The 72,089-nt window shown below is 34.1% G+C and overlaps 4 protein-coding genes and 1 pseudogene across 10 annotated transcripts; 3 read left to right on the top strand and 2 right to left on the bottom strand.

The window, feature by feature from the left end:
* Positions 1-926: 926 nt before the first annotated feature.
* On the top strand, positions 927-4,919 carry LOC129884837 (uncharacterized). Of its 2 annotated transcripts, none has more exons than XM_055959115.1 (12): positions 927-1,030; positions 2,253-2,322; positions 2,482-2,681; positions 2,832-2,907; positions 3,024-3,101; positions 3,183-3,262; positions 3,397-3,523; positions 3,623-3,682; positions 3,773-3,823; positions 3,920-4,078; positions 4,255-4,387; positions 4,476-4,919. In XM_055959115.1, the coding sequence occupies exons 1-12, from the start codon at positions 1,023-1,025 to the stop codon at positions 4,640-4,642; spliced, it is 1,209 nt and encodes a 402-aa protein (XP_055815090.1). In that variant the 5' UTR covers positions 927-1,022; the 3' UTR covers positions 4,643-4,919. The 2 variants fall into 2 exon arrangements, with proteins under 2 accessions (XP_055815090.1, XP_055815089.1); XM_055959114.1 differs by lacking the exon at positions 927-1,030 and adding an exon at positions 1,084-1,432 and having other exon boundaries at positions 4,476-4,918.
* Positions 4,920-27,560: 22,641 nt separating this feature from the next.
* LOC129886890 (uncharacterized) lies at positions 27,561-35,727 on the top strand. 6 transcript variants are annotated; one of them, XM_055961776.1, is made up of 14 exons: positions 27,852-28,001; positions 28,126-28,184; positions 28,998-29,197; positions 29,993-30,062; positions 30,634-30,830; positions 32,020-32,095; positions 32,199-32,282; positions 32,360-32,439; positions 33,230-33,356; positions 33,493-33,552; positions 33,666-33,716; positions 33,821-33,979; positions 34,703-34,835; positions 35,205-35,727. In XM_055961776.1, exons 2-14 carry the CDS (start codon positions 28,182-28,184, stop codon positions 35,375-35,377), a joined length of 1,413 nt encoding a protein of 470 aa, XP_055817751.1. In that variant the 5' UTR covers positions 27,852-28,001; positions 28,126-28,181; the 3' UTR covers positions 35,378-35,727. The 6 variants fall into 6 exon arrangements, with proteins under 6 accessions (XP_055817753.1, XP_055817752.1, XP_055817751.1 ...); XM_055961780.1 differs by having other exon boundaries at positions 27,853-28,001; positions 28,991-29,197; XM_055961778.1 differs by lacking the exons at positions 27,852-28,001; positions 28,126-28,184 and adding an exon at positions 27,561-27,842.
* Positions 35,728-40,548: 4,821 nt separating this feature from the next.
* Positions 40,549-50,093, top strand: LOC129886889 (serine/threonine-protein phosphatase PP2A-5 catalytic subunit). Its single transcript, XM_055961775.1, has 11 exons — positions 40,549-40,946; positions 41,684-41,740; positions 42,247-42,330; positions 44,881-44,952; positions 45,564-45,635; positions 46,481-46,521; positions 47,812-47,878; positions 48,835-49,026; positions 49,149-49,238; positions 49,323-49,430; positions 49,634-50,093. Exons 1-11 carry the CDS (start codon positions 40,857-40,859, stop codon positions 49,697-49,699), a joined length of 939 nt encoding a protein of 312 aa, XP_055817750.1. The 5' UTR covers positions 40,549-40,856; the 3' UTR covers positions 49,700-50,093.
* Positions 50,094-50,299: 206 nt separating this feature from the next.
* LOC129884088 (short-chain dehydrogenase reductase 3b-like) lies at positions 50,300-51,103 on the bottom strand (annotated as a pseudogene).
* A 7,516-nt stretch (positions 51,104-58,619) lies between these two features.
* Positions 58,620-60,168, bottom strand: LOC129884836 (short-chain dehydrogenase reductase 3b-like). The gene is made up of 2 exons (XM_055959113.1): positions 60,069-60,168; positions 58,620-59,796 (listed from the first exon to the last, which is right to left on the bottom strand). Exons 1-2 carry the CDS (start codon positions 60,083-60,085, stop codon positions 59,034-59,036), a joined length of 780 nt encoding a protein of 259 aa, XP_055815088.1. The 5' UTR covers positions 60,086-60,168; the 3' UTR covers positions 58,620-59,033.
* Positions 60,169-72,089: the final 11,921 nt, after the last annotated feature.

Raw genomic sequence — 72,089 nt, 5'->3', positions numbered from 1 at the left:
TGAAAATGGTATAAAAATGTCCTTCATCCATTTATTTGGCCTAAAATGCCTTTGACATCCACCTTTAGGTTCAAAAATGATCTTTCTTCGACGAAAAAGGGCATGATAGGCATTTTTGTACCATTTTCAATAATTTGAGAGCATTTTAGGCCCTTATCCGTAATTAAAATTCTGTTAAATAAATTTTGATGTATAATTAATTTTAAATAATTAAATTATAACCAATAGATGGCCGCCACGTGTTTAAAAAAATTATTCAAATTATTTAATTAAAATTTTGTTAAATAAATTTTGATTTATTAAGTGCTGATTTAGGTCATACTGATTTGGAGGGATTTTATGTTTTTTCTCTTTATAATATTATGTTTACCTTTTTTATTTTAATTTTCATTATAATAATTCTTTTAAGAACTATTATTAACACAAAAATTGTGTTTCAACTCATTTATCCTTTATAATATATTATTTAATTTTGTAAACACTCTTTCTTTTAAGAAAAAAAATACTTTTAATCATATCATATTATTTTGTCTAATTAATTTTATAAACAAATTATTGTGAAGACAACATCATATGAGACGACAATAATAAAAATAATAATATATTCAAATAATAGAGAACCTTTGGCCGAAGAGAGCAATATCATATGAGAGTTGAATTAATAATGAAGAGGTCACCATCTCGATTACCCACAAAGTGTGGTATTGAAATTTGAGACAGTCAGATATGGTTAATTAATCCCTTTTATTTATTTTCCAATGTCCCAATATCTTCTTGATTGCTCAAGTTTTAAGAAATATACATTTAAAAATGATTCTACTCTATAGAACACTAAAGGGACATATCTTTAGTTTATTAATATGCAGTATGGGACTTTAAAATCTTCACATTTAATTAAAGTTATAACATTCGCTTCTTGTTTGTAATGTTTCTTTGGCTGATGACTTATAGGAAAACTTGAATCAGCAAGAGCAATAATTGAGAAGCACACTGTTTCAATCCTCATAAAGGAGTAATATTTAATGGGAAGGTTGTCACCATACATTAATTTTTAATAATATCTTTGCTTCTGAATGGGGAATTTGTCCATGTCAAAAACATTGATACTCCTTTGTCTGTTTGTCAATAGAAAGAACTTATGCATTTCAAGGTTTGTTAAACCAATTTTAGTGTCCTTTAAGGCATAGACTATATGTTTTTGTGTTGTTATAAAAAAAGGTTGCAGATTTTTTGAGTGAATTTGAGAATCTGAATTCTTGGAGTTTAAATATTCCAACATGACTGGTAGCAATGTGGAAAATCAAGAAGCAAAGCCATTGGGAAGATGGTCTGTTTTAGCATATGGTGTAGGGCATGTGCTTAATGACATAACATCAACCTATTGGTACACTTATCTTTTGCTGTATTTGACCAGTATTGGAATGCCTCCAAAGTAAGCATTTACACACTCTGTTGCAAAACTTGATATGAACATCTTGTTTTAGTTAGTTTAGGCAATAATATAATTCTTTCTTTGTTTTGCTATTCCTTTTTTTTTTTTTGGTTTCCTACCGAGAGAATTTCATTCTGAAGAGTTGATGCTGAGACCTTGGTTAAAGATGGAGTAACTTTTTTACCATTCCATCACCCTGCTTGGTAGTCTTTGTTTTGTTATTCCAATATTTCATTGAAGAAGAAAAGTGAAAACTAAAAGGACTTAATGTCAGTATAAAATAGTTTTGCATAATTCTGCTAATACTTCTTGTGAGTTGCGAAAAAAGATTTCATGAATTTGATACTATTGTGGATTGTGATGTACACGAAAGATTTGTTTCCGAGATGTTTGGAAAGGGAAGTCTAGTGTTTAGAGTATTATTTCATCAGAAGCTGCATGATTTCAGGGCTTACAAAGTCTTGGATCAAGTTAAGAGGCCGTTTGGATTGACTTATAAGTTGTTTTCAGCTTTTTTTGAGTGTTTGTCTGGCCAACTTAAAGTCATTTTGTGCTTAAAATAAGCCTCAATAAATAGTTGGGTTTATTTGGATGAACTTATTTTAAACTGCTTATAAGTTGAAAACAGCTTATAAGTAAAAAAAAAAAGTTGTCTGCAACTACTTTTTTTTTTAAACTTATAAACAGTTTTCAACTTATAATCTGCTTGAAAATAAGTCAATCCAAATAGGCTACTAGACTATTAGTGGCTTTAGTGCACTGGTTTAAATCTCATTATGAGATTGGTTGATCTAACTCTATATTTGGTTCTGCTTCACAGACAAGTTGCTGCACTTGCAATTACAGGGCAGTTCACCGATGCAACGATGACCATAATTGCTGGAGAACTGGTATTTTTCATTATGATCCTTCTTTTTTTCTTTCATTAAAAAAGCATGTAATGTAATATCATGAGAAGTTGTTATATATGTTTCACTTCAAGATTTTGATATGCACGTGAAATTTGCCGATCATGAATTACTTTTGCTTTCTTTTCTTCCCCTCAACAGATAGACAGATTTGGACATTTCAAAATATGGCATGCTGTGGGGACTGTTCTTGTCTCTGCTGCATTTTCTTCGTTTTATTGGGGCGTTTGCATTCCTTGCAAAATTATTGGGATCAATACGCCTCTAATGCAAATGATTGGATATTATATGTTTGATATACTCTTCAGTGGTGGATGGTCTTGTACTCAAGTATCACATATGTAATCATCTGAACTCATCTATTCTCATGTGCAAGTGATTTCCATATCTTCATCAGAACTAGCAAAGTTGTGTTCGTATTTTCTTTACTACAAAATCATTCGATTATTTGGCTAAAATTATAAATGTGTTCTATATTTTCTTTGTTGAAGGGCAATGGTGAATGGCCTTACCCTGGATCAAACAAGCAGAGTGGCATGTGTCAGCTGCCGTAATGCTTTTACAATGGTTGGTACTCTATTGCACCATTCTATGCATAACTCTCTTACATGCATTTCATCTCTATATAGACAAACTAATCTTTTGCCTCTTGTCTTGTTACTGTGAACCAATAATTGGGGAAGGTTGCAAGCCTAATCGTGTATGGATTTGGCTTTTTCATCTTCAATTCATCCGTGAAACAAGTTGAAATCAAGGAGCAGGTACATGAATACCAGGAGTGATCTTCTATATTGCATGAGCACGTGTTTTGCGTTAATGTACTTTACCATTTACGTTTGCAGTACCACTTGTTGGCAACTATCACAGTTCTGATCGGATGCTTCTTTGTAATTATATTTTATCTTGGAACTAAAGAGCCTAGGTTTGTTATCTACTCAGTCCCCTTGTTGATTTGGAAGGGTCGAATTTACTTCATTAATGAGGGAAAAACTACAAGGTTAAATGTATATTTGGATCTGGTTTATGACCATTGGTGCATTAACATCTCTTGTGCAGGGTGAAACAAGTATCTCACAAGAAAATTCCCCGGGGTTCTTCTTGGAAGCGATGGTTGAAGAATGGCCTCTACTATAGAGTAGCTAGCATTTATGTGTTAACTAGAGTTGTAACGAATATATCACAGGTAACTATAATTTTCTGCCAGCTTAAGTTATATGTTATCATCATTCACATATGTAGTAGTTGTCTGTTCTAAGTTTCTGTTTTATCTTTGTTATCTCAGGCTTTTCTTGCTCTCTATGTAATTAGTGATCTACATATGAGCAAATCTTCCAAGGCTTTGGTATGATTTGCTATCGAGTTAAATAAAATTGACAACTCTTATATCTTCCAATTAAATAATGCTAATGGGGCTTAGTTATTATGTAAATAGGTTCCTGCCATCATCTATTTGTGCAGCTTCATTACATCTATCTTGCTCCAGGTTCTCTTTCTCTATGGGGTTGTTATAAAATTTTGTCTTCACTTTTGACCAGTTCTTTGTTTACATATCCTAAGCTATTATTCTGGTTGCATGTAGGAGCTCAAATGGAGCAGCCACAGGTTGAAAGCCATCTTTTCAGTAGGAGGCCTCCTGTGGCTATTTTGTGGTGCAGTAGTACTCTCCCTACCGATTAACATGAACGTTTTTATGTACATCTTGTCCATGGTTATTGGAATTGCCAATGCCTTCATGATGGTATGCTGCAGTTCAATTATTTTGTACCTCAATTTTAACATTGTTGTACTGGTAATCTTGAACATCAAGTTAAACTCATTAAAGAAAGTGTACTCAGGTTCCTAAATTTAGCAACTCAGAGCTGTTCCATTTTGACAATTAAATCGCGATGTTTCTATTTCCTTTGTGGTTAACAGGTGACTTCAGTAGGCATGGAAAGTGAGCTAGTAGATAAAGAAGTTGAGGGATCTGCTTTTGTTTATGGATCATTAGGCTTTGTGGAGAAAGTATTGTGTGGTGTAGTGCTGTACGTTCTAGAGTCTTACGAGAGTAAGCTATCTCTTTCATTCTCTTCAAACGCCTGCATATCGTGAATGAAATTTAAATCTTTGACATGAAAGTGTTAACTCTAATGCAGGTGTAACACCAGCATCGTGTGATCCAGCATATCCTTGTTTCACAGTTACGCGATTTTCATTGGGATTCATTCCGGGAGTTGCTGCATTAGCTGGAGTCATAGTTACATGTTTTACAAAGTTCAGAACTTCACATCCAGAGCCCTTGGCAGAACCTTTGTTGGCATAAGTGATAAGCCAGAAGCTCTATTTCTTTGTGCATCATTGTATACAAGTTTGAGCAATGTTGTAATTGTACACATGTGAAACTGTTATTAGATAAGCAGAATGAGCCATGTATATTTGTCTTTGGGGAATCATAATTTTCAAAATTAAATTTAGTTTTTGTCTTTCACATTTCCCTCTTTTTCATACATTAAGTTGAAGGAAGAGAAGTGAGTTCTCATGAGAAGAAAATGTGTAACCAAGAATCATAGAGAAGACAAACCATAAGGTTGAGATGTGTTAGGGGAGGAAGCACCATAACTAAAGTTTAATATGATAATAAATAATGAAAATAAATTAGACACGAGAATTTTACGTGGAAAACCCCTCAAACGGATAGAGGGAAAAAACCACGGGGTATTAAGATTTTACTATGATAATATGAGAGTAAATTGCTCTCAAATACAAGGAGAAAACAACAATAAACACTTCTCTCTTGTAAAAGGAATAACTCACTAAAGAGGACACTCAAGACTACAATATTTATCTTGGTGTATAACTCTATTTGTGTTCTTACTCTTTTGGATTGTATTTTTATGGGATGATCTAAATGAGGGCAAGAGGCCCTCTATTTATAGAAAACTGAAAACGCGTAAAATACACGTTTTCTTGTCAAAAGTTGCTAAAGGAGGCAACAACTTTTGAAACACGTAAAATACGCATTTTCTTCTTAGACGGTGCATGTGCACCTCCCTTTTTGACTTTCTTGCATTCTCCCACTAGAAGATTTAATTGAGAATCAATTAAGTCTTCACACCATCCTTTCTACCCAATTACTGCAATGTTACGTTTCTGCTAGGCCAATAGAAGATCGACACCATATAAACTTGTTATTGTTGATCGGCTTAGTAAACTTATCTACTAGGTTGTCATTAGTGTGAATTTTCTGAATATCCACGCTGCCTTCTTCCACCTTCTCACGAACAAAGTGATACTGAACGCATATGTGCTTTGTGCTTGAATGAAATGCCGGATTCTTTGCAAGATGCGCTCTGACTATCACAAAATAGAACAACCTTTTCATGTTTGTGCTTGAGCTCCTCCAGTAACATCTGCATCTATATTGCCTCTTTGCTCGCTTGTGTAGCTGCTACATATTCGGCTTCCGTAGTAGATGTAGCCACATTAGACTACAGTTTTGAAACCCAGCTTACAACTCCTCCAGCAAGAGCAAACACATAACTTGTGGTGGAATTGCTTTTATCAAGATTGCCTGCATAATCTGAATCAACATAACCTTTAATAGTAAAGTTTGATCCTCCATAACACATTGTAGCATCTGAGGTACCCTTGATATATCTCAAGATCCTCTTAATAGTATTCCAATGCTCTCTACCAGAATTAGCCATGTATCGACTAACCACTTCCGCTTCTTGTGCAATGTCAGGTCTTATACATACCATGACGAACATTAAACTTTCCACTGCTGATGCATATGGTATTCGATACATCTCCATCCTCTCTGCTTCATTGCTAGGAATCATACTTGACGATAACTTGAAATTAATAGGAAGTGGGGTAGAAATTGACTTACAGTCTTACATCTTGAAGCATCGCAAGATTTTCTTCAAATAGTTCTCTTGAGAAAGCCAAATCTTCCTATTATTTCTGTCTCGGTGAATTTGCATTCCTAGAATCTTGTTTGCTGGTCCCAAGTCCTTCATTTCAAACTCCTTAGCCAACTGTGCCTTTAAATTTGTGAGACAATCTTTTTTGGGGTCTGCTACCAACATTTCATCAACATACAACAGCAAAATAATAAAATCGTCATCACCAAATCTCTTGTAATAACACAAGGATCTGAACTATGTCTGTTTAATCCAAGGCTTATAATGAAGGAATCAAATCTCTTATACCAACACCTCGACACCTGTTTGAGACCGTATAGAGATTTGTTCAACTTGTAAATCAAGTTCTCGTTTCCCTATTCTTCAAAACCTTCTGGTTGGAGCATGTAAATTTCTTCTTCAAGCTCTCAATGAAGAAATGCAGTTTTGACATCTAATTGCTCCAAGTACAAGTCATATGTAGAACACATTGTCAGGACTACTCGAATTATTGTAAGTCGAACCACCGGAGAAAATATCTCATTGAAGTCTATACTTTCTTTCTCAACGAATTCTTTTACCACCAATCTTGCACATACTTCTCCATTTGATCATTATCATTGCGTTTGATCTTGTAGACCCATTTGTTTCCAATGGCCTTTCTTCCTTGTGGTAATTGAACAAGATCCCATGTTTTATGTTTATGAAGAGCTTCAATTTCTTCTCGCATTACTGCCATCCACAGAGATGATTCTTGGCCTTTTATAGCCTCGTGAAAAGTTGAAGGCTCTCCATCCTCTGTTAATAGACAGTATGCAATATTGCTCTTCATAAAATAATCTGAGTGCCAAGCTGGTTCTCTTCTCTCCTTAGTTGACCATCGAACTTGTGGAGTTTCAGTCTCAGCTTGCTTTTGTTCTTCATGCTCTGGTGGTGCTTCAGAAGAAACTGGAACTTCTTCTATTTCTTCAATTTCAATTGTAGTAGTCTGTGATTTTTCTTTCGAAGTGCTACCTTCTTTTGTTTGTATCTTATTTTCAACAAATACAACATCCCTGTTGATTACCACCTTGCGGGCAGTGGGATCCCACAAGCAATACCCCTTAACTCCATCAGTATACCTTAAAGAAAATACATTCCCTGGATTTCGGATCCAACTTCGATTTTTCTTCGATGTTGTACATAACATACGTAGGACTTCCGAATATTTATAAGCAAGAATAATCAGCTGGTTTTTCTGTCCATATCTCCATTGACGTTTTCAGATCAATTGCGGTTGATGGTGACCGATTGATCACATAACAGGCGGTTTTGACTGCTTCTGTCCAGAATGGTTTTTCCAATTCTGTAGTTGCCAACATAGCTTTTGTCCGTTCCAACAAGGTTCTATCCATCCGCTCTGCTGCTCCATTTTGTTGTGGAGTATATGCCACTATGAACTGCCTTTTAATACCTTCTTGTTTACAAAAGTTGTCAAATTCATCACCAGTGTATTCTCTTCCATTATCTATCCTCAAACATTTGATCTTTTTCTCAGATTCAAGTTCCACCCGTGCTTTGAACTCTTTGAAAATTGGAAAAACATCTACCTTTCTCTTGATTGGATACACCCAACTTCTCTTGGAGTAATTGTCGATAAATGACACGAAATATTTCTCTCTCCTAGAGACTTCACCGGTGCTTGTCAGACATCAAAGTGGACCAGATCTACTATTTCCTTGCTTTTAGCAGATGAACCGCTAAACTTCAGTTTATGTTGCTTACTGGTTACACAATGCTCACAAAAGGGCAGTGAAACCTTTTTGAGCCCTGAAAGAAGTTTTTGCTCAGCAAAAATCTTCAAACCTCATTTCAACATATGACCAAGTTTACGATGCCATATCATCGTTAATTTTTCAAATGAACTTGCTGACACGGTTGATGCTTCTCCTTCTTGGTGTGTTTCACCTGTAAGCACATATAGATTTTAACAAGTTTTTTCGATTTCATCACTACAAACGCTCCTTTTGATATTTTCATAATTCCACCATAAGTCTTATATGAACATCTATTATTATCTAATTGTCCCAAAGACAATAGATTCTTCCTCAAGTCTTTTACATGTCGTACCTCCTGGATGGTGTGTATCGTGCCATCATAAATATTTATTTTGATGTACCCAATATCAATAACATCCAAAACATGATCGTCTCCCATGAACATAGATCCTCCTGAGATAAGCTTATATTGATGGAACCATTCTCTTCGGAAAGTCACGTGCCATGTTGCTCCTGTATCCAAAATCCAGACATCAGTGAAACATTTTTATGCCTTCATTATTTGATATTGCTTCACTATATAAAATATCACCTTTATCCGAGGTACTTGCAACATTCTCTTGAGCATTTGATGACTTAGGGTGTTCACTATTTTTTTTGAACCAACAATCTTTCTTGATGTGCCCTTTCTTGCCACAGTTATGACACTTGATATTCTTCTTACTTCTTGATTTAGATCTGTAACCCCACTGGGGCCACGTTCCGTTGGTCTTCCTCTCACCATCGTCAAAGCTTTAGCTTGTTGCCAACTTGTTTGTATGTCTTCCTTATTTTTGCGTCGATTTTCTTCTTCTAAAACAGCGGCTGCAACTTCATCAAAAACTAGACTGTCTGTATTGTTCGTCAGGTTGATGATGAGTTGATCATATGAGTCAGACATACTTTGAAGTAGAAGCTCCACACGTTCAGTCCTCTTTATTTTGAAACTCATTGTTGTAAGTTGCGAAAATAGAGTATTCAAAGTATTGATGTATTCAGTAACCGATATGGACTTTGCCATTTGAAGAGTATACAATCTTCTTTTTAAGAATATTTTATTATGCAAAGACTTGACCTCGTACAATCCGGTAAGAGTATCACATATTTCCTTCGCCGTTCGTTTTTTAGCCATACTAGACAACACTTGATCAGCTAGTATCAAGTGTAGATCAGCAACTGCGTTGCTGTCTATGTCGTTCCACTTGCTGTCATCAATAAAGTTTGTGGGTCTGCCTTCAATTGCAACTAAGCAATTGTCTTTTCTCAATATCGCTCTTATTTTCACAATGAGAAATTAGTCTCATTGAATTTCTCAACGTCAAACTTTGTTTTACTCGACATTGTTATTTGTTTCACACCCTTCTAGATTGTTTCTGAATATTTTTGTGAACAATCGTGAAAAAATATACCGTCATCGAAATTTACTATTCACGTAAATAGTACTTTTTACTGAATTTTACTATTTACAAAAGCTTACTATTCATAGATAGTACTTTCGCATAAAACAGATAAAATAACCGAGGGCTTTGATACCACTATTAGGGGGAGGAAGCGCCACAACTAAAGTTTGATATGATAATAAATAATGAAAATAAATTGAACGCGAGAATTTTACGTGGAAAACCCCCTCAAACAGATAGAGGGGAAAAATTACGGGGTAGAAGAATCTTAATATGATAATATGGGAGTACATTGTTCTCAAATACAAGGAGAAAACAACAATAAACAATTCTCTCTTGTAAAAGGAATAACTCACTAAAGAGGACACTCAAGACTACAATATTTATCTTGGTGTATAGCTTTCTTTGTGTTCTTACTCTTTTGAATTGTATATGTGGTATGATCTAAATGAGGAAAAGAGATCATCTATTTATAGAAAATTGGAAACGCGTAAAATACGCGTTTTCATGTAAAATACATATTTTCTTGTCAAAAATTGCTAAAGGAGGCAACAACTTTTGAAACGCGTAAAATACAGGTTTTCTTCTTGGACAGTGCTTGTGCACCTCCCTTTTTGACTTTCTTGCAAGATGTTCATCAACTAGTATAACCTAACAAGCAATGGGTTATTTCTTTCCTTCAAAATTAGATAATGGGCCCCCCTTTCTACCCTTTTCCGTTTAAATATCATATTTTTGTTTAGAATTCGAACTCATGACATGCACCTAAACCATACCTCACGCACTAGCTCTTACCATTAGACCAAAGCCTTGAAGCCAAGGAATGATTATATATTGTTGAGTCACAAATATGAGCCCCAAAATGGAGACCAACGATGTCCCACATTTGATATACTAAATAATGAAAGATCCGTTCACGGGCCTAATTTTACAATCTTAAATCTATTTGTAGGTCAATAGTTTTTCGAAAGGAAAAATTATTACTGATATTTCCCAATAAACACGGTAGAAAATGATAATAGAAATCATACTCTATAATAAAATGTCTTTATATATATATATAAAATCAAACAATTACTTCTAAATTATTTAAGTTATCTTAATTAACAATGAAATATCACATGCTTCAATGCTTATTTTAACACTATGTCCAACACATACATTCGAAACATCATGTCCAACACATACATTCGAATTAAGCAATTAATTTAATGGTATTCTTTTTCTACTTTATTTGAATATTATTCAAGAGAATAAATTAAAATTAGAAGTGTGAATGTATTAACATTTTTTATAAAATCATATGAAGCAACAAAGTCCCGTGATCCATCTATAGATTAATTTTGAATATATATGAGATTATACTGGGTTTGTTGTTGTTGTTATATATAAATTTGTTTGGTAAGTGTTTAACAAATAAAAATAACGATCTACTTGATGAAAATTAGAATGAACCATATCATTCTTTAAGGATGAAAAAAAAAGTTATGACTTAATACTTTTTTAAGTGACTTATAAGTTAAAGCTAAAAATCATAAGATGAGAACACCTAACTCTTGACTTTTGGCTTTTTCTTTTTTCGCCTAAAAAAAAATGCTTAAATTTTTTTGTGTTATCCAAACACTTTCAAAATTATAAAATAACTTGAAAGTCAATAGCCATGAAAAATAGACGGATATTTGGTCAAAATTTATTAGTATCTTTTTAATTATTTTACTATAATATAGTAGTTATTTTCTACATTAATTATATGTGCAATCAAAATTAATTTTATCTTTTTACCTTTTTGTTGCACACATATATGAGTATTTGCATGGAGTAGCATTCACCTATGAATTACTATTAAAAAATAATAATCTAACACAATGTATTTAAAAGAAAAATTTTACTATTAAAACAGAAATTGTAATTAAGGAATGTGAGATCCACGTGAACGATTATATCATTAAAACATTGAAAAGATTCTCATAAATTGGCCATTATGTCCAATTTTTCATTTTAAATAGAATTGTAGTTGGGAGATGTACACCTTGTGTTAGGATGGTTGTTACCATTGTATTGTATTGTTAGTTTAAATACAATATTTGTTTTGATTGTTATTTAAATTTTATTGTATTGTATCGTTTAAATCCATCGTTAGATAACAATGAAAAGACTCATTTTATGTAACGATCGATTTGGTGTGTTCGCATCGTTACCTTAATATTTTCTTCGTATTTTGTCTTTATTTATTATTTAATAATTATATTTCATCTTTTTACCCTACCTTTTTATAGTAATTCTATCCGGTACCCTACTTTTCTTGTAAGTTTTATCATTTGAATCATGGATGTGACATTATATAACGATGGAAAACAATACAATCTATCCAAACACTGTATTCATTAAAATAATACAGTACGATACAATACAACACAATACAATATAATATAATACATTATGAAATAATACACAACAACCATCCAACCAAAGTGTAGAGTTCATGTAATTGATTATCATTGAGAACATTGAAAAGATTCTTATCATGACCATTATGCCCTTGATAGTCCACATCTTCATCTTTCTATGTAAAAATATAATATATATGAACAAGGAGTTCCTAGAGGTTATATAAAAAAATTAAGTAAAATTACTATATTGAGAAAAGACATAAAGACACACCTAAAGTTGTCCCGAATTTTTAAAAAGACATATTAACTTTACGGGTGTTCTATAACCCAACAAATAGATTAAACATCTTTGTAAATAGACCATTTTGATCCCTTTTCTTTCAATGTTTGTTTTCACGCAGTTGACGTGCGTAAGGTTTTTTTTAGCTTTCAAAGACCAATTAAAAAGTGTCATGTGTTATTTCTTTCACTATTAATTAATTTCTTTATCTTTAAATACATCTTCTTCCCTGAACATTTGCAAAGAGCCATTGTTAGAAGTTTTAAAAAAATTGGTATATCTCTTGAATGAAATTAGCCTGAATAGGTAAGAATTGGTATCTCTTTTGAATGAAATCAGTCAGAATAGGTAAGAATTAGATTTAATTTTCAGTCCAAAAATTTATTTCCCAGTCATTCAAAGTTTAATTTCTTTTAAATTTGAGAAATCAAGCTATCTTTTGTGATTAGGTTTTGAGGAAAAATATTTATATAATGTCAAATGCAATCTTGAATCATATTTGCGATGAACCCTAAACATGTGCCCCCCCCCCCCAAAAAGAAAAGTCACAAATACATGAAGAAAAAATATGACTTTTATCAAATACTACATAAATATGAACACCCTGACCTGTTAACCTTCAATTTCTTGTTTACCCAGCTAGTACCCCAAGAAATTCACCAACAAATGTTGAAATTGAAGTGAGAAATAGAAACATCAACAGTTAATCTTCAACAAAACCTTTTCTTCAGAATGAAAAAGAAAAAAGAAAGAGAGGAAGTGAGAAATGGAAACGCTAGGTGTTCTTTGGAAATGAATCGGGTCGGGTTAAACCCGTATTTTTAAATTAAAATAATTAATTCAAAGAAGTGAGCATCACGCACTTATACATATTCAAGAATTGATGAAAAGTGAATCAAAATGGTATATTTACAAAATATTTTATACATTTGTGGGGTAATGAGACACCCATAAAGTTACATTGTCTTTTTGAAAATTCGGAATAACTTCAGGTATGACATTATGTCTTTTCTCTGACTATATTCTCTCTTGATATTGTGCAAGATATCCTTGATATTGTGTGCAAGATATGTTGCTAAAATTATGTTTGTAATTATAAATTTTCGTATATAAATGATCACTATTTTATCGATTGTACATTAAGAAAAAACAATATTTTTTTAACTCTTATAATTCTTGATTTATCAATAGTTATTATAGTATCAGAGCCTACACTTTGTTGCTATTTGATTCATGTCATCAAATTAACACTTTTGTCTTCCTAATGGAGTCACATTTTCACAATATTTTGTCTATCAAATGTGATGGAAAAACTATTGTATATTTTCTATGACAAGCAATTCTAATTTTTTTTCTTCCTAATTTTGGCCTTTCTCATCATTTCATTAAAAAAATCACTTGCTCTTATAGTGCACCGTTCTGTTTTTATACTTTTTTTTTACTTTCGCTGATAAAAATTGTATTTGTATCTAGGGGTGAGCATGGAATGGTATGATAAATATTCAAACTTCGATATGGTAATTTCGTATTCGATTTTTAAAAATATTTCAATATTTTGAAGTTCGATTTCAATATTTTTTTGTATGGTAAATTGATAATCATTCATTAAATTTTCTTAATTATGTTATATGTGATTAAGCTTTTACTCCTTTTTCAGTTTATAATATTAAGTTTTTACTCCTTTTTTAGTTTAAAAATTTCATAAATTTTGTTATCAACTAGAAAGTCCAACTCAAGAGAGAATATTTCGGTAAATAAATAAGGAAAAAAATCATAAAAGGCTATAGTGTAGGTGTATATTATATCGTTCAACGAGATTTTTGATATTTACATAACATCGCTAATTTTTTTATCAGAGTTTTGGCGCAATTGTATATGAATACAATTCAGGTTATTGCCATTAAATGCGTAACTCTTTAACTGACGCGAGTAATTACTGCAGCAATGTGACCGATTACATTAGGTTACGAAATTTACGTTATTAATTTGTTGTAGAATTGTAAACAAGATATCAGTAACAATCTATTTCAAAATAAATTTAAAACAAAAACTGATGATTTTTATTTACCTCATTGACCATCGTTTTTTTTGTTTGTTTATTGGGGATTGTGGATTGAAGTATCAAAGTTAGTCTATTGTTATGGTGTATCAACTATGTCAACTATTCAAGATACAACATTTTGGGATATGGAGCGCATAGAACAATTATATAAATTATTTAATTGTTGGTATACCTTTCCGCTAGATGATGTATCATGATACATTTTCGATACATTACATCATGATACATTCCCTATAGATGATGTATCATGATGCCTTTTCAAGACATTACATCATGATACATTCCCGATAGATGACGCATCATGATGCCTTTTCGATACATTACATCATTATACATTCCCTATAGATGATGTATCATGATGCCTTTTCAAGACATTACATCATGATACATTTTCGATAGATAATGTATCATGATGTTTTTTCAATACATTACATCATGATATATTCCTGATAGATGATGTATCATAATACCTTTTCGATATATTACATAATGATATATTTTCAATGCATGGTATCATAAAACCTTTTAGATACATACATAATGATACATTTTTGATATATGATGTAACATGATACCTTTCTGATACATTACATAATCTTATCTTTCCAATACATGATGTATGATGATACCTTTGCGATATACGATGTATCATGATACATTGAATACGTTAAAGAAATCATATACCTCTTTGATACTTTAGTTTGGACGACTTTCCTTCAGCGACAGTCTTTCCATTGAAAGAAGAATACACTTATCGTTAATTAAAATCTTTACATGATATGAATAATCACAAAAGCAGGAATATATGAAAATCTCTAATTTGAACTTGAAGAAATGAAAAGTAAATCATGCTAAATTGGTGGAGTCAACATGTAGGAGAGAAATAAGAATAGTATAGGTGAGAGAATTGTGAGAAAAAAAACTGTCATATAAAATTTCTAATTATGCATGAAATAGAAAATTGATGAGTATAATTATATAAATTTGTTATCAAAATAATATTATAACTTTGTTAGATAATTATTTTAATATAAGATTTTAAGAACTAAATATATATGTATTATAAATATATTAAAATATATTATACTTGTTTTGATTAAAAAAAGTGAACTATGTATTAAAAACGAACTATGCATGTAATATAAATGTATCACATTATGTATAAAAGTAAGTTTTGCATGCAATATAGATGTATTATAAGTGTATTAGACTTATTTTGGTAAAACTAATGCATTACGTATTAAAAGTAAAAAATATATGTATTAAAATTACATAGCTATAAATGATAAATATTTTCTAGATATGATATATTTTGATAAATTTCCTCTTTTAATATAAAAAAAATATATGGATAAAATATCCTAAACTTATACCCGAAAAATTGATGGACAAAATCCAACAAATTTTAATCGAGGGTCTCTCTCGGCAAACTGACGTAAGCCTGTCGTTTTTATTTTTATTTTTATTTTTATTTTTAAAAAACCCACAAAAGTCCGTTGATTAGTTATGCGCAAAATTGCTAGAAACTATAAGAAATTTATTTTTTCGCGTTGATTTTTAATTTATGAAAATTGATGAACTTTCGTCTGTTTTTAATAACACACAAAATTGCAGTTGAAAAGTGGTCTAGTGCTATAATTGTTCAAGTCATGGTACATATTTGAGTTCAATTCAGAGCTGCTACATTTCATTTTGGTGATTTTTCCCCCATAAATTCTGAAAAAGCGAGGGACTTTGACGGTAAAAACCACGGGACATAGTCGTTTTTTATAAGTCGAGTGAGTCCGTCAATTTTTTAATAAAAATTGATATTTATATATTTTATATAATTATCGAACGTGACTCGAGTTTAATCCGTCGATTTCCTTGGATCTACCAATAATTCTCTGACATAGATGAGTCCGCTGAATTTTTAACTCAATTTTCTTAGGCCATAATCGATGAATGTGCATCAATTTTGATGTTCGATTTTTGACCAATCATAAAGTTTTAACTTCATTTTCTTGAGTTCAAACAAGAGATTTCTTTTTTCACATAACTACTCATATGTATTCAGTAGTTCAATGATACCTATTCTACATTGCATCAGAATCCTTGGAGATTGAACCTTTTTAAGTTAAAACTCCATAAATTGTTTCTAAAGTTGAGAGTTCATAAATTATTCTTGTTTGAATCGTTTCTAAAATTTCAAATTCTCCAAACCTTTTAAATTCCAATACATTGCACTTGAATTAACTTTCTACTTGTCAAAGTTTAATATTCTCCGGTTTAAACGTTTTACTTGTCAAAGTTTCGAATATTCTCTATTTTAGTTAGAAATATTCATGTCCAAGTTATTATTTTTGCCAAGACCATATGGCACCTAGAGATCGACTTGAGTTCTTATTTGGTCAATTGCGTGTTTCTGTAAACTTGCTGTTAAGCAAGAGTCTTAAAAGCTTAATAGATACACTTCAACCACTCCATACCTTTCAATCTATATCTAGTAGTTTTTGTTTTTTTTTTGGTTTTTCACCGCCTCGATTAAATCTAGTTCGCAAGGTCCATTAGGGGGTGACGCTCCCAACAAGATTTTTCATATCTACGACTCGAACCCGAGACCTCTGGTTAAAGATAAAGCAGTTTCACCACTGCATCAAAATTCATCAGCTATGTTGGTATCTAATAGGTTAATTGAACATGGAATTCAAAAGGAATTTTTTAAAAAAATTGTAATTTCAATTAATATGCTACAACATTTCCGTGGTCATAAAAATTTATAGAATTTACGGGTCTTAAACAAGTCATAATATTTATGCTACAATTAAATCTTATCATTACGAGTAAAATCAAAAGTTCAAGGAATCACATACTCCCTTCATTTCATATTACTTAGTCTTGACTTGTCACGCTCCTTAAAAAAGTTTTTGTTACCAAGTGTATTTTATTAAATTAACTTTATTAGTGATATAGTTATTTAATACTAATAGCAGTATAAGAAAAAAAAACTTTCTTGATTCATTGAAATTAACAACCAAAATAAAATATATATTTTTAATATCATGACCAAATAAAATGAAACTCCGAGAGTATGGTATAAAGTCAATTTGATGAGAAGGTTAAACATGACCATTATAAACCTAATTTGTTGATTGATGCAACTTGATTGTCATTCCAATTCCATGAGATATTTGTTGGGAGAAATTTTATTTTGTGAATCACATAACCAACATTATTTATGTGAGTCTAGTTTATTATTTGACAAGTGGACTCGTTGCAATCCTTCCTTCACATCGAATTCACTTGTCAAATAATGGACACTGACTACGATTTAGATTATTTACGTGAGTCTAGTTTATTATTTGACAAGTGAACTCGTGGGTCCCACAAGCCTATTTTTAAATAAAAAATAGAAAAGACAATATTAATATTTACACATTTCCTTATTAGGATGCTTAGCTAAAAGGAAAATTAAAATTTTAAAAGATCTCCAAATCAGCAAAGTTGGCGGTGTTAGTTGCTGCAAGATTTTTGTCTTCATTATAATTTTTAGTATATTTTACCTAAATCTCATTGTGAATCAGTCCAATTATAACTTATTTCTATTATTTTTAATATTATCCGAAATTCCTCTTTTTTCCTCACTTTCGAATACATAAGGGGTCTTCATGATACATAAGTAGCTGATACGAAGCATTAATTACAGAAAATGTAAAACAATTTAAGATTCCTTATTTCAAGCAATCACGTATTAGAAGCAGTTAATTACTCACATCAATTCAGTCCCTCATTTGTCGTAACAGTATGACCGAATTCAAAATTCAAAATTGTAAAAAGCAGAGCATCGAAAATCTTTCAATTTTGGTTCAAATTTTTTTGAGAAATTTGAGAAGATACATAAATATCTCGATTTTGCTGAGATATGAAAATCTGAAGTGAGATATGAACGATACAAAAATGATGGAATCGTTGTTGGCGAAAAATGTTTCTTTCATGAATTTGAAATTTCTTTCATGAATTTGAAATCTGGTCTTCTTCTTAAATTTCAATTTCTAAAAAAGGTAATATAATTTATCTATCTCTGTGTTTTTGATTGATTTTCTTCCTAAATTTTGTGTTCTTCATCTCTAATTTCTAATACATATGAATTTTGGTCCTCTTTTAGTATTGGTCTTACCCAATTAAATCCTCAACAACAATAATTTGTTTCTCCTAGATCTGAATGGGATAAAACAAGTACCCAAATAATGGCACGCGAAGTTTGACCAAATCATGTTGACAAATTAATTTAAAATTAATGAGTGTGATAAATGTGTTTACATTAAAGACACTCCAAATAAAGTTGTCATTGTTTATTTATATGTAGATGATATGCTAATAATGAGTAACGACATTGCAAACATAAATGCTACTAAGCGAATATTTTCTAGTAAATTTGATTTGAAAGATCTAGGAGTTGCTGATTTGATATTGGAAATTAAAATTCACAAAACTCCGCAAGGTCTAGCGTTGTCTCAAACTCATTATATCCAAAGGTACTTGAAAAATACAAGGACTTAAACTTCAAAAATGCAAAAACATCTATTGATGTGAACCTTGATCTTGCTAAGAATAAAGGTGAAAGTCAAGCTCAATTGGATTATGCAAGATTGTTAGGAAGTTTGATGTACATCATGAACTGTACACGACCAGACATAGCTTGTGCTATAAGTAAATTGAGTCGATACACAAGTAATCCCAACCAAAATTATTGGATGGCAATGAAATGAGTTTTGGGGTATTTAGAACACACTCAAAACTTTGCTTTGCATTACAATAAGTATCCAACAATTATTGAAGGATATAGTGATGTAAATTGAATTACTGGGTCAACTGAAACTAAGTCCACAAGTGAATATGTTTTCACCATTGGTGGAGGAGAGATATCTTGAAAATCTTCCAAACAAACATATATAGCTCGCTCTACAATGGATTCTGAGTTTATAGCCTTAGACAAGGTCGGTGAAGAAGCAAAATGGCTCCGAAATTTCTTAGAAGCTATTCCATTTTGGCCCAAACTAATGGCTCCTATATGCATACATTGTGATAGTCAAGCTGCAATAGAAAGAGCTGGGAGCGTTACGTATAACGGTAAGTCTCTTCACATACGACGAAGACATAATACCGTTAGACAACTACTCTCTAGTGGAATTAACACAATTGACTATGTAAAGCCAAAGAATAATGTGTCGGATCCACTTACAAAGGCCTAACTAGAGAGGGAGTTGAGCAATCATCAAAGGAAATGGTACTATAGCCGAAGATAAATCATCATGGCGGTAACTCTACCTAGAAGACTGGAGATTCCAAGATCTAGGCTCAAGAAGATCAAACAAAGTCATTGATAACGGTTCAACATTGTCAAAATAATTTTTATGATCCATTCTCATGATGCACCAATGTTCAGTAACAAGGATAAGGCATAGGACCTTTTAATGATATCTAAGTTTGATACAAGGCATATCAAATGGTGTTTCTATGGGATAACACATTTAGATATCACCTATGTAAGTGTGAAGTGTAAGCCGCTTCAAGGAGAATCCGGTAAGGTCAATTCTCTACGCACTTATGAACCAAGAAGTGTTCATGGCTGAAACGAACAAAACAATGAGAACCAAAAACAGTTAAAGGGTTGATTGTGTGACTTATGTTGTCTAGGTATACACCAAAGTTCGACGGTTCAGAGATATCAAATCTACCGATTGACCTGGTATATCCGATATATGTTCACTACGGAAAGTTCAAAGGGAAACCTACTTATCCAGATGCAATAAAAGGATGTGATTTTTCCGCAAAGTTGTGACTTTTTTTTTGAAGAGTTGCGACTTTTCTGAAAGATTGTGACTTTTGTGAATGGTTGTGACTTTTTCGATAAGCCACAATAAGCATATGTTCACACTACTCTTTGTTGTCTATAAATAGAGGATTTTCCTCTCATTTTTAAACATTGAATTTCTCCCTCTTCTGCATATATTTTCTTACAAACAAAGTTGAGTCTTTGTATGATTTTGTTGCTGGCTTTTGAGTTGGCTGAAATTATTGAAGTTTGAGATACCGCTGCTTCTTTAATAATTTATCTGTTTTATCTTGGGAGGAAATAATCCATAACCTCGGGTACAGTGAGGAGATTAAATTCCTTAAGGACACATAGTAAATTCTATGGACTCAGATACTATTTTTTTTATTTTCATCTTTATAATTTCTGGTTTACTAACCTTAATAATATAGGAGAAATAACATGTCTTGCATTTAGTCGATCAATTTTCTCTGCAGATATAAAATCTACTCAGAGGAGTTAGAGCACTAATAGGGTCTTTACAGAAATAGCTTGCAAGACCATGGCATTGACTGAATTTGGGCTACTGATATGCGTGACATTGAAGCGATGGAGGATTTTAAATGTCGAGGAACACCTAAACTTGCGATAGAACATTGTGGGATATTAAAACATGCTGCCACTATATACACAAGAAACATCTTTACAAGATTTCAACATGAACTTTTGCAGGGAATATCGAAAAAGGTGGTCAATATTGAAATGGGTGATACTTATCACACATATACAATCCTTAATGGAGAAAGTCACTTTAAAACTGTTCAATTCAATTCTATGGATAATTCCATAAGGTGCAGTTGTCTTATGTTTGAATCTTTAGGTTGGTTGTGTTATCATATATTGAAAGAATTTTTCTTATATTCGTGCACAATACATTGTGAAAAGATGGACAAAGAATGCAAAACAAGGAAATGAATTTGAGGAGTTGAACAATAAAATGTAACGAACCATTAGGTCGTTTTGAATACTAAGGCTTTTTATTTCATAAAAGACTCACATCGTAAATTTTTAATGGGTACTTTGGACTAATTGATAACTAAGGTTATTTAATTGAGGGGTGACTTTAGATAATTGATTTAAATTTGTGGGTTAAAGTGTTCATTTATTTAATACCTTATACCATTTTATTTATTAAGATAAGTTAGTAGGATTTAGGACTTTTTGTACACAATTAATTAAGAAAAGAAAAAGGAATCAAACCCTAGCAGACGAACTAAGGCGACGAACAAAAAAACAGGTAACTGCTAAATGCTTTGCTGATTCTGCATAACTATTGTTAGTATATTAAATTATATATATATATATATATATATATATATATATATATATATATATATAATATATATATATTAGTCACCAGTGGATAGTAATGTCACATGTTGGATGGTTTTGAAAAGTTCAATTTGGTTCCTGCCAACGTAGTCCCATAATTGATAGGGAAAGTTGTTATCTCACAATTTTGTTTTGCAGTTGTTCTTAACTGTAGGTTGGTTTCAATTAGCTTTATTTAAATTCATATTTTTTTTATATAATTATCACATTTTAATTCAAGTTTTGACATATTGAGATATTAATTAAATATTAGGTATAGTGTTTATATGAAATCCATCAAAGTTATATTATTTGGAGGAATTAAGACTTAACCCTAGACTTGAGTTTTAGGAAGTTGATTATAGAGCTGGGTGAGTTGTTGGGTCTAGGTTAAACATATATATAATATTAGCATCTACGGATTAGTTTGCTTACGAATATTGTATATTTGATAGATTGGAAACGTGAGGCTTTGAAGAAGGGAAAATCATTGGTGAATTAACTTGCTTGACTTCAGTTCTTCGGTTGAGGTAGGTTATGGTTTTATTCTATATCATAGATAGACTCTTAATAGTGATTGATATTCATTGAGTAATATGTGAAATTTACTACGCATTTAATTGTTGTGGTTTGGATGGTTGATATGTTGTTGTGATTGGTCTGAAATCCCGAGGCCATGAAATCCATAATCTTGAACTTGCCCTATCAAAAATGGTGCCTTGAATAAAGAAGGCTTGATGAAATATTGTTAATGAAGTGGAATGTAATCATAAGGAATGATAAATTAAATATATTTGGATCGGGTGTCACGTTCCGACACGACATATTTGGATCGGGTGTCACGTTCCGACACGGTATATTTGGATCGGGTGTCACGTTCCGACACAGTATATTTGGATCGGGTGTCACGTTCCGGCACGGTAATATTAAAGGAAAATAAATTAAAATTACTTAATGCTACCCAATCTCCAAAAACTCATATTTCAAAGAGTGTGGTGTGGAGGCTTGAGTCCTCATGTGTGATCTTGATATTGTTGACCGGTTATGTAATTGTTCGTTGGTTGCCACCTGCTAAGTGTTGTTGTTGATTTCCCACTATTATTTTATGTATATTGATTTCTATTTTGAGTCGACCGATGATACCTACTCAGTACGTGTTGTCCTGTACTGACCCCTACTTGTATCTTTTCTTGTTTTATTTTGTGGAGTGCAGCGAGTCTTCCACAGACTTCGACTCGACCTCAGCTCTAGTCAGTCTCAAGATCATCGAAATTCAGGGTGAGCTATCCTTCTAGCTCGTGGTGGATTCTCTCGGTTATGGCATAGTGTCTTTAGTTTTCGGACACATTTTGTTATTTGTTCATTTTGATGCTTGATATTTCGAGACTTAGTTTTAGAATTTAGATGTCCTTCATGTGATGACTTTCAGATTTTGGGGAACGTATTTATTTGAGTTTTCACGTTATTGTTATTAGTTGGGGTTTGTATCGTTGGTTCTCCCACCTAGGAGGTTAAGTGTGGGTGCCACTAATGGCCTATTTGGGGTTGTGACATAAAAAGAAAACACCTGCTTCATCAATGGTTGTTCGCTTAAATGGGTTGATGAAAGAATCATTTGCTGTTATGACTTTAGCTGCAAATGATCAGAAATTCATGATCAAGTTTTGAATCCAATTAAGAAAACAGGTAAAAGAAATGGATATGGACGATTGAAATCTATAACTGATCAAAGGAAGAAAAGGGAATTAAAGCTAGAGGAACAAAACAACCTGAGCAACAATCCTTGGGATTAAGTTTTGAGGTTTGTTTCTAAACTATCAAATTGTAATTTTTAATTTGTTATTAGTGTTTGTATTTTTATTTGTCTATTTATCTTGATTTTATTTTGCTATTTTAACTTCAATTATGCAGTTATATGAACATCAACATACTACCTTCACACAATTATTGACTCAGTCTTCAGCTACCCAATTTGAAGGTTGCATTGAGAACCAAAATTTAAGTATCACAGGAAGAAATGTTGATTGTGGTTAAGCGAATTGACTTTAGAAATCTATTTGTAATTTTTTAATTGAAACTATTGATATTGAGAATGACTATAATTGATTCACTAATTGAATAAATTGCTCTTATGAACTAAATTTCTCGTGTTTATTATATGAATAGTTTGATAAGTTAATAGATATTTTTCAGTTTTTGTTACTTTATAATTTGTGATCATCAATCTCTATACTACTAATTAAGCATGGATGACTTCTCTAAAAGACCGTTCTCAAATTTTCAATTAAGTACAGAAAGTCTCTGTCAAAAGCTTCCTCCTATTGTAAACATCTTTTCCTCTTTGTTCCCAGCTTCTAGCATTAGGTGTTTAGCTAGTTCAATGGTCATGCTTGCTTCTTTAAATCTTCAATTATAAGAAATTAGTTTGTTAACTGATCTTTTATGCATTAACGTAGAGGCGGATATAGAGTGTTGGTAACAAATCATTGATATGAATCTATAACCTTTTTAAAATGTAATGAGTTCAATGCCAAAAAACGTAAAGATTGAATTTATAAAATTTAAATTCTAAAATTGTCTCTGATTGAACACCATCCGTGTGAAATTGAGAATTCGATCCAAAGATGGGTATGGAAGGTAGTTATAATATCATCATTCTTATAACTTGTTTGTAGATTTGGACAAACTGAAGGATTCAATTTTTCAATAGCTTGAGTAGTCACACGATTAGATTAGTTAGACTATCAATTACTATAGAATATATAATTTTCATGTTTGTTAAATTAAATATGATCTTAATATTGTCTTTTCCATTTTTAATTTAAAAATAGGCTTGTGAAACTCACGAATCCACTTGTCAAATAATAAACTAGACTCACATAAGTAATGTCGGTCATGTCACTCACAAAATATGGTGGCAATAAGGCTAATGGTCCAGTTTTAAAAGTTGGCAAAGTTACAAAAAGATGACTCATTTAATAGAAGTCATATATTCAACTTTGTCAAAAAGATGTGAAGTCCCAATAGTCCTGGCTTGGATTACGTCTCAGCTGCTAGTAGTGAATTTGTGGTCGAGACCTTCGCCTTCCAAGTTCCAACTTTCAACCAACTTGTTGTTTCTCTTTTTTTTTTTTTTGGTTTCTTATTTTATGTCGGCACATGGATTCATGCTAAAAAGTCTTGAGGGTGAAGTGTTCTTATACAAAAGATGACTGAATATTCAAGGATCGAATTCGAGATCTTTAATTAAGAATCGATGAATATTTATGTATCATTCCATCATAACATGTGATGATATCGTTTTTTGTTTATTCAATTGAACATATCCACGTCATTGATGACTGGTGGTGGCTACACATTAATGTGGAGTTGTAGAGTAATCCACGAAGTTGCTTTCAATACTTTGTTTCATCAAGTTTTATTTTTTTAATTAATAGATATTTATATCGCCAAAATATGTAATAAATTTAGGTTATTAGTGAAGATATTGTATCATTTCAATGGGTTCCAAAATCATAAATTTATTTCTCTAAATTATCATAAGGTAATAAAAATGTCAACCTAAGCATTCCAACTTAAAAAGGACATAAGTGGTTAGCTAGACAGCAATAAGAATTATTTTTAAGGAATTTTTATATAGGTACATAGTTGCCAGAATTTGAATTCACTATTTATTTTTTCTAGTCAATAAATATAGATAGATTATACATTAATTATACACATATTATATATGTAATTATTTCTAATTTAAACAATTGAGTGGACATTAATTAAGTTAATTCTTCTTTGTTTTTTCTTATTGAAAGATTACTTGATTGTGACTTTAAGTCACTATTAATAGATGAACCATTATCTATAATGTTATCAATTGTCATTTTCACATAATAGTATGTGTTTAGGATCCTTGATTACGTTGGAATCTTGGTTCTAGTCTAATCAAATTCTTCAAGTTATTTGTTTGGATCCCAGATCCGTAATTTTTGGTGAATGGGTCATAAGAAAGATTGCCTATGGTGTTTGGAAAATAATCTCTCAATTTTTACGAGGTAGTGGTAAGATATGTTTTTCTTCAGACTTAACTTAATGACAGACCCAACTTAGTATAATTTTACTAAATATATTATTATTGTGGTTGCGCCATAAAAATTAGTTTAGTAATATTTGTGATAATTAAATAATATTTATATTATAAAAAATAATTTAATAATTTCAGAGAGGCAAAAAGTTTTATTATTTTTTTTCAACAAGGAGACAAAAACATAAAGACGTAAGCATTCTAAAAATAATAAAAAAAAGAAACTTTGATTAGTGATGACTAGATTTAGATTAGGATTCTTTGTGGGACCATAACCATAAGTTTGTTGGCCCAACTTTATAGTTGTGGACGTTAATAGGTTGCCAAGCATGAACGATGGAAGAATCTTTCATATTTAGGGATATATTGAAATCCCATTCACAAACAATTGATTTAGACCCGTTTGAATGTTATTTCAAATCACAAAAATCGAAATGGTTTGAAGTTGAAATTTTAATTTTTTAATTATATATTTTTTTTGATTTTTTTATTATGTAGAGTAATTTTTTCAAACAGTCACTCATACTTGAGAAATTGTTTAGAAATATCAGTTTTGTTTCTTTTAAAATTATAATATCATTCAACAATTCATATTTTCCCCAAAATATATTTAAAACAATAAAGACATCTTTCTCTCTCCTAATGAAATGACATGTCACATTATTCCTTCTTTTAACAATTTGTTTTTTTAACTCTTTTAAACTATCCATAGTTTATAAACAAATAAAATTTTATTAAGATTCATATTGTTAAAAAAAGAAATTTTATTTTTATTAAAATGTCATATCATATTTTTTAACTCTATTTACTTTTAATAAATTTACTTTTATTTATTTATTATATTAAAAATAAAATTGTATTTGTATTTATCTATTTTATCATATCAAGAGAATGACAAAAATGAATGTTATTTTTAATATAATTAATAAATAAAAGTAAACGGAGTTAAAAAATATGATATGACATTTTAATAACAATAAAATTCTTTTTTTTAACAATATGGAAAAGTAATAAAGTTTTTTTAGTTATAAAATATAGATGATTTAAAATAGTTTTAAAAAGGAATAATTTGACATATCATCTTATTAGAAGAGAGAAAAATATCTTGATTATTTAAAGTATTTTGGAAAAAATATAAATAGTTGGGTGATATTGTAATCTTTAAAGAAATAAAAGTGATATTTCTAAACAATTTTACAAACATGAGTGATTGTTTGGGGATTACTCTATTATGTATGAGGTTATTTTGTCTTGCGATAAGAGTTACCCTGCCAAATTTGTTTAGTTTAAAATTGTATGCATATTACTTTTGAAAGAGTTGGTTGATATTACTTTGGATAGTTGGTAGATCCATTTGGAGTCATATTATAGGATTAACCTAAGATGTGCCTTTAGGAATTTCGAGCCTATTGAAATAGATAAATGAAATTTATGGATAGTTTTAACTTTTAACTAAGTACTATTTTATATAGATTTAATAAAGAATGAATAGAATTAATTTTGTTTATAGTCAAGTCAATTATATTTTAAAATGTGAGTGAATGAATACTTATATCACGACTTATTTTGATGAAAAACATATTTTATAAACTTTATACGCATTATTATTAGAAAATTTTTAATAAGAATTAGACTAATCCTTCAAGCACTCCAACTTGAGCCTTCCACTTGTAGACATGGGGAAGCAAACGTCTTTTATATTATATGTAAAAAAATTGTAAAATCCATCAACCTTAATGGTGGGATCATTGTAATTTTGTAAGTCTATTTGGAGACATCCAATAAAATTAAAATAATATAAAAGAATTATTAACATGATCCTGGCTTAAGAATGGCTCACACTAATCCAAAAGAAATTGAAGTGGGGCCGGGGGGGTGGAGTGGAATTATAGTTTTGTAGACTTTCGGTGAAGTTTTGTAATTGACTGAAGACAAAAATCCTTATTAAAATTTTCTAATTTTTAAGTTTAGAGATTCTAATACATGTTTTCTATTTTAGCTAATTTCAAGATTCGGCAGTTAAAGGAAGCCCCACGTCCACGAGTTGATTCGAACCTCTAAATTATATTATTTATATATAATTAAAATAATTATATATATATATATATTATAAATATTGAATCATCTTCAATAAATTCTATGCCTATTTTTTAAAATTATTTTAATTAAAATTCTAGCTCGCCGCTTCCCATATCAATCGACAAGCAGAGCCACGACTCAAGAAAAATGCACAAAAAGTCCCAATTGCTTAATATCTTCCTAAAAGGACAAACAAAATTCTGAGAATGTCAGTCAGTGGTGGAAAATGAGAAAAAAAAAAGATTATCTTTTTTTTTATTGCTTTCAGTTTTTGTGAAGAAGCATACGTGAAAGGAAGGTGGCTTTTTCAATAAGCGGTGGCAGTGAAGGAAGAAGAAAACAAACAATAGGGGTTTTCCCATTCTCTTTTGGTGCGTCTAGATCACGCTTACATAAACCAGTAACTGTTTCTACTTTTTTGGATTGGTTTGTATTGCAAGAAAGTATATTTCTTTTTGCTCTTGATTCTTGTGGATCCAACATTAGTTTCTCTTTTCTTCTTCTACATAGCTTCAGCCCAAAAACCCAGGGTATAATTTTACATTTTTCTTCTTCAATTTCGTGAAAATTTATTCCTTTTTTTGTTTTTTAATTATATATACTATATATGATTATATGGGAAGTTGATTGTGTATTGTTTCCTTTTGTTTTTAGGGGTGATTATGATGAACATGTAAAGAGTTTAACTTTCTGGGTTTTGGTTGCAGAGTATGGTAATTTTTTTCTTAGTGAGATGGGTTTACTAGTAGGGGTGATTTCTTGATCCCAAGTGTTATCGATAAAGATTATGCTTTGGGGTAATCTAGTTCATTTTTTATGCATCAAATCATGACTAGTATTAGAGGATATTGTAAGCAGCTGGTTAATTGACTTCAAGAGTGTTCCTTAAGGGAGTACAGCTAGTCATTCATACTTATAAGCAATGCTAAGCATAGTATTTATTTAGTCATAATTGCGCTTATCATGATGGAAGGAAAGGAGAAAAGCTATGATAAAATGTATGATGCAGTTTTCAAAACGTCAACATCACTTAATAAACAGTTGGGATATCTTGTAATTAAATCAGAGTCTATTTAAATACTTGTCATTGTTTATCAAGTTTAGAGTTAAGTATTTCCTCAAAACATTACTGTAAGTATGAATTCACTATCTGATACTCTTCTCTTGCTGAGACTTGGATCCAACGTACTTGTGTCTCCATCATGCATCTATGGTGGTTCAGTTATTTGAACTCTTCACTTGTTGTGTGATTTTAGTTTATTGGTTATGCTATATTTGGTGTATATACTGTGTATTGTGCAACCATCATCTAACCTTGAACAAGATGTGTTTAGCCGCACTATTTCTGTAAGATTGCAAGATGTAAATCTTTTGTTAGCACACGGGGTGAGAATGTTGAATCTACTGTGTATCCACTCATTAATTCTTTTGTTGGTTTTGTTGTGTGGTTCAATTTTCTCACTGAGTATTGTGTGTGGTTAAGTAACTGTAATTTTGCATCTGAAGCCTCATCTGTTAGATTGCAGCTTTCCCAATCATCAAAGCACCGCCAAAACTTCTATAGCACCATGGTTAATCTTATTGAGGATGATGAATCATTGAGAAAACACCTTGGAAGGTGTTCAGTGTTTTATTACGGTGTTGGGCACATGCTCAACGACATAACTTCAGCCTGCTGGTTCACTTATCTCTTAGTCTTTCTAACAGACATTGGATTATCCCCAAGGTTCGTTACTCATTTTCTTGCTGTCAGGTACTCTGATGAGCATGGGTCTTTCAATTATCTATTTAGCATTAAGGTAAAAAGGAATAGAAATCCCTTCCTGGCTTCTGCATCTTAAAATTAACATGTACCTCTTTTACCGTATTGTAATGTAGCTTGTCTGCTGATAGCAATCTAACATATGGCCACCTTTTTCGCTCTTTTCGAGTTAATGCTTATCACAATTATATGTACTTTAGAGTGTGTTGTGTGAATGTTATGAGTTCAGTGGAGTGTACTAGGATCTTAGCTTCTAGTTAGTCAAGTAGAAAGACTGGTTTCATTTTTTGGATACAACCATAAGGTATATCTGTTGTCTAGACTGGGGATGCAACACTCTGGATGGGCATATGAAAATTGAACTGAGCACTGCCCTGTCATGCTGTTGTTAGCATGTCGCATCTAACTAGCGCTGTGTGGATTTTATAATGACAATTGAATTTTTTCCATCCTACTGGTTGGTAATGCAATCTAGACTTAAAGGGCTCGCTGCCGCACTCTCAATTCTAATAGTGGAATTTCATCCTTGATTCACCCCATTCATGTTGGCCACTACTGCACTCTCCCCAATTTGTCAAGCATGTGACTTCTACACTCAAGCTCTCTCACGTTTCATTACCTCCCCCCCACTCTCGCCACACTCCCCTCCCCCTCCCCTCTTCCAAATAAACTCAAAAGAAAAGGGTATATACTATAGAGAATACCGTAGTTTGTGAAGCAGCTAATTGTGTATTCATGTATACGATGTCTGTTTCTCAGTGATGCTGCAGTTGTAATGCTCTCAGGTCAAGTTGCAGATGGATTGACCACTGTATTTGCTGGGGAACTGGTATCTCTCAAGAACATAACTACTACCTAAATTTGGTCCTTATATCACTTCCTTTTTCAAACTTTACACTTGCTATGACACATGTATTGCTCAAAGTCTTTGAGTATAAACTTATCTCTACAAACTTAAAGTCAAATATCACAATTTTTTTTTAACTTTGATTACGTACTGAGTTTAAAGCATCTATTGTATTTCCCCGGAAAATGGATGAGAGGAATTAAGAAAAACATGTTAAGATATTTTAATGTCACTTCCTAAGAGAAATCATGAAATCATTGCTAGATGACAACATGCTCTACCATTTTCACCATTTCTCATCTAAACATATGCTTTCCGTTATAAAATGTATGGTTTTTCTTGTATGAGTATTCCAAATGTATTGTTTATGCAGTTATTTTCTTAATAATATATTGGTTTGTTAAATGCAATAAGTAACTTTTGACATGAGAGCAGCACATAGTCTTTCAAGAGTGATAACAACTACGCCTCTATCCCAAGATAGTAGCGCATACATTTATTTTTTGACATTATTATTGATCTTCTAACTAATATTTGTTGTTTTACATGATAGATAGACAGATTCGGGCGTTTTAAAGTATGGCATCTTGCAGGATCTCTCTTGGTTGCTGTCTCATTTTCTTCGGTGTTTGGCGGTTGCTTGCCTTGCAAACTTATTGGTTCCGATTCGGCCATCCTGCAAACTATTGGTTACGGCGTGTTCGCTGCAATCTTCAATGTGGGATGGGCTGCTACTCAAGTATCGCACATGTAATGTCTGCTCTTATCTATCTTCTTGTGCTAAATATTACAAGACTGTATCAGGCATTCTAATGACTTGTCATTTGCATATTTACTCCTGAAAACCTTCTGATGGCAGGATTTACATATTAGTCCACTATTTGGAGGAAGTAAATGATCTTAATCCTCCATCAATCCTTTATATAAAAAACACCAGCTAGTTGATGTCCTCCTTCTCCTCCTTAAGTTATAAGCAATAAGAATGGCAATCCATGTAACTTTCCACCCCCAAAAAGTTATCTTTTTCCATGTTCATCAAAAAGAAAACACTCCTCTCCTGTTGCTGCAGTAAACTATATGACTGGATAGTAATCTTTCTTTGAGAATGACAGGAGTAAAGTACTTTACAATACAGAGGATATGTTCACATGGTACGTGTACTCTTGGACTCAATGTGAGTTATCCAAGGGATTGTTAGGTCACTTGGGCCAAAGCACACAATGTGTACCATGGACTTGGACTGTGATACTCTATTCCCTGATTTCATTACAATAGCTTCCTGATTGCTGTGGATACTAAGTGTATAGAGCTGGTGAATATAGCTTGCTCTAGATTCCTCTCACGATACCAGTGCTTATTCCCTGATTAAAGCTTTTTCCCCTCCCTATTTTGTGAACTCAATATTTTGGGAAAATATTTGGCAGTCTATTTATAGTTTCCTCTCAAAATTCAAATAGCAGTGCCATAAAGACAACATCTGTTCATTCTTTAATACCAAACTTGTATTCCATATCTATTTCCTTTGATACTCCGCTGCCACTCCCTTCTTCCACTCAAATGTCTGCAAGACCACACACATTCTTCCAACTGAACTATATTGAGGACCCTTGTGTCCCTAACCCCGAGGCCACCATCTTTAATTCAGAAATTATCACTCTCCTGCACACCAGCTAGAGTGGTCATCACTTTTGCTCATTGAAGCTATGTAGGATCCAGATAATTATCATGCAGTACCACCTTTAGACGTAATTGCTCGACTAACATGCTAAATTTTTCTCAAATTTATAGAGCGCGGGTAAATAACTAAATTGTAATAACTTGAGAAGGACAACTTTAAATCTTCTAGCACATGAACCCCCTATGAAATTTTTCCAAGCACAATCCCAACATTAGCTGACAGTTCTTTGGAGTTTTTTAACAAGATACATGCTCGCTGTAGGTCAATGGTGAACTGCATTACACTGAACCCGACGAGCAGAGTAGTTTTAGCTAGTTGCCGCAATGCTTTTACAATGGTTGGTAATCTCCTCCATGACTTCATGCAAATTTCCTTATACATGTGAGCAGTCATTGACTTTTGGTTTGTTCTCCATTTGTTTGAACGTGATGAATTTGAAGGTTGCAAACCTTAGCTTATACGCAGTTGCTTTTGTCGTGTTCAATGTTGTTGGAGCAGGGACACCTGCTGCTGTTGAGAATCAGGTGTGTGACTTTTCAGTCACTCTATTTATTCTAATACTTTCTATTGGCTGTGTTCTCATTACTTTTTGAATGATCAGTATCGTTGGATTGCATATATATCAATTTTCATTGGAAGCTGCTTCGTCATTGTTTTTGCTATCGGAACCAGAGAGCCAAGGTATGCACTCTCTATGTTTGAGATTCGCATTGGCTGCATTATTTGCTCAGACTGAACTTTTATGAAAATGCAATTGGTTGCTATTATTTGATTGCTTGGATGAATTGGAGATAAAATCACTTTGGGGTCGTTTGGTAGGGTGTATAAGAATAGTGTTGAATATGGTGTATTGGTAATGCTTGTATTAGTTATGCTGAGATTATTTCTTATGTGGTGTTTGGTTTGATGTATTAAAAATAACATGCATTGCATAGTTTCTTAAAAAATAATCCCCTCCACAAATATGGTGGAAAGAATTTGGAAAAGGTTTTGAGGGGCAATTGTGTCTTTAATCATTCTAATGCATGCATTAAAACCCTTTGCTTTACTGATCCCATGGATTTCCATGTATTAGTTGTACATACCTTAATACCAAATAGGTTGAAAAAGTGTACCAAACAAGATACTAGTAATACACAAAGCTAATACATGCATTATTTTTTCTAATGCATTCTACCAAATGACCCCTTTGTTTGAGAGTTTTGATGGAGCTAACCACTAACCAGCTTAGGCATTCCTCAAAGTTGTTCAGCTTTTCATTCTCCATTACAATATAGCTTCATTTGTGTAAAACCAGAAAAGAAAAATCCATCCTGAAGAATAAGTTGGGTTACATAGAAAAAAAATAAGAACTATGATAACTTCGAAATGGGAGATTGCTTTCAAGTTCCATGAGCTGTCAGTTTAAGGGGGTAGTTCTTGATAATTATCTGCTTAGATCTTAACTCTAATTTCGCCCTTTCTTGGGCAGGTTGAAACTAGAAGCTCATGGCAAAGGTTATGTTAGAATTTCTTGGATGTATTGGTTTAAGAAGACTTTATATCACCAGGTTGCTCTTGTTTACTTGCTTACCAGACTTGTGACTAATGTCTCCCAGGTGAGTATTATTTCTTTTGAATTTATCTCTTTTCAATAGACATTACAATGATGGCATGGATTTCATTTAGATCATTTTTCTTGAGCATTCACTTGGTTTATAACCGGTAGAGTTCATGTAATTGTTTGCATTGCAGGCATTTCTTGCTTTCTATGTGATCAATGACCTGCAGATGAGTCTATCTTCAAAAGCTTTGGTATCTTTCTGAGCATTGTTTCCATTAAAAAGAAAGACCTTTTATTTGAAGAGAAGGGCAAGGCAAGAAATAGAATACTAACTCTTGTTCTTGTGCTTAATTGACGTGGATAGGTCCCTGCAATCATCTTTGTCTGCAGCTTCGTTGTATCCGTCCTGCTACAGGTCCATATAGAACAGAACTTTTTCATTAGTTCTATCTCTGAAGTTTCCAGAGCCTCTATTTTTGTTTGCCTGTTCTGTATCCCTGATAGTTGTATTATATGCAGGAGATTAAGTGGACAAGCCAGCGATTGAAGGGCTTTTATACTGCAGGAGGTCTCCTTTGGGTAATTTGTGGCATAGGAATACTCCTGCTTCCAAGAAACATGAACGCATTTATGTATATCTTGTCGATATTCATTGGCATAGCAAATGCCTTGATAATGGTAGGGTTAATGTTCTATGAGCTTAGTTTGATATCAAGTCTTGAAACTTTATTTTAGCAATTTATCCTTTTACAGTGTATCTATTTTTTGCATTAAGCTTGTAAAGAACACAGATGGTGGGTGGGTGGTCAACCACTAGAGAGATGCTCCATGCAATGCCTTTATCAACTACTAGATGGTCAATACTTTCTATCAAAGCATGATACAAAACCATTTTGAAAGAGCTCAGGCTCTCATTAGGTGCAAAATTCATTTATGATAAATTTACGTGGACCAAATACTCCTTCAAGCATTGATTGACTCTCTCTGTGGTTAACCTAATTGTCACCTTTTATATGTGGATATAATTATCTCAGACAGGCAATTTTCCATTTATTTCTTAATGATATTCTTTTAACAGGGAACTCTATTATTGTGGTTTTTGCTTAATTTTGGCACTTATTTGAGTTCTATGATGTTCCTAACTAACAATGAATTTGTTTAACCGGAGAGTGGGCAATAATATTCTGAACTGTGGAAATTTGGTTCAGCTACATGCTTACATACATGTATATAGTTTCTATTATTCCATGAGGAAACCAGGCTCTTGATTGTGTCATGGACCGGAGGAAATTTTGAAGGAGTGTGATTTATGATACTCATTTCATGTAAAACATGCATTGTGATCCATTAAGTCTTCAATTACAATCTTCATGTGCACCTCTTTCCGATGTGATTTAACAGGTAACTGGAGTGGGCATGCAAAGTGTCTTGGTTGGCCGAGATCTAAATGGCTGTGCTTTTGTGTACGGATCATTGAGCTTTCTGGATAAAATGATATGTGGGGTAGCTTTGTTTATTCTCGAGTCATATCAGAGTAAGCATGCAGTTACATATCTCTCTGTTATCTAGGTCAATGCGCAGCTTCAATGCGAATTCATTCTAATTTTTCAACATCCATTGTTGAGCGTGTCTGGGAAAACTAGTGAATTAGCTCCACCTAAATTTCATCAATGCCTTTTTATCTGCCAAGAACTTTTTGCCTCACCCTCTTATTTTCGTCATCCCTTATAAACTTCTAGCAGAGATCTTTTTTACTTTACTATAGACCTGTTACCAGAAAGTTTCTGTTAAAATCTATGGTAATGTATGGAATTCATTTCCCTTTTCTTAATTAGATTATTTGTAGTTTCCTTTCATCGGACAACTCTTTGTTTACTTTGGCAATTGTGACCTTTTTATGCAGGATCCACTCCGGAACTGCACAACTGCAGTCCGAGTTGCCATTGCTTTTCCCTCAATCGGTATGCACTAGGTCTCGTTCCAGCGGTTTGTGCACTCCTTGGGGTGATAGTCACCTGCAGTATGGACCTCCAGACACCCATATTGGTGCCTCTGGAGGAACCTCTACTTGGTTAGACACCGAAAAGCTGATGATGTTATAATCAGTCATGTTAAAAGAAAGGGATTCAAGCCTTGCTGATAGATATGTTTATACAGATGAAATTTTTTCAGCAGACACCAGTTAGCTCAAAGATTATACAGAACATTAATTCCATTGGTAATCCGCTTAGCTTCTTTCCGAGCAATTTCAACCAATTTAGGATCCCTTTACAAATTATTTGTACATATTTGGATCTGTATTAGTACAATTATATGCAGAATTATAGTCATGAAATTAAATTGTCAAAAATGTACAGAGCTAGAAAGATGTTCTTGCTGTATAACTCTTGAAACATGATGGAATTAGTTTTTTTATTCTGGCTTTGTATTATGTGTTCACTCATGTGAAAAACTATTGAAGTGACGTGTAACCAGAAACTACTTGTAATAATATCTAGCAGATTGACTTTGCATGGAAAGAAAGTGACTGAACCCTGTTGTTTGCTTACAAATGGCACTAGACTTTTGGTCATATGTGCTCTTTTGAGGAACACTACAATTGGAAGAAGTGGTGTGTATATTAGAAAATTTTTATTATGCATCCTAATACTTTGTTTTCTCTTATAAAAAAGTGAATTCACATATTACACTTCGATATTTATTTTGTTGTAAGATAAAAGGAAATTTCAATCAATTAGGTGACTCACAAAATTATATAAAAAAAATGTGCCTTTTTGGATAGATCCCAAAAGCAAGTAAAATTATATGATAAGGATCGTTGATGGATAAGTGTAATAAAAAAAATAGAAATATTGAACTATATGATAAGGATCGTTGATGGATGAGTGTAATAAAAAAAATAGAAATATTGAATGGAGTGTTTTGTGGAGTTTGCTATTCAATTTTTTGTCTTTTTTTAAAAAAAAAATAATAATAATTGTGAAACTCCATCGGTATGATTTTTACTCATATTATGGATTTCAAATCTAGACAAAGAATATGATTATGGTAAATTAACAGCTTGCGTAAAATATGTCGATTTATAATGAATTCTCATAATACATAATCGTTGAGATGTGTTCACTTAGACACACGTTACACCAAGACTTATGTGATGAAATATGAGCAAAGGGGTTCTACCACATTACAGATGGATGCAAAATAAGAATTGGTGGATACTTTAAAAAATTAGAGAGTTGATCGAAGCTAATACATGGGGTTGGTTCCCTTCATGTGAAATCATATATAGAAAGCAAACAAATATAAAAGTATTTATCATAATATTAACAATAACTAAAATATATTTTAATTTTGGTGGACAAAATTAATTGATGTTTGTTGTTGATAGAAGATAGCAAATATCATGTGAAATTAATTGAGGTGCAATAAATTGTCTCGAACATCACAATTATAAAAGATAAAATAACAATAATAAATAATAATCTACACTCTCAAAAATATTATTCATAACTAGAAAAATGTGAGTGAAATGACGAGATACATGGATTCACCAATTTTTTTAGTATCTAAGCAAAAAATCTCAAGAATTGTTGTGACAAAGTAATGATGATGGTAATATCAATTATGGTTAAAGAGAAAACACTTCTAACCATAATAATATTTTTCTTATTTTTATGTTTGTTGAGCCAAAAAAGCTTTGTTAGCAAAATGCAAAATATAAAGAGTTTGTATATACAGTCATATTCATTACTTATTATTCTGTTATATATTTAAAAAATTGTTATTTTAGCTATTCTATAAAGATTGATACATGAAGAAAATAGTGATTTAATTATGATTATATCTAAATAAAGTCAATAATATTTGAAGAAGACAAAGAAGATGACTCTATATTTAGTAGCCGGTATCATAATGTTGATCTTGCCATCTTCAATGTAGGTTACGTTACAGATGGATTCACTAGATAACCTACAAATGTAAGATGATAATCTAATTAATACACATTTTAACTGTATTAAATACATCATATTTAGTTTACATTTGAGAAATAATTTTAGTTGTTTTTCGTTTCTTGCATGATTTGCATTCACTTTAATCATATTAAATGAATTGAGATCAACAATCAAAAGTGTTTATTATGTATAACTTTTATTAAGTAGATGTGCTTGATTAGAAAAATAATAAGTAAATATCCTACTTTACAACATAGTACAAGTTAATTGAAGTCATGTACAAGCTGAAGTCATGCCACTTATGTATTACGCCCAGAAATATTATATAGTATTTTTATATTAAATCTATGTAATCACTTTTTATTAATATATGTTAAAATACACGTGAAAATCCGTAACAATATAAGTAAAATGATCCAAATTTATCGAGAAGGTTGCTTAAAATTACATTCAACAACATTACTTTTTTTTAGTCAACTAATAATCACTTTAATGTTATGCTTATAATAGACAAAGTGCTTATTTAGGAGACTTAAAGTGTTTATGGAAAATAAATAAATATTCTTACTAGTAGAATGAGTTGTTTCCTGTAATATGAAGCTAAAGAAAGTAATTTTTTTTAATAATGAAACCAAAACTTGTTTATTTTTAGAATAAAAATACATTTGACAAGAATTTTTATACCACACATGTATAACTAAAGTCTAATAAATATACCTAATTTCTCTATTTTGTGATATTTTTAAAGATTTAATTAAAACAAATAAAAATCTTTAATTAAAGTTTGGTGTAGTAAGTATTTCTAGTCATTACAACAACAACAACAACAACAAACCCAGTATAGTCCCACCATATGGGGTCTGGGAAGGGTAGAGTGTACGCAGACCTAACCCCCATCTTAAAAGGTAGGGCGGCTGTTTTCGAAAGACCCTCGGCTTAAGAGAGAAGAACAAGGGAGGAGAAACAAGGAAAACAAGCCATAGGTCAGTAGAGCCAAGCATATAGAAAATAATATAAAAATATGAATAATGAGAGCGATAAAGTCAGGGTAGGAAAGATCGGGGATAAAGGAGCATTAACTACTATAGATAAAATAGGATACCCAAAGTACACTGGGTCAACTAATATAAGCAGTAATCCCATGCAAAAATCAAATGTTAATAAACAAATGAGTGCAACTACGACTACTATGGAGAAAAGATAGGCCACCTAGCCCACTATCTTAGTCTGAGTCCTCCACAGCCTCCTATCTAAGATCATGTCCTCGGTGAGCTGCAACTGTGCCATATCATGTCTAATCACCTCTTTCCAATACTTCTTCGGCCTCCCTTTGCCCCTCCTGAAACCGTCCATAGCCAACCTCTCGCACCTCCGCACTGGAGCATCTGTGTCTCTCTTCTTCACATGCCCAAACTATCTCAGTCTCGCTTCCCGCATCTTGTCCTCCACCGATGTCACTCCCACCTTGTCTCGGATATCTTCATTCCTAATTCTATCCATCCTAGTGTGCCCACACATCCACCGCAGCATTCGCATTTCCGCGACTTTCATCTTCTGAACATGAAATTTCTTGATTGGCCAACACTCCACCCCGTACAATAGAGTAGGTCTAACCACCACTTTGTAGAACTTACCTTTGAGTTTTAGTGGCACTTTCTTGTCACACAGCACTCTGGAGGCGAGCCTCCATTTCATCCACCCTGCACCGATACGGTGTGAAACATCGTCATCAATATCCCCATCTTCCTGTATAATAGACCCAAGGTACTTGAAGCTTCTTTTCTTTTGAATGGCCTGGGTCCCAAGCCTCACTTCCCCGTCAGCCTCACGTGGCAGGCCACTGAAACTGCACTCCAAGTATTCTGTCTTGGTCTTACTCAATTTAAATCCTTTAGACTCCAACGTCTGTCTCCAGCCCTCCAGCTTGTCGTTAACTCCGTTGTGAGTCTCGTCAATCAGGACTATGTCATCCGCGAACAACATACACCAAGGCACCTCACCTTGTATTAGTCTTGTCAATTGATCCATCACCAGGGCAAATAGAAACGGGCTAAGAGTCGATCCCTGGTGCAACCCCATCGTAACATGAAAGTGCTCCGAGTCCCCTTCTACCGTTCTTACCCTGGTCTTAGCTCCATCATATATGTCTTTAATCGCTCTAATGTACGCCCAGGTATACATTTCGCCTCCAAGCATCTCCATAGGACCTCTTTTGGAATTTTGTCATAGGCCTTTTCTAGGTCAATGAATATCATGTGTAAGTCCCTTTTTCGCACCCTATACTGTTCCACCAATCTCCTTACAATATGAATGGCTTTTGTAGTCGAGCGCCCCGGCATGAATCCAAACTGGTTCTCTGAAATAGACACACTACTCCTCACCCTCATTTCCATCACCCTTTCCCACACTTTCATAGTGTGACTTAGCAGTTTGATAACTCTATAGTTGGTGCAACTTTGAATGTCTCCCTTGTTCTTGTACACGGAAATGATTGTACTCCACCTCCATTCTTCCGGCATCTTCGATGTCCTAAAAATGACATTAAACAGCGCAGTCAGCCACTCCAATCCTACCCTACCTGCATTCTTCCAAAATTCCCCAGGGATCTCGTCAGGTCCGGTCGCTTTTCCCCTGCTCATCATACGAACAGCTCCCTTAACCTCCTCAACCTTTATTCTCCTACAATACCCAAAGTCGCGACGCCTATCCAAGTGCTCCAAGTCTCCCAACACAAAGTCTCTGTCCCCTCCTTCGTTCAAGAGTTCGTGAAAGTATGACTGCCATCTCTGTCTAATGCAGGATTCCTGTACCAATACTTGACCATCCTCGTCCTTGATGTACTTCACTTGATCCAAGTTGCGTGCCTTCCTCTCTCTCGCCTTGGCAAGCTTAAATAGCTTCTTATCCCCGCCTTTGTCCTCTAGTTCTGCATAGAGGCGTTCAAAGGCTGCCGTTTTAGCCGCCGAAACTGCCATCTTCACCTCCTTATTCGCCAAAGTATTTCTAGTCATTAATTTACTTAAAATAATAAAATTTAAAGTGAATCTTTACATATATTTTTTCCATAATTTAACGTTTGTTATAACTTTTGAAAAAGTCTGATCAAATTATTTTAAATTACATATACTTCATATTGTTTCCTAATATGAAATATTACTAGGCCTAAGACCAATAAAAACTTTCTCAAATAAGAAATGCTATTACTATTATTTAACAAATGAATAATTGAGCAAAAAAAATAATTGAATTAATTATAAAACCTTTTTTGTTGAAGCTCCTTTCCACCTCAAATAATCTGTTCTTTTCTTGTGTTACTCCATTTTTCAAAGTATTGGTGTGTTAGTTTCCTTTATATATCTAGGACTCAGTAGCAGATCGAAATTTTCAAAGAAAATGAATTAAAAAATCCAATTTTTTACATAGTCGATAAAGAGTAGATCGACAAATTTCGACGGCTTTCTCTTGCATTTCTTCTTCTTCTTGCCCAGAAGAACCAAAAAAACAAAAAAAGCAGCAAAATTTTCAGAAATTTATTCAAGATTATATATTGGGAAACAAGGCAGTTGTTGATTCTTGAAGTTGAAATTTTTAGTTGTACGAAAATGAGTTCGGATCTGATAGCTAACACACATGGTAACCTGGATGAGCAGATTTCTCAGCTTATGCAGTGCAAGCCTCTATCTGAGCCTGAGGTCTTTACTTCTCTCATTTCTGGATCTGGGTTTCCTTTGTTTGTTCCTCAGATGGATGAAATTTATTTCCTTTTATATCTTCTTGGTTGGTTTTTTGAAAAAAATATTTTCTTGGATCAAATATTGTTTACAAGATTAGTGAATTTCTTTCTGGGAAGCTGATTTATTCATCGGGATCCAAATTATGGTACTTCTGTTAGTCTTGCATTTGGTGTTTTCCAGTGACTTTAGATGGGGTTTCTTGAGATCTCCGTGTATTCTCATTGAACTCTGAACTTGTTTTGGGTCATTTCAATGTAAGAAAAAAACATCCTTTTGACTATGAGTTGAGTCGGTTAAAGGAAGAAAATGCTTATCTGTGTGCTGATTGTATGGAGTTAGTTGTGTCATGTAAAAATGATATATATGTTCTGTCTGGAGTAAAGAGTTGTTTACTGGTTTGATGGTATGGCTAGAAAGCACTGTCTGAAGTTATGCAAAGGGTTGAATCTGTTTTGTTGATTTAATAAACTCCTGGTTATTTTTTAGTTTCTCTAGTCCCTGGAGTTCGGCTGGTATATTCTGTTCACGGAGCTTGCAGTTATCTCAGTTCTGCTGATAGACGCTTAATTGTTTGCAAATTATCTCTTTGAATGTGATGTTTCATCTGTTGTATCTTTATTTTCTTTCCTGTGTTAGTGTATGCCAATCTGTATGAAAAGGGTATTGACAGCTAATCTTTTCGTGCTCTAATTTAGGTTAGAGCATTATGTGAGAAGGCTAAGGAGATACTAATGGAAGAAAGTAATGTTCAGGTATATACCTTTACGTGCTCACAAATTTTCTGTTGCTTGTGCTGTGTTCTATAATTACTACCAAGGTGTAGGCTCTTCTCACTGCCCCCTTCCCTGTCTTTTTGAGAAGGTATATCTATATTGGTTACACTGGTGTACACTTATGTGAAAATAGATGTGTTTATAGAAAGTGCCATGGGTTGTGATTTAAATATCATATTGGTTACACTGGTGTACACTTATGTGAAAATAGATGTGTTTATAGAAAGTGCCATGGGTTGTGATTTAAATATCATAATATGCATTTGCTATTGTATCTGCTCGCTTTTCTTATTGTCGGCTTCTTTCATTTCAAGATTTAAGTGATGACTACTTGTTCTTCCCCTAGTGATAAGAGTATTCTTACCCCGTATCTGTATGATGCATTGGTCTATGAATATTAGCTATAAATGTATGTCTTTTTCATGAGATCATGTATTTATGTCTTTGGTCTGACTTTGATTTATTTCCTATTTTTTGCTTTGCAGCCAGTAAAAAGCCCCGTGACTATATGTGGTGATATCCATGGGCAGTTCCATGATCTTGCTGAGCTTTTTAGGATTGGTGGGCAGGTAATTGCTAAGTTCTTCTTGGTGTGTGCACCTTTATCACTTTTCTGTGGTGGATGGCGGATAGATACACGTGTTTATGTGCACATAAGAAAAAGATGTAGGGAATAAAAGGCAAAAGATTGTCTGGGTATTGGAGAGAGTTGACTGGATCGGAAAGGAAAAAAACTGATTGGCCAATACATAAGGACCCCCTTAAATTTGCCACGAGCATCAAAGGGTGTGGTCCAGTGGTCAATGAAGTGGTTGAGAATCACGAGGGCTCACGTTCTAATCTCAGGGGAATAAAAAGAAAACACAAGGTGGTTTCTTCCTGTCTGTTCTAGCCTTTGCCTTTTGTGGACAAAGTTACCTGGTAGCTGTTGCTGGTGGGAGGTGATAGTTATTCTGGGGAATTAGTTGAGGTGCGCAAAAGCTAGTTCAAACACCACGTTTTATCCAAAAAAATTGCCATGATTTTTCATTTTGACATCTTAACTAGGCCTATTCCTATTAGACACTCCAACATCATTAAAAATGTACCTATTAAACAAAATAAAGTGGTGTGGCATAATGTGTGCAACACACTTTCTCGTCGAGCGTGAAAAGCCAAAAGAAGTATTATTTTTAGTTGTTTTTTTGTCTTCTTTCTCCTTCTATCTCCCGCCTCCATTAATACATCCACCTTCGCCTGCCACCATTGTCACCATGACCCTTCTCCTTTTCTTTATCGATTGAATCCTGGAGAATTCAGTAGAGTAATTAAGACTAAATTAGCAAAACTACACCACGGGCCGGCAAAAATCACAATTTGCATTTTCAAGTTCGATTGCATTTGTTTCTATTGTCATCTGGAATGCCTGAATCATGAAATACTAAATGAGTGATTTAATTTAATAGAAATAGGAACTATCCAGATCTTCACGGTACAAAATAATGGTAAACTTAGATAATCACTTTGGCATCTAACGTAATAACTGTTAGTCTGGATATAGGTCGAATACTAGAAAACAAAGAAGTTGTGGACTAAAAGACATACACTTAGTATAATTATCTAGAGAAAGGAGTTGGATAATGAGAATAGCTAATAGCACTAATGAAGCACTACACAAAACATAAGCACTACTCCCTTTAAGATACAACTGGTATAACAATTGGGTTTGGGAATTGAGAAGAATACGGGGGAGGGTTTATGGGTTGGGGCAGGAGACAATGGAAAGGGTTGGGGTTGAAGAACTCTAGTATAACGATTGAGAATTGGGAAGAACAATGAGCAATTGGGGGGGGGGGGAGGATTATGTGAAAATAACATTTCCTTTTTATTTATTTTTAATTCAAAATGTTGTTTTAACAATACATGGGTCCAAATGCCATGTGTGTTCATTTTATTCTATACTTATCCCCATCAACCGAGTGTGTATGACACACACTTGATATTTTGGGGTGATTATCAGTGAGGTGCTCCATAGACACACTTTGGACTTACATTGAGTGTCTAAAAGGAACAAACTCTAGTTATGGTGCCAAAAAAAACATGTTAACTTTAAGTGGCCCCTTATGTATTTGGCCAAACTAATTTAACTGTCAAGATGCAACTAGTTCATCCTAAGAGTACAAACCTCTCACCAAATGCTGTTTAATTGGAGATTGTAGGTGGTTAATCTGCAGTGTTAGAGCATCTATACTTGCATTATCAAATAGCTGGTTTCTTATTTTTGTATCCTGAGGTTTTCTAAGATATGATAAAACAGCCTGATGCATATTGTGCCTTTGGCCTTAAGAGATTTCTCAGTTATAAAAAAACCCTGTGGATATTATAAATTTATAGGTTCTCTTTGTAGTAAGGTTCTAACTTGCAATAGAAACATATGTTGTTTGACTACTGTATCAGAATTATTTCAATCCTATTCATAGTTTATAGTGGCTTGAGTTTACCGACCACCGTATTTATGCATGGGAAATCACAGAGATGTATCTTGGGTTTCTTTTATACTTTATGGAGACTTAAATGGTCATGGATAGGATAACTAAATTATAAGATCCTTATTTATCCTCTAATAATTAGAAAATAAAGAAGTAGGTACAAGTGAAAATTACCTATCCCAAGTCTCTCATTCTGTGGACACTTAGTTGCATTATTGGGCTTGTACTTTTTGATTACTAGGGAAAGTTGGAAAACACAAACAAAGTAGAGGGGGAATCCCAATAGAGTTCCCTCCAATCTGCTTAAACTTTGGTGGGCAGAGTTATCTGGGGTGGGGTGGTGAAGGGAAGTTATTTTGTTGCATTCATTTGGTGACTGAAAAGAGGAAGTGGACACATATATATAATAAGTTTCACCGTTGTTGAAATAATTATGTGAGTCCAAAAGGAAAAGAACCGTATCTTTTATTTTCTCTCCTCAGTTATAAGATAAAAGTTTGTGACTTTCCACTGCCTATTTTCTGAACAATCTTCGATTCTCTTAAAAGGAATTTTATCCATGTAATTTTCATGTTACCTTCAGTATGTTTCTAATGTATATATTTGGCAGCTGATCGTGTTCTTATTTCAGTTTATTTTTTATATTGGCAGTGTCCAGATACTAATTATCTGTTTATGGGTGATTACGTCGACCGTGGATATTATTCGGTTGAAACTGTTACTGTAAGTAAATAAACAATGTCCTAATTTGCTGCATTTGTGACATATTTTCATGTGAAATTCCTAATACAGTAAATTTTCTCCCTATAAATATTTTGGATGAAGACAGCTGCATTCGTACATTTGAATTAGTGACAAAAAGGGAGTGTGCCAGAATCATGCCATATTGCGATTTTCCTTTACATGAATTTTTGACCAGTAATTGATTATTCATGTAGTATATAGTAAGCAGGTAGTAATAAACAAACTGAATAATAACTTCACATGTTTTTTTCCTGCTTTTTAATTAAAGTTCAGAACAAATTATCATGTTTTGATTCATATCAATTTTCAAGTACTGCTATATTAAATTATGTCCTAACTCCCTTCAATGTGCTCATCTGTCCAAACTTCCATTCTTTATCATAGTACTGATCAAGGGATACTGACTAAAATGGGACACGTGGAGTATGTCATATGATTGTCCTATATCTTCTTGATTTTTGTCTCTTAAACATGATGGGGCCTTTCAGCTTTCATTGTTTATAATGACATCTGATCAATTAGGATGAGACTGCATTTATCTGAATAACATCTGGTAGTAGCTAAAGAATTTGTGTAATCTTGATTTACAGCTATTGGTAGCTCTGAAAGTGCGTTATCCTCAGCGACTAACAATTCTTAGAGGAAATCATGAAAGCCGACAGGTATGAATGAAATTAATTTTCTTCTTTCTTAGTTAATTTAGTACTGTTGAGCCCATTGTTGCATTTTGGCTTGTTGGTCTTGTCATCCTTCTCATTGGAGCTGAAGCAGTTGTATGATTAGAATTAGTATTTCAATAGTTTATTTTGTGGTCTTACTTATAGGCTTGTTTTCCATTCTTTTTTAATGCTGGTGCATGATAGTGAAATCATTCCTCATAATTTTTTTTATTATAGTTCTTCTTGTTCCTTCCATTTTTTTTGTGATTTGCTTTCCCCCCTCTTTGCTTCTGCAATTTCTTTTATGTAAGTCTTTCCCTCCTCGGTGTTGGGGGTTGCTGGCTGTGGACAGGATGTTGACTTTGACAATTGATTCAATCAAAGCGTACTTGTTTCGAGTAAAAACTAGTCTTACAAATTCTTACAAGTTCTTTATTACACTCCATAGATACAATGAATATCTTCTAGCAAAAGTTTTCTGGTAGAGTTTTTTCTTGGTGCTTTGAGTTCCAACTGTGATGTAGGATTGAGGAATAGTTGACTGATTGCTTGGACTTCTAACCTTAGCTCAGCAGTTGTAAGCTTTCATTTACCTTGATTTTCTCAAAATGTTATTTGCTTAATTTGACCCAGTTTACCTGTTTTGGGATCACATGTTGGCTTTAATTTCCTCCATCTTTTTGGAGTATTTGGTCATTGACAAACTGATGAGAAGAAGATGAGATCTGCATTCTGTTGAGTGAGGATGTAGTAAAAAGTTCCCGAGGAACTTGTTACTCTTGTGCTCTTTTAAACTAGGCAAATCTTTTTCTGAAGTCAGTTTGCTGAATGTTGTTTCCTTAATGCAGATCACACAAGTCTATGGGTTCTATGATGAATGCTTGCGGAAGTGAGTTCTTTAGACTATTGTTCTATATCCAGTTTGAAGTGAATCTTATCTTGCTTTAGTATTGCATAATGTTTGGTAAAAACTTTGCTGATTCCATTCCAAATATAAGCATGTAATCCCCAAACTAAGTAAAGGTCCTGTGATATATAGTTCTCTTATTTGCTGTTCACAAGGACATCTAGATATCAAATTTATTGCTGAGAGAAAAATCTGAAACCTGAAGAGCACCTATCAGGAAAAACGGGAAGACAAATCTGAAATAATAATCCTTAACATAATATTACTCTTTAATAATAGTTAATTACTTTTAATAGAAGTTTTCATATCATTTTTTGATCGACAAGTTTAGTGTTTGCTGTTGCATTATATCTCATAAATTGATTTTTCTCTAATAGTTTTAATGCATTAAGAAATATCATATATTTGTTAAATGCTGGTCGAGTACTTATAACCTATTTAATAATATCTCAAGCAAAGGCAGCTCCTACAATTAGGACTTAGGAGCAGATTTCAAAAAGACTGACAAGAAAGTTGGGAGCAGCTTCTTGAGGTTTTATAAACCTTTTACATAATTAAAGCCTTTTTATGCTAACACTTACCTTTAAGGTGCCATTAATATATGATGATTGGACTATATTTACTCAAAACTAGTCACCCTCTGTAAAATAATGTGGTGCACATTAGACTATATTTCTCAAAAGTCAAAACTAATCACCCTATTTAAAATTGTTGTGATGCATATCAGAACTAGTGTTAAGGATCCATCTCGCAGAACTGGAGTAGCATAACCAATTTTGAAGTGGTATTTCTATAATATTGGATGGTGGAACACTGCAGAATAAGTAACCTTCAAGTCTATCTTTGAAAATTTATTGTCACGATTTCCTCATTAAGTTCATTGAATTGTTCATTCATCTAAAGTTATTTGTGCACGGTGCTTATAATTGTTACCCTTTTGGAAATTTGGGTTTGTGGTGGTGGGGTGGAGGTGGAAAGGAATTGAAGGTTCCCTTGACCTATAAAATTGCTTCCGGAGACTGGAAATATTGTGTTGTTTGATTTCTTTGTTCTTGCTCTTTTATTCCCGTTTAACACTTCTCTAACGGTTAGGATTTATTCTGGTTTAATTTTAGCATGCTGCATATATTTGGCCTGCACACATATACTAGGGCCTATACTTAGATATGGAGCTGATTTCTATTGCTCTGGTTGATGATGTGGCCTTTTGTATATTATCTTCTCTTGTGTAATTATGATGCTGATACGTAAAGCATTTTGTTTTCTTGATAGGTATGGCAATGCTAATGTTTGGAAAACATTTACTGATCTATTTGATTATTTTCCTTTGACGGCATTGGTTAGTTAATCATCACTCTGGATTAATCTTTACAGTCTCTTAGACCATTTTATCTTAACAGCAATGTAGCCTGCTATAGAATAAGCTTGCGTCTGAGCTATAAGATTAAGTTTTTTACCTTGTCCGATAAACTTTTCATACAATTACTATATCTACAAAAGTAGCTGCTAATCTCGTCCTTAAGACTAATGTATTAGTTTCTTGTATATTTTTGGAAGCAATCAAGCACTTCTTCATAGTCTTCTGCTTAATGAGCTGCTTCACTTTTCTTACTCATATAAACTAGAAAGGAGAAACAAACACAATCGAAAGCTTCGAGGGAAGCCATATAAAATTATCACATCAACTTAGACTAGATAATGTTAGGCAGTTTCAACCCAAAAACCTGAGACTCTTTAAGCCAGCCAATGTAGAAATTGGATTTGGGAAAGGGGAAGTGAATGTTGTGGTGGAGTTAGAGGTGGGTTGTTTTGAAGATGGATTAAGAGCTTGTCCTTCTTAGCATTCCTTCTTCCTCTTCTTAATGAGACTGCTTAACCAATTTTGTATAATGAGGGAGAAATGATGTCCCTGCATTTAAGAGGTTTCACTATTTACCGGTTAATTTCATAAAAATTTAATGCAAGTTAGAATTTCCTTATTTATTTGGAAGAGCATGAATTCTTAAGAGTTAATATTGGAATAATGGCCTGTTCTTGTTAGTTCAACCTATGAATACCAATATCAGAAGACATGGCAAGGGTGAATACTTCACCATAGATTAGTCTGTACTTGGGTTTTCCCACATTCTATCGGGCATGTGTGGAGGCTTTAGATTGGCTTGTGCAGTTTCAGAAGACACCATAGACTGTTGATGACCATTTGTTATCTTTTGTGAGCGCACTTGAATGTTTACCATAAAATTAAGAGCAAGAATTCGCTTCCTTTTACTCATGTTGCCAAATATCAAATTCTAGGTTGAATCTGAAATCTTTTGTTTGCATGGAGGATTGTCTCCATCTATTGAAACCCTTGATAATGTAAGAAGTTTCGACCGTGTCCAAGAAGTTCCTCATGAAGGGGCCATGTGCGATCTTTTGTGGTCAGACCCAGATGATCGTTGTGGTTGGGGTATGTCACCCCGGGGTGCTGGATACACTTTTGGTCAGGTACTTTTACTGTATACGTGAAATTTCTTATTCCATCCTCTCTTGCTCTCTATTCTTGGGAACTATTTCTTCAGATTTTCATCTGGAAAACAATTATATGCTGATTGCCGCACCTGGCACAGGACATATCTGAGCAATTTCACCATACCAATAATCTAAAGCTGATTGCTCGAGCTCATCAGCTGGTCATGGAGGGATATAACTGGAGCCATGTAACTAATTACTTCTTCTTTTTCATTCATTTTGTGATACTTTTCCTTTTCAAGTACCTTAATTAATTGTAACATCTACTACAGGAACAAAAAGTTGTCACTATATTTAGTGCACCAAATTATTGTTATCGATGTGGAAACATGGCCTCTATTTTGGAAGTTGATGACTGCAGAGGGCACACGTTTATCCAGGTGCATATCCCTCTGTCCTTTCAGATGTGCTTTTTGTTATAATCTAGTTTGAGTCTTGTATTCCTAGAATTGTTTTCTTGGATTAACTGATGCCTTCTGCTGGAATTTTGGAATGTAACTGTGAAATGTATGGTCTAATTTGGTCTTGTTACGTTTATATTTGTGGCTCAACTAATGAAACACCCTAAAAACCATTATTGCAGTTTGATCCAGCTCCAAGAAGGGGAGAACCGGATGTAACACGAAGAACCCCCGATTACTTCTTATAAATTTGATGGGGAGCAATATCTGTTGTCTGCCAAGTGCTGGTTTTTGCGATAACTTCCATCTGCTGTTGAGATGTGAGCTCAATCATGGCAAAGCTAATAGGCTGCTCCTGGGAGGTAATCCGAGGACCAAGAGGCTTGACCAGGTCTCCTTGGCTTAAGTCATATTCTAACCTATGTTAGGAATATTTAGAGTGGGGAAGTGCAGCCAGCATGCTGTTATGTATGATTTCATGAAGACTTGTTTTCTGTTGTTCCTTTCCATGCTCTGGTTTTCAGTCTTAGTGTGATAATTTTGTCATATGTTGGTTGCAAGGAAGTCTATTGTGTAAAGTTAAGAATCCACTTTACAGTGTCACTTTTACCTTGTTAATGCAGCTGATCCTTCCTGGTGAAATTTGTTTTTTACTCCTAACAACTATGTACAGTGTGGAGCATGATTTGTTACTTGGGTACTACCTTTTTCTTGAAATGAAAAAGGTGCTCCAAAAAGAGTGACAGCTCCCACAGGCCACATCCAAATGATTTTATAAGCTTATTTACTTGTCATTTTCACCACTCTTTTTAGGCGGATGAATACTTGACTTGTCTTTGATCTCAAGATTAGTCTTCTGTACTAGCGGTGGTAAAGGGGTGGATTGGGTTGAATTTGGGCAGGTTAAAAATGAGTTGAGCTACATGCATCGTGCTCAAAGTAACACCTTTCAAGTGAGCATTTCCACATGTTGCTGCTTCCAGTGGAGCCCATCCCACCCGTAGGCTTTGCACACCAGGGGCGTCACTATGCCATAAGGCGACACCCCATTCACCCTGATCCCGTGCGGTCTTAACTCACCTGCAGCCGCTTTCACAATGCCTGCTACGTAGGCTAAGGAAGCGGCCCCAGCTAGGATAACCTCTAAACTCTCGGTGCATATAATGGATCCGCGGATTTTCTTAGCAACCATGACTCTAGCCGCATGCTTAATGGCTAACGCGGATCCTCGAGTGTTGATAACCATTGTCTCATCGAAGGCCGTCATGTATGTGTCGAGGACGCTGCAGAAGTGCAACGTCCCAACATTACTAAACATGCACTTCTCCTGACATTACTAAACGGTATCCATGTATGTGTCGAGGACGCTGCATAAGTGCAACGTCCCAACATTACTAAACATGCACTTCTCCCAACATTACTAAACGGTATCCTCTACTTGCTTCTCGTCGCAGTGACGGTAGGTGGCCTTGTCTGTTCCGATGGACGCCACTACTTGTAGACCGAGTTCATCTTGAATATCGGTGATGATCACATGACGAGCAACATGTTGGACAAACAATCTTGCACTTGCTTCACCAATGCCACTCGCAGCACCCGTAATTACAGCCACTTTACCCTCCAACCTGCAGGATGCATGCATACCACAATAAACATATCATACTAGGATTGAAAGTGTCTAATAAAAAATCTTTTTTCATTTCAAGTGCTCGATCAGTCCAAGTCATAACTCCAATATCTAAATAAAATTTACCCATACAAGGATTGTCTATATGTATATACTAGGACTATTTCCCTTAGTTTTCTCCATGAATGGAATAATTATGGAAATTCTTATAAAGCATATCACAGTTTTATAGGGTATATAGGAAAAGTTTAGCTATATATGGTCTTAACTTGTATATACTGATATTCCAAGAAAATTTATATTACTGTTGTACTGTAATATGTTATAGCAGATAAACATACATGTCATTAATTAATCTCATATCATTTTTTATGGATTATTATTTATAGTTATACTTAAAATCATCTGATATTGTACGTTGTTAGCAATAAACTATAAAGTAACAGGTAATTTTGAATGCTCATTAAGAGCATTTTTTCCCGTGTTATCAACATAGAACCAAAAATGATTTAAAGTAATTCTTTGTCGTAATCACAGGCAAATTAAAATGATTAGATATGGGGGTTTTGGATTTTGACAGATTTAACGTACTAATAGTCTACTAAAACGAAACTTTAAAAATATGCCACAATTATAAGAAGACAAATTCAACAAATATAAGCTTGTTATAAATTAACTAACTCGACAATTTTATAAAGAAAAGAGAGTAAGAGAATATAGAGAGAGTAGAATTGATTTTCTTGTTTTCGTAGTCTCTTTGCATTCATTTTCTTCTAACAATCTTGCCTATATATAGACATAATAGGAAGAACAAATACCAAGTGGGCAAGTTGCCCACTTAAAAGTGGGGCCCACTTGAAAAATCACATCCAATTTGCAATAGAAAGAGACATCCAATTTGCAATACTCTCCTTGGGTGTTCACATAATTTTTTTTATACAAGAAACGATATACATAGTTATGGTAAACGTTCATAAATATTGTGTCTCGTTAAAGCTTTACTAGGAAAAACCCAGTGGGAAAAAATCTCGTGAAAGAAAAAGAGTACACATATCTGGTAATACGCCTTGAGTGATGCCTCATTAAAAACCTTACCAGGAAAATTCAGTGGGAAAAAACCTTGGTTAAGAAAAAAAGAGTGCAATGCGTATTTTACTCCCCCTGATGAAAACTTCATTTGATATTTTGGAGACGACGCATTCCAATCTCATATCTTAGCTTCTCAAAAGTTGATGTTGGTAATGTCTTTGTGAATAAATCTGCAAGATTATCACCTGAACGAACTTGTTGTACATCAATATCACCATTCTTCTGAAGATCATGTGTGAAGAATAATTTTGGTGAAATATGTTTCGTTCGGTCTCCTTTTATGAAGCCACCTTTCAATTGAGCTATGCACGCGACATTGTCTTCAAATATAATTGTTGGTACCTTGACATCATTTTCTAGGCTGCATCTTTCTTTGATGAACTGTATCATCGATCTCAACCACACACATTCTCTACTTGCTTCATGAATTGCTATTATTTCAGCATGATTTGAAGAAGTAGCAACAATAGATTACTTTGTAGATCGCCATGATATAGAAGTTCCTCCGTGTGTAAATAGATAGCCTGTCTGAGATCGAGCTTTATGTGGGTCTGATAAATAACGTGCATCTGCATAACCAATAAGGTCTGCACAATCTTTGTTAGTATAAAATAAACCCATATCAATAGTACCTTTTAGGTATCGCAAAATATGCTTGATATCGTTCCAATGCCTTCGCGTTAAGGATAAACTATACCTTGCCAGCAAATTAACAGAGAATGTTATATCAGGCCTGATTGCGTTAGCAAGGTACATAAGTGCACCAATAGCACTGAGATATAGTACTTCAGAACCAAGAAGTTCTTCATCCTCTTCTGGAGGCCGAAATGAATCTTTTTCCACTTTAAGTAATCGAACAACCATTGGAGTACTTAATGGATGTGCTTTGTCTATGTAAAATTGTTTTAAGATTTTCTCAGTGTAGACAGATTGATGGACAAAGAACCCGTCTGCTAAATGTTCAATTTGCAGACCTAGACAAAGTTTTGTCTTTCCAAGATCTTTCATCTCAAATTCTTTCTTTAGATATTTAATTGCCTTTTGGACCTCTTCAGGGGTTCTAATGAGATTTATGTCGTCAACATAAATGGTGAGTATAACAAACTCTGATTCCATTTCTTAATAAAAACACATGGACAAATAACATCATTTATATAGCCTTTATTTATTAAGTACTTACTAAGGCGATTATACCACATACGCCCTGATTGTTTCAGACCATATAATGATCTTTGCAGTTTTATTGAGTACATCTCCCGAAACTTATTACATGCTTCAAGCAATTTTAATCCTTTTGAAATTTTTATGTAAATTTTATTATCAAGTGAACCATAAAGGTAAGCTGTGACTACATTCATTAGATGTATTTCAAGATTTTTATGTACAACTAGACTGATGAGATATCGAAATGTTATATCTTACAATTTCATTTCTCTCATTTCGTTTTCGCATAAAAACCCATTTATAGCTAACAGGTTTCCCACCTTCAGGAGTTTGGACTACAGGTCCAAAAGCCTCACGTTTAGCAAGTGAGTCTAATTCTGATTGAATTGCCTTTTATCATTCTGGCCAATCACATCTACGTCAACATTCTTCGATGGATTTAGGCTCAAGACTTTCACTATCTTGCATGAGGTTAATTGCAACATTATATGCAAAAACATTATCCACCGTAATTTTTGATTGATCTAAATTTATCTCATCACCGATAGAACTTATTGAAAATTCTTCATTCACTTGAGTCTCGGTTCACTGATTTCTTCAAAAATATCAGGATTACTCAAATTTTGACTTTCTTCAGGAGGTTCTTGTGTAGTATCATCTTTATTATTCCTCACGCTTATCTTTCTAGGATTTTTATCTTTTGAACCCAATGGTCTACCATGCTTCAGGCGTGTTTGGGATTCAGAAGCTATGATACTAGTAGATGGTCCTTTTGGGACATTAATTCAGATAGGCACATTCACTGTAGAGATATGTGACTTAGTTATCCATTTTAAATTAGTAAATGAATCTAGCATTTGATTTGCTATTTTCTGTAAGTGGATGATTTTCTGGACCTCCTGCTTATATGTACGGGTACGTGGATCAAAATACGATAGTGATGAAACTTTCTATGTAATTTTTTTCGGGTTCCTTTTTCTCTCCCCCTATTGGCAGAAAAGTTATTTTATCAAACCGACAATCTGCAAATCGACCAGTGAATAAGTCTTCAGTCAACGGTTCAAGGTATCGAATTATAGAGGGTGAGTCAAACCCAACATATATACCCAATCTTTGTTGAGGCCCCATCTTTGTACGTTGTGGTGGTGCTATAGGCACGTATACTGCACAACCAAAAATTCTTAGATGGGCTATATTTGGCTCATGTCCAAATACTAATTGTGATGGAGAGTATTTATTATAATATATCAGTCTGAGACGTACAAGTGCTGCTGCATGTAAGATAGCCTAACCCCAAACAATAATTAGCAATTTTGTTTTCATTATTAGAGGTCTTGCTATCAATTATAGGTGCTTTATAAATGACTCTGCAAGGCCATTTTGAGTATGAACATGAGCAACATGTTGTTCAATTTTTATTCCAATTGTAAGCAATAATCATTAAAAGCTTGGGATGTAAATTCTCTAGCATTATCAAGGAGAATGGCCTTAATTGGATAATTTGGGAATTGCGTTCTCAATCTTATTATTTGTGCTAACAATTTCGCAAATGCCAGGTTGCAGGATGATAAGAGGCACACATGAGACCATCTAGATGATGCATCTATTAGGACTATAAAATATCTAAACAATCCACTAGGTGGATGAATAGGTCCACATATATCTCCATGTATATGCTCTAAAAAGCTAGGAGATTCGATGCCAACCTTCAAGGTCGATGGTCTGGAAATTAATTTGCCTTGATAACAAGCAGTACATGAAAATTCATCATTCGTAAGAATTTTCTGGTTCTTTAACGGATGTCCAATTGAATTTTCAAGGATTCGTCTCATCATTATTGATCCAGGATGCCCTATTCGATCATGCCATAGTACAAATATATTTAGATCAGTAAACTTTTGGTTTGCGATCATTTGTGCTTCAATTGCACTAATTTTTGCATAATATAGGCCAGACGACAAAGTTGATAATTTTTCTAAAACATATTTCTGGCATGAGACACTCTTGGTTATACCAAGGTATTCAATATTCATTTCATTTAGTGTCTCAACATGATATCCATTTCTGCGGATATCTTTAAAACTTAACAAGTTTCTTGGAGATTTAGGAGAGAATAATGCATCTTCTATAATAATTTTTGTCCCCTTAGATAGAATTATAATAGCTCTTCTGGAGCCTTCAATCATTTTTGAATTACCAGAAATTGTAGTAACATTTGCTTTTCTTCTAAGCAAGTTGGAAAAATATTTCTCGTCTTTAAAAATAACATGAGTTGTTCCACTATCAATCACACAAATATCCTCGTGATTGATCATTGATCCAAATAAAATTTGAGGCATATCCATATTATTCTTCAAAAGGAAATAAAGTAAATATTATAATTAATACATGATTTATTAAACAAATTTTATTTATTTACATGGACTAGGAAAATACAAACATAATATTTAGTACAGATAAAATAAAATAAAACAAAATAAAGAAAATAATTTAAATATTATTAGTCTTATCAATATTCATATTTTCTTCTGAAAAATTAAAGAAATCAGCTACATCCAGATGCATAGGCTCAATATTATCCTCATAGATAAAATTTGTCTCTGGATTATTTTCTGCTCTTTTTAAGGACGTTTGATATAGATGAACCAAACGTTTTGATGACGGGCAAATTCACGATCAGTGCCTCATACCTCCACATCTATGACATACACTTTCTGAATTTTTCTTTAGTAAAACTTCTGACCTTTTACTCTGCCTTTTATATTGCTGATCATTTCTCGGTGCCAGCAGAGTATCATGATTATAATTTCTTCTTCGGCCATGAGCACGACCACGACTGGGGCCATGACCTCTTTCGCGTTGGTTATAATTTGCCTGATTCAGTTCAGAGAGTGGTAAAGAACCAACGGGTCGACTATCATGATTTTTCATTGATAGTTCATTGTGACGTTCAGCAATAAAAATGTGAGATAGCGATTCATAATATTTTTTCAAATCCTTTTCGCGATATTGCTGCTGAATGAGCATATTTACGGGTGGAAATGTGGAGTATGTTTTTTTGAGTTTATCTTTCTCAGTTATTTCGTCTCTGCATAAATTTAACTAACCTATAATTCTAAACAAGACAGAATTATATTCAGTTATATTTTTGAAATCCATTAATCGCAAGTTTAGCCAATCATGACGTGCTTGTGGAAGCATGACCAGCTTCAGGTGGTCATATCTTTCTTTTAAATTTTTCCACAATTTAAGGGGATCTTTTAATGTGAGATATTGTAATTTTAATCCCTCGTTAAGATGGTGACGGAGAAATATCATGGCTTTGGCACGGTCTTGACTAGATGTCGTATTTTCATCTTTGATGGTATCTGCCAGACCCATCGATTCTAGATGTATTTCAGCATCTAGTGCCCATGATGTGTAGCCTTTTCTAGAAATATCAAGAGCAACAAATTCGAGTTTTGAAATATTAGACATGTTAAGAAAATAAAATTCTTACCCTTTTATTACCTTCTTAAAAATATAGTTTAAAGCGACGGAGGCTCGTGCTAATAACGTGTTATAAATTAACTAACTCGACAATTTTATAAAGGAAAGAGAGAAAGAAAATATAGAGAGAGTAGAATTGATTTTCTTGTTTTCGTCTCTATGCATCCATTTTCTTCTAACAATCTTGCCTATATACAACAACAACAACAACCTAGTGAAATCCCACATCGTGGGGTCTGGGGAGGGTAGAGTGTACGCAGACCTGACTCCTACCAATGTAGGACGGCTGTTTCCGAAAGACCCCCGGCTCAATAAAAGCATAGAAAAAGGTTAGACAAGAATATTAGAATAAATAAGTAGATGACGAAAACGGTCCAAACAATATTATAATCAAAGCACAAAAATAGTAGATATTATTATTGGATAATAACATAAATACCATAAATAGCATACATCAGAGTACAAGAAATCATAGTGCGTTAATACGCCTACGAATAAGGGAGAATAAAATCATTATGTACTAGCCTTCTACCCTAATGTGTGTCCTCCACACCCTCCTATCTAGGGTCATGTCCTCGGTAAGTCGTAAATGCGCCATGTCCTGTCTGATCACCTCTCCCCAATATTTCTTCGGCCTACCCCTACCTCTTCTGAAACAATCCATGGCCAGCCTCTCACATCTCCGCACTGGTGCATCTGGGACTCTCCTCTTCACATGTCCAAACCATCTCAGTCGCGTTTCCCGCATCTTGTCTTCCACCGAGGTCACTCCTATCTTTTCTCGAATAGCCTCATTTCTAATCTTGTCACTCCTGGTATGCCCACACATCCATCTCAACATTCTCATCTCGGCAACCTTCATCCTTTGCACGTGGGAGACCTTAACTGGCCAACACTCCGCCCCATACAACATAGCTGGTCTAACGACCACTTTGTAGAACTTGCCCTTAAGTTGTGGTGGCACCTTCTTGTCACATAACACACCGGAGGCGAGCCTCCATTTCATCCATCCTTCCCCAATACGGTGTGTGACATCCTCGTCGATCTCTCCGCTGTCTTGCATGATAGAACCAAGATACTTAAAACTACTTCTCTTCTGGATGGATTGGTCCCCGAGCCTAACTTCCGCGCCAACCTCTTGAGGTGTCTCACTGAACTTGCACTCTAGGTACTCTGTCTTGGTCCTACTCAGCTTAAACCCCTTAGACTCCAAGGTGCGTCTCCAATCTTCCAGCTTAGCGTTAACTCCGCTACGAGTCTCATCGATGAGGACTATGTCGTCCGCAAAAAGCATACACCATGGCACCTCACCTTGAATTTGTCGCGTCAATCCATCCATCACCAAGGCAAATAGGAACGGGCTAAGAGCTGATCCTTGGTGCAACCCCATCATAACTGGAAAGTGTTCTGAGTCCCCTCCTATTGTCCTTACCCTGGTTTTGGCACCCTCGTACATGTCCTTGATCACCCTTATGTACGCTACATGTACACCTTTAGCCTCCAAACATCTCCATAGTATCTCTCGTGGGACTTTATCGTAAGCCTTTTCCAAGTCGATGAACACCATATGCAAGTCTCTTTTCCTCTCCCTATATTGCCTATATATATGCATAATAAGAAAAACAAATACGAAATGAGCAAGTTGCCCACTTAAAAATGATGCCCACTTGGAAAATTACATTCAATTTGCAATAGAAAGAGATATCCAATTTTCAATAAAGCTAATTATATCAAGGCACTAATTAAATGAAGATATTATCAGGTAGCAAATCAGAGACTAAAAAAAGCATCACCTGCAGTAAGATCAAAAGTATAATATTTTAATTAATAAATTTATTTATATTGACGTACGAATCAGCAGCCCATATTTGACCTGCAATCAACCTAAGATTGATTACAAACTATATTATTCTGGATGTCTTTCTCCTAATGCTTATAATCTGATAATTATTTCTAAATGTATCATTTTACTTTATATTTCTCTCGATATTAGCAGTGTTTAACATAAGCCCAAACATATATAATCTACGCAACTCGCTTAAAATTGAGTAGATATTCACAAGCAAATAAGTAAACTCAAAGTTGACCTGTCAAATATTGTGTGGAACCTTAAGAAGAGGAAACAGTACACTCACAAGAGAGGAAAAGATTTATTGTAGCTTCAAAATAGAAGTAAGGCCAACATCACAGCACACCAACGAGAGAGGGATGATTTATTCTAACTTCAAAATAGAACTAAGACCACCATCAACAGCCAAATTTTGACCACTTATGTAAGCGGATTCATCGGACGCCAAGAAAAGTGCTGCTTGTGCTACATGCATCGTGCTCAACGTAACACCTTTCAAGTGAGCATTTCCACATATTGCTGCTTCCAGTGGAGCCATGTCCAACCCGTAGGCTTTGCACACCAGGGGCGTCGCTATGCCATAAGGCGACACCCCATTCACCCTGATCCCGTGCGGACCTAGCTCACGTGCCGCCGCTTTCACAATGCCTACGACTGCATGCTTTGACGCTACGTAGGCTAAGGAAGCAGCCCCCGCTAGGATACCCTCTAAACTCGCGGTGCATATAATGGATCCGCGGATTTTCTTAGCAACCATGACTCTAGCCGCATGCTTAACGGCTAAAGCGGATCCTCGAGCATTGATGACCATGGTCTCATCGAAGACCGTCACGTTCATGTCGAGGACGCTGCAAAAGTGCAACGTCCCGACATTACTAAACATGACGTCGAGAGTACCATATTTCTCGACCGCGTAGGCTACGGTATCCTCTACTTGTTTCTCGTCTGTGACGTCGCAGTGACGGTAGGTGGCCTTGTCTGTTCCGATGGACGCCACTACTTGTAGACCGAGTTCATCTTGAATATCAGTGACGATCACACAAGCACCATGTTGGACGAATAATCTTGCACTTGCTTCACCAATGCCACTTGCAGCACCCGTAATTATAGCCACTTTACCCTCCAACCTGCAGGATGCATGCATACCACAATAAACATTTGATTAAACCTATAAGTACACATTTTATCCAAGAAAACCAGCAGGCGCACAAATTACACAATTAAACATTTGTTTAAAGCTAAAAGTACACATCTTGCTTATAGTGTTATGATATTGATGATGAACTAATTAATGACACAATTTGAGACAGCAAGTTATAATTCACATGAGCAAGAGAAAAGAAAGAAAGAAATTAAATTAATGTACCGAAGAGCAGCATTAATTTAAATAATTAATTACCTGAGCTTATTTGCCATTATAAGAGTACGTACATACAATATCAGGAACTTTCTGTAATTTGCAGCAACTAGTGTTAAATTGCTTGGTTTTTATAGAGGCGTCTACCAGCTTAGGCAGTTTGACTTGTCCAGTAATTAATTATTTAACGCGTGTAAATAAAGATGGTAACATATATTTATGTGATTGACTTATTACATAACAAGTGCATGAACAAAAACTTTTTCAAAATTCGAGTTGAAAGTGTCTAAAATATAGGAACGTTTTCTTCATTTCAAGTACTCGATCAGTCCAAGTCATAACTCCAATATCTAAATAAAATTTACCCATACAGGGATTGTCTATATGTATATACTAGGACTATTTCCCTTAGTTTTCTCCATGAATGACGTTTACGAAGGGTCAACCCCTCGGATTTTTGAGTTCTTGTTCTGGTTGAATTGTTGAATAAAGGAAGTTAGATTTCCATCAAGGCAGCTTAAGTTTATCCATGAATAGAATAATTATGGAAATTCTTATAAAGCATATCACAGTTGTATAGGTTATATAGGAAAAGTTTAGCTATATATGGTCTTAACTTGTATATACTGATATTCCACAAAAATTTATATTACTATTGTACTATAATATATGTTATAGCATATAAACGTACATGTCATTAATTAATCTCATATTATTTTTTATGGATTGTTATTTATACTTAAAATCATCTGATATTTGTACGTTGTTAGTGTATAAAAATTATACTTAAAAGTTTTGTCGTAGTCACAGGAAAATTAAAATGATTAGACATGTTTTTTTTGGATTTTGACAGATTTAACATACTAATAGTCTACTAAAACGAAACTTTAAAAATATGCCACAGTTATAAGATGACGAATTCAACAAATATAAGCTAGTTATATTAATGCACTAATTAAATGAAGATATTATCATCAGGTAGAAAACCAGAGACTAAAAAAAATCACATGCAGTAAGTACATTGTTCGTCGAACAATTATATTATATAAAAATAAAATTATAGAAAGTATATTAGTCATAATTCGAATGGGTAAATAAAATTTATCCTAACAAGGGTTGTCTATATGTATATATATGGTGCATGTTCTTTCCCCATAATGTCACCTCTCTCTCTATAATATATATATATAGCACCCCATATTTGACTTCCAATCAACCCATGGTTAATCTATATCATACGGGAGATGTCTCTCTCCTAGTGCGCAATAATGCATGATTGTTGAAAAATAATTGTGATGTCCCTTACTGCAGGTGATGCTTTTTTTTAGTCTCTGATTTGCTACCAGATGATAATATCTTCATTTAATTAGTGCCTTGATATAATTAGCTTTATTGTAAATTGGATGTCTCTTTCTATTGAAAATTGAATGTAATTTTTCAAGTGGGCACCATTTTTAAGTCGGCAACTTGCTTATTTGATATTTGTTTTTCTTATTATGCCTATATATAGATAAGATTGTTAGAAGAAAATGGATGCACAGAGACGAAAACAAGAAAATCAATTCTACTCTTTTTATATTCTCTTTCTCTCTTTCCTTTATAAAATTGTCGAGTTAGTTAATTTATAACACGTTATTAGTACGAGCTTCCGTCGCTTTAAATTATATTTTTAAGAAGGTAATAAAAGGGGTAAGAATTTTATTTTCTTAACATGTCTAATATTTCAAAACTTGAATTTGTTGCTCTTGATATTTCTGGAAAAGGCTACACATCATGGGCACTAGATGCCGAAATACATCTAGAATCGATGGGTCTGACAGACACCATCAAAGATGACAATACAACATCTAGTCAAGACTGTGTCAAAGTCATGATATTTCTCCACCACCATCTTGACGAGGGGTTAAAATTACAATATCTCACATTAAAAGACCCCTTAAACTATGGAAAAATTTAAAAGAAAGATATGACCACCTGAAGTTAGTCATGCTTCCACAAACACGTGATGATTGGCTAAATCTGAAATTAATGGATTTCAAAATATAACTGCATATAATTCTGCCTTATTTAGAATTTAACTCAATTAAATTTATGCGAAGAAGAAATCACTGAGCAAGATAAACTTGAAAAGACATACTCCATATTTTCACCCGTGAATATGCTCCTACAGCAGCAATATCGCGATTTTTTTTAAAAAAAATATTCTGAATTACTTTCTCACCTTCTAATTGCTGAACGCCAAAATGAATTGCTAATGAAAAATCATGATAGTCGGCCCATTGGTTCTTTGCCATTGTCACGACCTGAATCCGGATGTGATGACACTCATCTCAATCCACCGAGACAAGTCAGCCTAAAACTCAACGAAAAGTAAGTGCGAAAGTAATTGAGATAAAGCAAGGTTTAACTTAGTCAAAAATAAATAAATAATATCAAAATCCCCCAAGATTGGTTGTCACGTATACAAGCCACTAATACATTATTGAAGTACGAAAGAAAATACAGTCACAATGTCTTTGTCTCTAGAATAGGACTAAAACATAATGAAAGAGTAAGAGGTATCCGCTAGATAGATGTAACAACTACCTCAACACTCGAAATGATAGCCTCGGGTGTGGTAGAAAATAGTAGAAGATCAAGCAGGTATGGGTTCACAACCTACACAAGTGTAGAAGCAAGAGGTGAGTACCAAACTACACGATAATCAGCAAGTGGATAACTAAAACTAAGCAAAGCTCGATAGATACAAGTACTCCTGTCATCCTAACCAAACCTTCTCAACTACAACCTACATAAAACCAGCCCAACTCTACAGTTTACACAATAATAACAATACAGTCCATGAATATTCATCGGTAGTCTTATCAAGTGAATCATATCAAGTCAAATTCAACATATACAGAGCAATAAGTGGTAAACACGAATTCACAAATATCAACAAAATGCGATGCAATGCAATAAAATGATGCATGTCTGTCCTATCGGTACACATCTGCTGAATTACAATTCGGAACCCATGGGGGACATTTCTGTCCATGTCACCTGCCATGGGGCGTGTTGCCCGTCCCCTTAATATACATATCCTGCCATGGAGCGTGTGGCCCGACCCCTTTGTTTCATAATACCTGTCACAGAGCGTGTGACCTGACCCCTTTGATTCATATTATTTTTCAGTCTCAGCATAGTATGTCAGAACCAATGCAATCAATTCATGTTCATATGATTCACGATAATAACATGAAAACAACAATAATGTTTCCTATGTCACATCAATATAGTCATTTCACATGTCTAAAATAAACTCATAATCACAACATATCATTTCCACCAATATATGTCATTAGATCACGATTTTATACCCCTTATCTCCATTTTTAAGGTCAATCATACAGTCAATAACCCAGTCGAATTCTTATTACTCTCCAGTACAACATAACATGGAAATACAAACATCTACAAGCTTAAATTGAGGTTTAGAAATTTACTTGCCTTAAATAATCAAGCAATCACTTTGGGACTTGAGCCTTCCCTTTCCGAACAGTATCCAAAAATCCACAATCTTATCAAATAAATAGACATAATAAGATTTCGAAACTAATATCACATATATTACTGTTTGTCTAGCTTAGACCTAAAGACTCATCCAAATCTATAATGACATTTCAATTCTGATGCCACTTAATTTATCACATCTCATATTTCTTAAATTCAAGCTTAGGGTTAAGCCTTAATTCCTCCAATATCATAACTCTAATGGTATTCATATAATATAATACACCTAATATTTAATTACATATCTTAATATATCAAAACTTGAATTATAATGTGATAACTAAAAGAATTATAAAACTGAAACAAATTGGTTATAAATAATGACGGCGTAGGAAGCAAGTTGCAGAGCATATCCATCCTATACTCCTATGTATCATTTGTCATCATTATCAATGATTTCCCACCCCATTATTGTCTCCGTAATTACTTTCATATCCTACATGTTAATGCACTTAAATTCACCCTTATAATGATATAAAAATTACTAGTGCTCACTATTCGATATTGTAAATCCTTCAAAATCGGTGTTCTGACAAAAATAGTACTTGAAATTCTAAAGAAACTCTCAACAACTCTTCACTTAGTTGCCACACCGGTAAGTTCTTCCTTATCGATTTCTCGTTAATTTCTTTCTTCTACAAATAATTGTGAACCTAAAGTACCCAACCCTACTATTTTATTTTAATAAATAAAGTGGTATATGATATTAAATAAACTATAAATTTAGCCCACCAACTAATTAATTATTTAAAGTTATCTCTCAACTAAATAACTGTAGTTATTGAATAGTCCAAAATTCCTAATTTAAATATACAAAAGGGATCTTTTATAAAAGAAGAAGGACTCGTATTCGAAATGACCTAACAGGTCATTACAGCCACTCCCTGAAGTGAATCAGACAAATTATAACCAACGAGAAAGAGGTCATGCCCCTAGTCGTAGTCGTGATCGTGGTCATGATCGAAGAAGAAATTATAATTATGATACTCGGCTGGCACCGAGAAATGATGATCAGTACAAAAAAAAGAGTGAAAAGCCAGAAGCTTTTCCAAAAAAAAATCTAGAAAATATATGCCATAGATGTGGAGGTATGGGGCACTAGTCGCGGACTTATCGGTTATCAAAACATCTTGTTCAGCTATATCTGGCATCCTTGAAGAGGACAGAAAATAATCCAGAAATAAATTTTACCTCTGAAGATAATATTGAGCCTATGCACCTCAATCGTCGAACTCCAATTCATGAGTGACATTCCCAATCCTCTCCCTAATTTTGTAAGACCACTATATCGGTGCCCAAACTTTCCTTTCTTTCCAAGCCTCATAACACCCTTCATGTACATCTAATTATTTCCCTAAAAGTCAACGATAGCCTGTTACCATCGCTCTCATAGTGACTACCACACACTCAAGCCCATCACTCTAACCACCTCAACCACTCCTAAGAATTCCCAGGCTTACCTTAACACTTCTACCTCCATTATTGTATGAGCTCTCCCCCGAATGCACACTAACATACTCTTACTTATCCATTGCTCATCACAAGGTCTCATCTCACTCCTCCTCCACACATTTATCCTCAACTAGACAAGTACAACACAACTATCACAATCGGGAAACACTCACTCTCTCTCATCTACTCTCGCTCAACTCCATCTACTATCATCTTGGCTAACTCATCACTATTGGAAGCTTAAGACTTATATTGGTTCATTACCCTATCATCTCCCCCTTATCTCCAAGGCATCAACTAATGATACTAACTAGTCACCCAAAGCAACTCATAAAATTAGAGCCTCATTCAAACCTATACTATTTCATATACACATCTTAAGCCTCTTCTTACCAAATGACTTAGCCTCAACTCACTACTTATATTTGAGGGTCACATACCCCTCCTTCCATGACACGTACTCCTCACAAGTTAATATCTTAATCTCTTGCATATGTCATGTCAAGCCTACTGAATCAAACCTTAAAACTAGCACTATCACCACCGTTCATTACACCTCACTACTCACCTTATAGATACTTCACCCTAGTTGTAGGACTCAATCAACCACCATTCTCACTATTTGAGTTCTACTCCTCTAACTCCCTATTTCTAACTCTACAATCATCCTATCAATCATAGCTCTCCATGCCTCGGATCATATTATATCAAATGGTGATACTTATCACTTAGATACGCAACTTCCCTCTCGAAGGTAACATTCAAATCAAGATGTAGAGATAAGATTCTAGGATACATATCGCTCCGACTCAACGTACGATCCATATGAATGAGAGTATATTCTTCCAAATCAATAAAGTTAAACACATTAATCGGCTCCTCTCAAGCCTTATGCCGTCTCTTCCCTTCTTCAGGACTTTATCTCAACTCATCAACAAGAATCTCATACTTACTGTTTCAACTACCTTGCATATGAGAGGTAGTCGAATGGATTTGAGCAACGCACGAATTAGAAAGGAACATTCATAGAGTTAAACTCTATCGCACGAACTCAGAATATGAAAGAAGGGAAATAATTCTTAATGTCCTATAGCCTCCTGATTATAAGTGTGGTGCACAACACACTCATAAGCAAGACTCTACTAGACACGGATTCATAGACTCCCTAGGACTCTTGAACTCTGTGCTCTGATACCATGTTTTTCATGCCCCGAGAGGGTACCTTAGATGTGACCGGCACTCAGGAACCATTTCTGACTCCCAAGCGAACCACATAGCTTGATCACACACCCATTCATTCATTTATTCAGTGGAAGGTTTAAAAATAAAGAATGATTTAGCGGGCAACTCAAATCACCCATCCAACTCAAAGAATAAAGGCCGTGGGCCAACAAATCAACTCTAATATTTGTCATTAAAAATAGTTTGACAAAAATAACTCAAGGATAGAAATACTCAATCGACCCATCACTATCTAGTCTATGAAGCCTCTATCACTACTATCTAATTGGTACCAATGACATATTCATGGCTACCTCAATAAAAATAGAAAGGTCTAACTCGACGCAAGATTATATAAGCGGTGTCGTCCGAATATGGGAAAGGACTCACCAATATGCTGAGTGTGTATAGATCCTCAATGATGCTCCTATTGACGATCTCGTAAACCTGTCTCTGCATCATGAAATAATGCAGGTCCAAATGGACGTCAGTGCATGGAATGTACGAGTATGTAATATGGCAGAATGGAACATACCTCAAGGAAGAATAGCAGTGGTCCAAATATCTCAAATCAGAAAGATAAGAGAGACTTAAACAAGTCGTCATAAGTCTAAAGTAAGAATATATTTTTAGACAAAGACCAATCATATACCATACAGTCCAATCCAATCATACACAATACAGTTCAATCAAATCATTCAATCCAATTCAATCATATACTGTTAGATCGAAGTCAATCACATATCATCTAATCCAATTGAATCACATATCCATCCAATCATGTACAATCCAATCACAACTCGTCTAACCCAATCCGATCATATACCCTCAACTCAACAATTAACTCAAAGGACTCAACTCAATGAATATGCAAATTAAACTATATAATGTTTTACAATTCACTCAAATATCCTAAGTCTAACAAGAAATGATTTAGACGGGACCAATTCACATGCCACTCAACTCAACTGACTCAGAGTACTATTAGACCTAAATGGGAGTTTCTCTTATCCGACAACCATCACCTATGAGCCAGTGATAGTACAACAATCAGACATTGTTGCCACGTCTGTCCATACCTTGCCAGGGCATGAACGTCTCCCTAATCATGGATACCATCGATTAGTCAAGTCCTATCATTTCAGGATAATAAAATGGAAAACATCCAGCTTTAACGGTTCGATCCTACGGGAAGCATCCGACTTCAACGGTTCCATCCCTACCTATGTTGGTGGCATAGTTTTTGAGGTTCGAGTATGGACTATACTCTTACCCGCTTCGGTGCTCGATAGTCCTCCCATGACTCTATGCTCATAAGACTCCATCCAATCATCTCAAACAAGCCCTCACAGCTAGTTTCATTTAGAACTTGCCAACTCATCAACTCTATCCTCAATTCAACTCAATTAAGTCATAATGGCAAGTCTCCTTGGACTCTTTCAAAACTCAACTCAAATCTGGCCTCATTAGACCTTCTTTCAAAATCGACTCTTCTCAAATCATCAAACTCTTCCTTTAAAATTTATACAACCTCAACTCAATCTCAAAATTGACATTTTTAAAGTAAAAATGCTCAACTCATTTATAATCAAAATACTCGTGTTCAAAAATAATTAAAAGACTCCTCAAACTCAACTCATGCTTAAACTCTTTTTTTTTAAAAATAATAGATAAAAATAATCATTTGTTAAACTCAAAAATAGTGTATAAATAGTTTATGCAAAAATGCTCACAAATCATTTATTTAAAACTCCTTCTCAAAAGATCCTTTATTTTCAAAATACTCATAAGGCTCCAATCAACTCAGATTATGCAAATCATATATCACATAATCACATTAGACTCAAATCCGCTTCATTCACATCATCACTCACACCATCATCAAAACATCGTCATTATATCAATATCAAATATTATCATCACACCATTATCAAATATTATTATCACACCATTATCAAATATTATCATCGCATCATTATCAAACATCTACTCTCAATCTTCATTTTACACATATTAAATAAGCATCATTCACATCATCACTCACACCATCATCAAATATTATCATCACATCATTATCAAATATTATCATCGCATCATTATCAAACATCTACTCCGCAATCTTCATTTTAGTCTTATGTTCAAATGATAGAGACAAAGAAACATTCTTAACTATCCAATTCATTCTTTTCATTCCAATAAACACATATACCCAAACCATCTATCTAAAACTCAAGACAATTATGACCAAAAAGAAATCTCATCTTGGGTTCATGTGAATGAAACATGAATTCCTACTCTCAACAAAACTCAACTCAAGAATATCGTCAATACCTATAAATTTATATACAAAGATACATTTGTAGTCAATAATATGAAAATAAATATTTAGTAACTCAAGTCATTAAAATCACCAATCAACCATTAGTATCTAAAAACATTCCATAGTTTAGGAAAAACTTTCAAGAAAACCTTCCTAGAAGGTTCAACTCTTTCACAACTCCTATCCAACACACCTATGGGCATATGGAAGAACTCACTTCCTATGGGCACCCTTTGTTGGAGATAGATTTGGAGAAGAAGAAGAAGAAGAGAGGGAAAATTTCTAGGGCTTTTTAGAGAGAGAGAGAGAAGTTGAGAATAATGGTCCAAAATTCTCAAGGATGGTGTATATATAATTTGGAAAAAGTCCAAGTTGCCCCTCTTCAAAAAATCTGGAAAATTGGGCAAAAATCTTGCTGGCGCTATAGTGGCGCGTCGCGCCACTGCAGCCCCAAGCCAAAATAAGCTTAAAACCCTGCATATCTAATAGTGGCGCGTCGCGCCAAAGACCAAACTACTGAGGCCATTTTCTGGCGCTATAGTGGCGTGGGGCGCCAAGCCTAAATTTTGCCCAGGCCTGAAATTTTTGCAGTACTAGTCTGTAGTAAAATGGTCATAACTTTTGACACCGAACTCCAAAAATTACAATCTTGGTGGCGTTGAAAATAAGACTCAAAGACCTTTAATTTGGTAGGTCGTGGTCCACCCATTTCATTATAATCTAGGACATATGGTCGTTTGAAGTTGACCCTTATATTAACTCGTCCGAAAAGTTAATCGATTGGAGTTCTTTGGACTCGACTTGGTGTTAGAGATACCTTATGACCCCTAAACACATCTAACACACTTCAAATACTTAGAAATTAATCCTAACTCATGTGTAGAATTACAAGTCCTCCGGTTCGAGTCTACCCATACGTGAAGAAATATTCGAGTCTTTGTGAAAAACATTTCTGGGGTGTCACAATATTTCATGGTGCGATATTGGCGTGCCATCAATTTTTCATTTATTTATTATTTTGGGCCCAACAATAATTGAAGGAAAAGAACTTTAAATAGATTTTTCTAGGGCTTGTGAGGGAGAGCTGTGTTTTTGGAGGCAAAAAAGAAAAGGAAGAGCAAGAAGAACACAAGCATCTTAGGTTCTTTTTCGTCTTCTCTTCTTGTTCTCATTAATTTGTATGAAGTTAAGCACTTGTTTTTATCATTTGAGAATGAGTAGCTAAGGACCCAAATTCTAGAGCTATAGCTATGAAGTCATGGTTTAATATTATTTGAGTTTGGTTGATGATAGGTTATTGATTTTAATTACTCTCGCATTCTTGTGGATATGATTTTTATGTTTGGTCAGCATTAAAATATATGTGTTGTCTACTTTGAATTCAGAAGAGAACAAGTAGATAGATCAAAGAATGAAAGGAATGTGTTCATACTAGAATATCCTAGGATGATTCGTATATAGGATACTCGTGTCACATACCTATATACCACTTGTGGTTATGATAAAGGATGATAGTTTAAATGTGTCTTTATTGTTTCATCCTATCTCCGCTCAACAATGTAGTTAGGTTGACGATTAATGTCACGACCTAGCCCCGTAGGCCGTGACTAGTGTCCGAATTGGACACTCGTATACACACATATTATCTATTATCAATCGACAATTAAACACGATATAGAATTTATATGGGTAGCACGTTATCTCAAACGGTCACTTATATATATACCAAAATCAGCTATTTCTTGGGGAGTCTTAATTGTCAAAAATAAGATAACATAATACGTAAGCCGACAAGGCTTTCACTCCGAATGTAAATGTCCAAAAACATAAGCCATACTAGTACACCAGACAACATCTACATACAACCCACTCATGTGTCTACAGACCTCTAAGAGAATTAACAGTAGCATATGACGGGACAGGGCCCCGTCGTACCCCTAAATACACAAATATATACATTATAAGGATTAGTACCCAAAGTTTGGGCTCCGAGACAATGGAGCACTTCAAACTCGTTGAGTAGAATCCTAAGTTGGCGGCTCTCCAAAATGAGTATTTGTACCTGCAGGCATGAAATGCAGCCCCCCGAACAAAAGGGGGTCAGTACGAACTATGTACTGAGTATATAAAGCATAAAATACTGTAAAGGAGATCACATCTGAAATAAAGATTCAGGAGTCAAGTATCATAATCAATAAATCACTGTACCTGTGTCTTATAAAATGAAGACATGCATATCATCATATATCGTACCTAGCCCGTTATGGGACTCGGTGTCACAATTATATTAATATATCGTCATATGTATATATATACCATACCCGGCCCTCTAGCAAGGGACTCGGTGAATAGAGTAGTGTACACTGATACCGTACCCGGCCCATTATGGGACTCGGTGCCATAATCATATCATCATATCATCATAATATCATATTATCATATCACGTACCCGGCCCTCTAGTAAGGGACTCGGTGAATAATGTAGTGGAATCCATACATGATAACATACCCGGCCTATCGTAGGACTCGGTGAATAATACCATAACAATATGCACGAATAAGGTATCATTAGCAACCTTGCAAAATTTGATCATTATCGGAGACTTAATAGAATAAGCAAAATAGTCCATCATTTGAAAACCAAGACAATAGTCATTATGAATCACATCAATTATGGATTATACTAAAATATGAATTATACCACAACATGAGTTATACCAACTAGGATGGCTGGAATCATACACATGAGTCAAGACATAACAATATAAATTTTGAAAATCAAGAACAGTAGCCATCCGAGTATATCTACGAATACGAGTTTCTTTGGAATTTAAGCATACGTCATTCGTTCGTTTCATATGGATCATGCCAAAAGAAGAAAATATTAACTTTACATACCTTTAGCGTTTATACGTATATGTTGTCCAATATTGTCTCAACCTATATTAAAACGTTAAGCACTATGGTTAAGCCATGGACAAGAATAAAACGTAGTCTATCGTTAGTAGGTTATTTCTAAAAAAATTGGACAGCACCTCCCCTACACCGCTCACTTTTCCCACTTTCAAACCAGCCATATAATCATCAATCAACATCAACAATCCAAAATATTGACACAAAATAAGATTTATTATTGACAATAAGCCTAGAATATTTCCACCCGACTCATGTTACCAAAGCAGTAAATTCAGAAAGTCAGGTACCTCACGTTGTATCTAAATTTTGAAAATGAAAACGGCAAAACTGGAATTTATTACCTTCATGAAATATTTAGATCTCTGTCTTAAGTTTCCAATGCAAAAGAAATCAACTCAAAAATCATTTTCTACAAAGAGATATCATCAAAATACGAACAGCTATACATGAAGGATTTTTCATTCCATAATCTGGACAGAATTTGTCTTATGATTCATCCTCAGTTTTCAACATCATAACAGCAGATATAGACTAAGACATAAACATAAGAGTTGTAGGTACGTGTATTAGCTTTCCAAAACATGTTTAATATCTAAAATCGA

Source organism: Solanum dulcamara, chromosome 4, assembly GCF_947179165.1.
Source record: "Solanum dulcamara chromosome 4, daSolDulc1.2, whole genome shotgun sequence".
NCBI classification, from domain to species: domain Eukaryota; kingdom Viridiplantae; phylum Streptophyta; class Magnoliopsida; order Solanales; family Solanaceae; genus Solanum; species Solanum dulcamara.
This window is presented reverse-complemented; position numbering and strand designations above follow the sequence as displayed.

What these genes read in the sequence shown, in the direction of transcription:
- LOC129884837 (XM_055959114.1), top strand. Translation starts at nt 1,278, where the DNA reads ATGACTGGTAGCAATGTGGAAAATCAAGAAGCAAAGCCATTGGGAAGA. An exon ending in GCCGTAATGCTTTTACAATG is followed by an intron (nt 2,908 to 3,023) that starts GTTGGTACTCTA and finishes TAATTGGGGAAG; the next exon opens with GTTGCAAGCCTAATCGTGTA. An exon ending in CTTGGAACTAAAGAGCCTAG is followed by an intron (nt 3,263 to 3,396) that starts GTTTGTTATCTA and finishes TCTCTTGTGCAG; the next exon opens with GGTGAAACAAGTATCTCACA.
- LOC129886890 (XM_055961776.1), top strand. An exon ending in GACATTGGATTATCCCCAAG is followed by an intron (nt 29,198 to 29,992) that starts GTTCGTTACTCA and finishes TCTGTTTCTCAG; the next exon opens with TGATGCTGCAGTTGTAATGC. An exon ending in GCTACTCAAGTATCGCACAT is followed by an intron (nt 30,831 to 32,019) that starts GTAATGTCTGCT and finishes TGCTCGCTGTAG; the next exon opens with GTCAATGGTGAACTGCATTA.
- LOC129886889 (XM_055961775.1), top strand. Translation starts at nt 40,857, where the DNA reads ATGAGTTCGGATCTGATAGCTAACACACATGGTAACCTGGATGAGCAG. An exon ending in TATGATGAATGCTTGCGGAA is followed by an intron (nt 46,522 to 47,811) that starts GTGAGTTCTTTA and finishes TTTTCTTGATAG; the next exon opens with GTATGGCAATGCTAATGTTT. An exon ending in GAGGGCACACGTTTATCCAG is followed by an intron (nt 49,431 to 49,633) that starts GTGCATATCCCT and finishes CCATTATTGCAG; the next exon opens with TTTGATCCAGCTCCAAGAAG.